Raw genomic sequence first — 72,089 nt, forward strand, 5'->3', positions numbered from 1 at the left:
TGATGATTGGATAAAGAAGATACTGTATATATATGCAATGGAATACTACTCAGCCATAAAAAAGGATAAAATCGTCCCATTCACAACAACATGGATGGACATTGAGGGTATTATGTTAAGCAAAATAAGCCAGGTAGAGAAAGACAAACTCTGTGTGACTCCACTCATATGTGGAAGATAAACAAACATGGACAAAGAGAACAGATTAGTGCTTATCAAGGGAAAGGGGGGTGGGTTTGGGCACAAAGGGTGAAGTGGTGCACCAATAATATCATGGACAAATAATAATGTACAACTGAAATTTCACAAGATTGTAAACTATCATAACCTCAATTTAAAAAATGCCAATAATAAATTAATTGTTTAATCAGTAAGGCCATTGCTCTAACGACCCACTTCAGTTATTATAACTAAAAAATTATAAACCATATCCCTTCTTAAAAGATTCTATAGGTCTGAGTTATCACTAACTCCCTAACTTATTAATTATTCATTTGATTTATCACTAACTCAGACTGGCCTTCTCCTCATTTTTGTCCAAATCTTTAATATTTTCTCTGCTTAGTATATTTCATCCGTTCTAACATACATGGTTGTTTCAGATTTTATCATCGGTATGTCTTATACGTGATAATGAAATTGGGAGTATTTTTCCCTAGTGGTACATAAAGTAGCGATGTGTCTTAAAATCAATGACATCTTAGATAAGATGAACCACATTATTTACTTTACCTTCGATTAACATGAACACTTCCAAGCCAAGGAAAGTCCAGAAATTTAACCTAAATGCTACTCAAGATTTCTGTTGCTTTTCATCCTACCTAACACATTTCTGCATGTGTTATTTTATACTCACGCCAATCCTATGAGATAGGTGTTTATTACCACTTCCTTTCACAGGCAAGGAATCAGGGGTTTGGAGAAGTTAATTCCGCTCCATAAGTTCCTCACTTATGGAACCAGGAGTGAAGTGCATATCTTCAGACATCGGCTCCTCTGCTCCTTTGACTACGCCACTAGGATTACTCTTAGACTTTTGCTCTGGATAAAAGTCTTACTACTCTACAATTCATCTAAGGTCTAACAACTACCTGTATGACTTTGGCTGTAATTGACTACCTCTCTTCATCAATATAGAGAAAAGGCACATATAAGAATCTGACCCAACATCACTTTGTACTCATGAACAGTAAGAGGCACAGAAGCCAGCTGTGAAACCACTTCCTATCCTTTTTTGAGTTCTTTTAATTTCATAGGCCATGGTCATCAAAATTCCAGGGTCTTCATGCTGGTAGACAAAAGCTTTCTTGTGTGCAAGAAAAGAAATGTTTTTAAAAAAAAGAGAGAGAGAGCAAAAACATGTTAAAAAACTGCTCTGCAGAATCAGGGCAGTACTTGGAGCTGATGAAATGAATAAAGATAGCCAAGGTCATTAAACAGCCAGTGGAAAAACAACCCTTAGCTACAGATTTATTTCAACGCTACCAGAAAGACAGAATGAAACATAACACAAAACTGATACAAAAGTCTGTTACAGAGAACTCAATGAAATATGTCAATTGGCCAATAAAATTATAATTGTCAGCCCTTCTTTTTGGGAATCACAAGATACTGTTTACCTTACATTACCCACAAAATGGGCTGCTTACAGATGATGGTGAGCTACCCTCAGATTACCAGGCAGCCAAGCCAATTTGGATACTCAAGCAAACAAAACAGTCAAACTTTCAAATTACCAGTCTGACGGAAGAACCAGATTTATTTTGAGTGTTTGGTGACTAAAATAAATAGACTTGAAGCATAAGAGTGGGCAGGGTCTACTTGGAATGAGAGCCAAATTGTGGCCAAAGAGAGAGAACGGGCCAGCAGGGTATTCTAGAGAGAAGATAGTGAATGAATTTCTCAATCAACTTGGTCACACGGAGATTTCGCCAAGTGCTGTTATCATCTCATGTTATCTGACACTAAAATGTATTGCTAAGGGTAGTAAATAAAACAACATGGCACTGAGGCAAGAGTAGATTCCACAATGGACAGAATATGGTAATTTAACCAAATTAGCGGTAAAAAGATGGATTATTGAATAATTCATTTTGGAACAATGGGCCAGCAGTTTGGAAAACTAGGTAAAACTGGATCATTACTTCTTTATTTAAAACGAAACAAATTCCAAAGGAATCAGAAATCAAAATGTAAAAAATGAAACCATAAGAATACTAGGAAAATATTTTTATAATCTTGGAAGAGAAGACTTTCTAATAATCTCAAAAAATCATAAGCGAAATAAACAGCCATAAAGGAAAAGAGTGGTACATTTAACTCTAAGAAAGTGTAAAGTTTCTACATAGCAAAACATCTCCACAAACCACACTGAACACATTTTCATGGCGACCTGAAAAAACAACATTTTCAAGTGTATGTCCAAAAAATTAAAATACCTATTTTTTGTAAAATTCCTACAAATCAAAATTTAAAAAAATAGAAAGCAATAGACATTAAAAGCCACTTCACAAAAGAAAAATAAAAACAAACGACTCTACAGAAGGGATCTTATCTGGGTGATGAAATGTTCCAAAACTGATTTATGATGATGGTTACACAACTTGGCAAATTTACTACAAAAGGAAAAAAGAAAGTCATTGAATTGTTCACTTGAAATCGGTGAATTATATGATATGTTAAATATACCTCAATAAAGTTGTTAACAAATGATCAATACAAATTTAAATAGTTGTTCTTCCTTATTAATATTCAAAGAAATTCTAACAACACAAGGCCTCCTGCAAAGATCTCCTCCTGAAAATTCCGCAACATCATATGTCCCGGGTTTCTTCCTTCCTCCCTCGTCGTTCTTCATTTCCTTTGTTCATTCCTCCACTTCTAGAGGTGGTCATTCCGTAGGGTTCTCTGCTGAACCTCCCCCTATTTTACCACATTCCCTCCGCAGGAATTGGCACTTGCAACTGGCTCTGTACCAACAACAGCAACAATGTAAAGCAACATTGCAGACCTCTTTTCTTAGCTCCAGAATCATGTATCCAGCTCTCTGCTTGATATTTCTGCTTGGTTGACTCACCAACCTGTCAAACTTAACAAGCCAGAAGGAAAGCACTTTAATCCCACTGCTGCCCCACCCCGCAATTTTCCTCCTCCAGAACTCCCCTCCTCTGTGCATGGTCTCTCTATCTTGCCTCTTGCTCATGTCAAAACTCTTGAGATTCATCCCTGGCACCTTTCTCTCCCTTCCTTCCTTCATCCTTTCCACCTCCTATTCCTATAGGAGCTAGGTCAAAAATATCTTTGACTCCACTCACTTCTTTGTAGCTCTATAGTCCCCTAAAGTTCTAACTATCATCATCTCCCATTAAACAACTCCAAGAGCCCCTACTCTGGTCCCTCTATAATCCATCTCCCAAAACTGTCAGCATGATTTTTTAAATACAAATGAAGTTATTGTGGTGGACACTGAGATGCACCGCTCAGATTCTGCTTCAATCAAGGACTTGGTGTCCAGAAGTTGGGGGTGATGTCGACCACTTCAGGATTGCCCTGGCTGCAAAGAACTGTCCTGCTCCAGGTCACACCTATCCTGAATAAGGACGCCCATATCCAATGATAGTTCAATGTGGAGATATAAATGGCCAACTATCTCAGCATCACTGGGACCACTCTGGAGGACCACTGCCCCCCAGGAGGTTGGCCAAGGCTGTCATTGGGTCCAAATTCCAGATCATCTTCTCTCTCTGCCCAATCCTTCTTCCTTCCCCTCTTTGCACAGGTGCTAATCCCAACAGCACTCCTCAATAAACATCCTTCTGGCTCAACTCTGTCTCAGATTGCTTCCTTGGGAACACAATCTGTAAAAGCCATTTGCTTCCCTGCTTAAAAACCTGCAGTGGCATTTTTGGGGTCCTCTCTTGCTCCAGTCATGCTGAGTCTCTGTGTTCAAATGTACCAAACTCCTGCAGGTCTCAGAATTTTTGCATTTGGTAGATCCAAAATAAGGTTTCATCATGTTAATAGTATCTAGACTACTATACACTATGGTACACACTTATACATAACACAGGACATTCCTACATAATACATTTCATCACTTTGTAAACTTCTTACAGGAGTAACTCTGTCTTAGAAAACTTGGCATTCTCTATAGCACCTGTCACAGTGCTTTGTTCACAGAGGGTGCTCAATAAATAAAATGTGTATGGAATTGAATTATGTGATTTGGCAACAAATTCTGAATTGCAGGACCAAGTCACTATCAACAAGGGCACACTCAAACAGCTCTTCTACTAAAAGCAAAGCCAAACTCCAGTGGAGAAAGGAGATGGAGAGACAGGAAACAATTGATATTTAAATGTGTAACTCTCTTATAAAGTTGGGGCCAGAAATTCTTTCAAGGCAAACTGAAGTGCAACCTCAGCAATGACTCATACCCAGGGTATTTCAGGAAGTAGCAAGAAGTATACTGGGCTGTCTTTTTTCAGCTCCTGTTTATCACATCTCAGAAACTCCCTTTCAGGAACAGTTTCTTCTTGATTAATTTCATGCTAAATCCTTCCTCTTCTCCTACTGAATCTTTGTGCAAGCAAATCCAAAGCAAAGAATTACTTTGTTTTCCCTATTCATTGTACATCCCTTCTCTCTAATTCCAGGGCCCTTTACTTAATGACATTTTTCTTTCCATTCAGGATCCCTATCAACAGACTTCTGACATTTTGGCTTATAAGGGCACATAGTCCGTTAAAATGAACTATACATTCTTGACGCTAACAACTGTGGCCCCTTTAAAAAGAGCCTCCTTCTTAGAAGGCATTATAAAAGTTGGTATAGTGATTTAAATAACTAAAAAGTTCCAGGAAAATACATAATCCATTTGCTTTCAGAAGTTCTCCAGTAGAAGACGAGCATGACTACACTGACAGGAATAATTTGTCCTTAAACATGAATAATGTATTTGTCTTTGGATTTTAGGATTGATAGATAAACAGTTAGCTTAGATTTTAAAAATCATTATAAAACAGCCCTTCAAAGCCATGAAAAACCTGGACAAAAATGGTCATAGAAGTTGGTGGAAGGAATGGAATAACAGATCGCTCCTAAACAAGCCAGAAACTTAATTATCACCTTTACTGAAATGCAAACACCCAGGTTCTTGTTTCAAGGAGACCTACTCACAGAATATTTTCATGACTAACCTTATGTTTGCAACTGAAGATTAAAAACTAAATATTATTTGACAAGTTTTCATATGACGACATAAAGAGTGGCTACAGCCTGGCTGTTGACTCAGACATTTCTGCCAACCTCCCTTTGCCTGCCAAAATATAGCTTCAATAAGCACACATAAACTTTATTTTTAATAAATAACCACAAAACGGCTTCATAAACAGACTAAACTGTGGATAATTGTAGCTTACAATGAATATGTGTTACAGTTTCAGTAAATAGAAGTTACACAGTCTAAAACTGGCACACCCTATCTCCATCTTATGGATTGATGGCAAACCAGCTCATTTGGAACAGCCCTGTGATTTTCTTGGGAAGAGGCCTACATCCTAACTACTTGGGCTTCTGCCTTCTTGCAGTAGCCCTCCTGTTTCTCTTGCAGACATTAGGTTTTAGAGTCCTGAGAATTTAAGAGGATAGCTGAGGTCTCCACTTGGTGTCCCCAAAGGGTCTTTGTGGTAAGAAAAGTTCTTTATGTCCTGACCAACATGTAGACACCTATGATGGTTTAAAATGAATAAAGAAAGGGCATTTAGGGGGAATAAATACTGATGTGATGAGAAGGAACCAGTGAGAAGAAACTGTTCTTTCTAACTTTTCTTGGAATTTACATGTTTCTTCTACTCAAAGGATCCTTTTGGAAGAGTGCATTGCCTTTTCCTCTGCTGGCAGCCTTTTTTTTTGGAAAGCAGATCAAGTGATTCCCTAAGAAAAAAGCAGCTTATTGAGAGCTTAATGAATGTTTTTTTTTCTCCTTTAGAAATCAGCTTTATTTTTAAGCTTCCTTGACCACACGTGTGGCTTGATGAACTTCCCTCCCACTCGTGGAAAAAAATATCCACGTTCCTAACACTTTCAGCTCTGAGTCTCCAAATTTGCCTTTACTTCGTATTGACCCCAGGAAACACAGAGGGAGAAAAGTCAAAGGGGAGAATTTTTTTAAAACGTTTTGAGCTTCCTTTTGAAGATGAGGAAAGACGAGTTTTATCTCTAGCAAAAACAGACCCTTTTGTGTAAAAAAGAAGCGATGATTGATCAAACAGCCTTCAGAATTCCAAGCATGCCAAGATATCACTGGGTTAAATGGTGGAGATGACCCAAAGACCCTGAGGTGTTTGCAAATAAATAAAATAACACTGGCAACGTGTTCTGCATTCCTATTTGTACTCAACAGTCTTACATGTTTTACATTCCACCTGTGGTGACCTTTCACTCACTTCTTGACTCACAGTTGAATTTATTCAAGCACAATTTACTGAGAGCCTCCTTACTGGATGTATGAAACCAGGACCTAGGATGGACAGGGCAGAGCATGTGCTGAGGAGGGGAGATAGAGCAAGATGGCGGCCCTGACACCAAGAGGTGCCCAGCCTAAGGACACAATAGAACAGAGCTATGGATTAAGTGCCATATGAGCTCAGGGAGAGTGACTCATGCTGCCTGAGGTTGAGCTCCATCAGGAGGAATGCCTTGCGGTGTTTTGTGACCTATGAAACATTGGCAGCCTGCAATGCCGCCTCACGATTCTGTTATGCTCTTCAGCACTGCCAATGTTAGATGTCTCGTTTTAACCTCAGTCCTCCTGTCTGCATCCCTTACAACCTTGCACAACCCCCAGTGACGTTTCTCTAAGCAAACCCTCACTGGACTCCAGTTAGCCAGTTTTTCTATTCCTTACTCCAAATTAAATTTAACTCTCTCTATATATACTTCTTATTAAGCAGTTATGTGTAGAAAGTTATGGAGGATACAGAGGCAGGGTCTCTTTTCCTTCAGAAAGTTTATAGCCCAACAGGAGAATGAGACATGTTAAAAATTTAATTGGAAAATAGAATGCTGCAATAGAAATGTAAGTAAAATGCCGTGAGCACTTAAAAAAGTAGTGGTAAGTTTTGGTTTGATGGAATCACAGAAGTGTTCACAAAGGTTCTGGCATGTAAACTGAGCCAAGAGGCATAGACACCTTTCACAGATTTCCAAGGAACAGAGTGAGCAAAGAACTAAACATACATGGGTAGGTGGCTAAGAGTGTTGCCAGAGTACAGACTACACAGAGGAAGAGAATAAGAGCCGCTGGTTTTGGCCTGGTGGAATCCAAATTGAAAAAAATAAAAGTTACTTCATGGATAATAGAGAGCATTTGACATTTTCTTAGGGAAAAAAATATGATTTATACTGACCCATCATTTAGAACGGTGACTCTGGAAGCAATGAGAAAGATTGATTTGAGAGACTCAAGTCAGAAGCTAGAATGGACTCATGTCAATGACCCGGTTATAGTAGGAATAGAAGACTAAGATAGCAGGCCCTGTAGAGGCCGAAATAAATGCATTCCCAGTGTAGACAAGGCTCCCCTGTCATCTCAACCTCCCTACCACTCTTCCTTTTCAACATTTAGACAAGTGACTGAAGATATCAGATGTTAATGGCATAAAATGTTCTCTATCAAGTACAGTAGTGCCCAAGAGAAACTTCTGCAATAATAGATATTGAGCCCTTGAAATGTGGCCACCGTAACTCAATAATTGAATTTTTAAATTTATTTTGAATTAATTTTAATTTCTGTATCCTCATGTGGCTAATGCCATTCTATTGGACAGTGTAGCTCTAGAGAATAAAATTTTACTGACTGAGTCAAGAGATTCAAAGCATTTCTAAAAAATTTACATTACTTTTCTACCAAACATCAGATTTCAGTGGCTTTGCTAGATATTAAAGATGGTATCTACTTACCCATTAAAAACCCCACATTAACAAATAATACCATTCAGTGCTTGTGGTTAGTTCAGGCATGACAAAACTTCAAAAGCATTCTTACTTCCAAAAGGAATCCCACTGATTTTATTCAGAAGGACCATCTAATCTCCAGGTCTGCTTGGATAACCCATCAACGGTGGATAAGATCGTGGAAGTCAGGAAGAGGTTGTTTACTTCTCTCCAACTTCACAGAGAGAAGAATCTGCCTCCTGACTATACATTTCCCAATGAAAGTCGCCTGGTGAGTCATTGCCCAACTGTAACTGAAGCACAGTAGGATGACCATGGTGTGTAGTTAAATGTTTTTGTAAGTTGATTTGTGGTATTAACTTTCCGGGTCATAGAAATGATTTTGTTCAATATTTTTTCCTCTGTGGGTTTGGAGTCAAGAATTACGATCAGTTCCTAAGACTCTGAATTTTCCATGTAGTTATTTCAAGAACATCCTTTTGCAATTTTCTTGGAAACGTTCCTTGTTATATGAATTCAGACGCACTATATGTCATGGCTACCAGTCAGCTATGGGGACACATAATCTTTTTAGCACTTTACTCCTTAGAACCTCTTATGGGACACTGTAACAGACTAAGTAAAACCAGAATTATGTAACTTTTCACTTGCTAATCTCTCTAACAAAATATACATGAGAAGCGTTGGAAGAAATTTAGTAATAGGGAGATTTTGAAACATTTTATTTCCACATTGCTTATTGTCAGTGGAATAAGCGCTTAGAAGATGGCTATAATAATATGACTCTATGATAATGATAACCTTTAAAAACAGGACAGATTGCCTTGAAACCATAATGAAAGAAATAGATGTACCTAAAGCCACAAAGATGAAATAGTATTTTTCAATCTGTGCATCATGACCAAGTAGATCAGGAAATCAACTTAGTGGATTAGAACCAAATTTAAAAATTAATAGAATAGGATAGAATAGAAAATATCAGTGTACATAATGCATATATAGAAAGAGAAAACGCTATATGTTAAAACACTCTGTCAGTTGTGTTGGTGTGAGTGTGTTCTGAGTTGTGATGGAAATAAGCATTTTCTGACAAAGCATTACTGTGCAGCGAGCTTGAAAGCCACTGACTGCCAGATGACAAGACTTGAAGTTTCTTGCTGAATATGTTGTTCCATGTGATAAATACTTATCAAGCCTCTATTCTATGTCCCATATTGGATTCAATTATGAGAAGACAAAGCTGGATATGTGGTTACTTTCCTCAAATAATTTACCATATAACAATATATACACAAAAATAATTATAATACCAATGAATAGTACAATAGACGTATGAAGAGGCATGTCTGGAACATGGCAAAGAGAACCTCTACTTCTGCATGTGACAGAAAAGCAGACAGGAGGCATGGAAGGTGGCGTTCACGGAGTGGTGTTTGATTTGTTCTTGAAAAGTAAGTGATTTGGAAGGACAGAGAGAAGGGCGTCCCAAGAAGATAGACTATCTCATATAAAGGTTGAGATGTGAAATCTATAGAGGCTACAGTCTGGGGTGGTACTCGAATTTCATTGCACAGCTTGATCATTTAATACGGTCTTTGACCCTGGTGGTATAGTGAAATTTGAAATATTTTATTTTCTTAACTTTTGAATTGTTGATAATATGATAGTGTTTGAGGCTATGATAGCCAAAAGCCAACAGGCTTCTGGAGCCAATTTAGGCAGCAAGCGTGGGCTTTATAAGCGTGAAATTATAGAGAGTTGAAAGCACTATTTCAAAATAAAACTTTTCTTTAATGTTTTTTTCCTGGTATCATTTATACTTGAGTGTGAATATATTTGGTATTTATTTCAAATTTATTTCCTCTTCTTTTCCTTTTCCATGATATTTAACAGAGAGTTTTTCAAAACGCACTTCAACTCACAGGCACCGAAGAATGCAGGAGAATGTAACAGAACTTTGCATATTAATCAGGACAATTGCTACAAAGAGAGAACTGATAAATTGTATCAGACTAAGTCAGTCCTGTTAATCATTCTAAATATAGTGTGTGTTTGTGTGTATTCTTTCTTTAAGATGAAAAGAAACCTTTCAATTACTTTTCAAATAATCTCAAAGAATGAAAATGACCCTTGTATTTTAGATTTTGGAGATTCCATGGGAATTGCCATTGTAAAGATTTTGACATGGCCTTGAGGTATAACCTTACTCTCCAAAAAATAATTTTTTGTAATAATGACTCTGATTTGAGATGAGAAAAAAAAAAATAATAACATTTCCAGGCTTTACCATAGCACAGTTTTAAAACAAAAATCAAACCTTTCTGCTCAGGTTCCCATTAAATTTTTCAGGTCTTGGAAGGGAAAGGCACAGTAATTACAACTGCAGTCTCTACCTGAGACTTAAAAGTCAAACAACCCAAAAGGATCGTAACTTTTTAAAGCAGTTCCTAAGGGTTTTCCAGAATAGGAAAAGTGATTATGAGTTAGCTTGTGTTTGGGTTTGGTTTTCCTCCTGCGGGAGTGAACATTAGCCTGAAAATATATATATCTTGGAATGAAAGCTACAGCTCCTTTTCTCAATTGCCTGAATGCTGTAATGTCAGATTTTTCAGATTCTTCTCTACCTTTGGGAGAATCAGCTATTTCCAGGAGTACCAAGATGAGTGCCTTTCTTTTCAGCAGGACTTCAATTGCCTACCTGTTTACATAGCAGAAGCTCTGTAATTTAATCCCCACCACAAAAGACAATCATTATGATTAAATCAGACGCTGGTTTAACAAGGTACACCTAATAAGCACTTCTGTTCATCAGATCTTGCACAAACAACATTCTTTCGTTGTGCAACATATGAAATAACTCAACTTTTGCCTCCTGTTGCAGACTCCGACACCAAGCCCAACATGTTATCTCTTGACTGCCTTTTCACTGGAAAGCAGAAGAGGCACCACTCCATCCCAGTGACTGTGACCTCAGCCCCTGTAGCCTATATGAAAGCAGGAAAGAGAGACATTCTTTCCCCTGTTTGTACTCACTGTGGGTTTTTGGTACACCACACGACTGAGGACATGTCTTTCAAAGCATATGGCAAAAAGAATGTGCCTCAAGAACACAACTTTTTCCAAACTCAATTGGCTTCCCCAAGTTTTAAATTTCCTCTTATACTCTTATTCAAACAGACGCATGCACGCATACACACACACACACAAACACACAGTTGAAAGACAGCAAGGGAAAACCAGCAAGGTCTTGCAGAATGCAAATGAAAGGAAGACAAAGCTTTAAAAGGAGAATGAGAAATTTATGTTAAAAGACAACATAACCCAGGACAAGAAAGAGGCGTAGAGAAGAGGGGAAAAAAATATTTTTCAGTTCTATAAAAAGCAAAATATTTCAAAGGAGCAAAAAATACCCAGCAGAATTGCAGTTCATGCATCGGTTTATGAACTATCACTTCCTTTCAAGCCCCAAGGTGGAACACGTGGATCAGCTTCTCCTATCTCTATCCAGTGTCTTGGCTGTTTCTGTGTTTTTGTCACCATATCTCACATTTTCCTTTCTTCCTTTTTTTTTAAATCTCCTTCCTTCTCAGAAGGTGAATAGAAGGTGGCCCCTCAATAAACGACTATTCTACCTTCTGAGTTGAGGAATGTGGAAGAACGATGTCAAGAATTCTAAGCAGTCAAGCTGCCTTAGGCGGGGGCAGAGCTGTTGTTTGTAGGAGGGAGAGTGCTTCAACCTGGACACAGGAATAATGGAGCTAATGTCCTCAGAAATCACTGTAGTTCATATTTCCCATTTAGGGACAACCCATAGCTAAAAAACAAACCAATAGAGTCACAAAGATGCAATAATGGCTTCCAGTTTGTTGCTTATTTAGAGAACATATTTTGATGTATTTCTTCCATCCATTTCAGACTTTGGGAAAAGAGAAGCAGCTCTCTCCTAGAGTTTTTTCTAATCCTGCCTTCAGCAATAAATCTAACAGCACACTCAGCCATATGATAGTACACACTCACATAGCAGCTCACATAGGAATACATAGCTCCCCAAGAGTTGTTTTGTCACCATTTCTAGAACAGAAAGGAATTATGCATAAAGCTATGACAGAGATCCTCAAAATTTATATTAGAAAAGAGAAACCAGAAACCAGGAAAAGTTTCATATATATATATGTACAGAGAGAGATGTTATATAGAGAGAGATCATATATATGGGGTGTTTGATACATATAACATACATATAAATATCATTAATCTTCTTGTTTCCCCATCTTGCCTTTTTAAAGCTCTGTGACTGTTTTTGTGTGCACGGCTTTTCACATAAAGATAATATCTAAGACTCACCATAAAAAAGTTAAACATAATGAGAAACCTAAGAACTATTATGGATTTTCAGTGATAAAATCATGATCCAAATTTCGGCCTGGTCCTCTAGGACCACATCTAGGTAGCTGCCCATCAAGAAGCAAATACATCCGCAGAGGCTTCGATCCTCATCCTAACCTCATTTGGGTGTGGTTCTCAACTTTTAGAGGTCATCTGCACTGACACTGATTCCTCAAATGCCAAAAATTCACTACTATGGCCTAGTTATCGGAATAGCTGTCCTTCCTAAGATGATGCCAATGCTGATAATAATGGAGATGAGGATGATGAGGATGGAAATGGCAAGGATGATAGCCAACCACTACTGAGAGTTGCTATTTGGCAACCATTAAGCTAAGCATTTTTCATGGATTATCTTAGTCCATCTTAGGACAACCCTATGGAATAAGACCTAGCTATTCCTTTCACCAGGTGAGGAAACTGAAGGACAGAATTATTAGGCAAACATCCTACTTAAGATCACATACTGGTAAGCAACAGAGCCTGAGTTTGAACCCAGACAATCTGACTCTAGAACTTGTTCCGTTAATTTTACTCTCTCCTGCCTCCCATGATGTCCATGCAGGACCTGAGCCACTGAGAATCTGGGCTAGTTCACAAGATACTCAGGCCAGGCACAGTGGGGGTGGGGGTACAAGTGCCTTAATGTGCTTATGTATTCAGCTGACTACATTTGGGCAGATTTAGAGCCAACTGCTACACAATTGATTGGGCTACGGAATGATCCAAAAATATAAGAGGCCAAAACAAGCAAACTGTTTCACAGTCTGGCTATTCCTTTCACACCGACAAAGCCAGAATCCCTATGAACAAGGGCAGCTCCATGGAAATTCAACGAACGCAGGCACCTTCTGGGTGTGTTCTTCACCACCCTCCCAATCAATGCACCCGAAATACACACTCTCAAAGACACCCATTTGTGTTCTGATACTCCCACTGATCTGAAATAAATTGCAAATATGATATACAAATCTGTGGTCACACAAGAAACTGAGGAAAGATGCAGAAATGTTTTGATATTGAAGAGTTCTAGAAAGATCCTCCTCACAGTCCCCTCAACCTCCCCCCACACTGCTGCCGTACACACACACACCCTACAATGAGCTACCAAAATGGCAGGCAAAAGCAGTCAGAGAACAGTAGGCAAAATTAGTAGGGAGTGCTTCGAATGACCAATGAAAATGAGGGAAAAAGCTTTCATTCATTCTATACTGTAATCATTAATTCAACAAGTATTAATTATCAAGCCTTTTGGATATACGTTAAGGAGCTGCCAGTCTAGTGCAAGAGATAGACTTGCAAACAAATAACAAAATGGAGAAAATTCACTGTCTTTTTAATCAGCCTTTTTTGTGAATGACTATATCTGTATGCACATAAGTTTTTGAATGAATTTAAAACAAAGCCTATCTTATACAGGGATTATCTGTTGTTTGGGGGTTCTACATATGTCTCCTCACCTTCATTAGTGGGTGGTCAACTATTAAATATGGCTAATTTCAAGTATCAATAAATCTTGGTTCCACATTTCATTTCTTTAACTAATTTTTTGGCTCACTTCCTGAATTTCAGACATTTCATAGCCTGACTTCACACATGTTTTCAAGTAACTTCACTTAACTGGTATGGTTTGAGAGGACTGTGTTACAACATATGCAAGATGTGCGTCCTTTCTCAAAAGGAGCTTAAAATTGTATATGTTAATGAGACAAGTGTACAAATAACTTTACCACAAATGTGATGCAAATTGCTGTGAGAGTTAGAAAGGTACAACAGGTCACAACTAGTTGAAGGAATTCAGAAAGATAGTCTTCCTTTTAATTTAACTTAAAATCTTTAAGACAAGTGGTTTTTAAAATAAAAAAAAAGAAAAATCAAATTCACTATAGTTCAAAGATATTTAAAAAGATGATATTCAATATCCCTTATATCTGAAGACCTCAACATTTGCTTGTGTTAAGAAGTTGAAGCAGATGATGGACTTAACCAGAACCTTTTTGGTGGTTATGAATTTGTCACTGGTAAGGCCTACAGTTGCAACACTCATAGGGAAGAGTTCTAGATTCACGTATGGTTTGACTCAGAGACTCAAATAAAGGCATTGGAAACAAAACTTTTCCATCGTACTCTGCCACCTACTATGTTGACTTCACTTTCAGGCTCCATGTGGTAACTCTTGACAACTCTAGGCTCATATTCTTCCATGTTCAATCCAGCAGGGAAGAGAAAATGTTTCTTCCCAGGAGCTCCTGCACATTCTCTGGATTCACTCCTTCCCATCTCTGAAACAATCACTGTGGTTAAGGGACTTTGGTGCACTGAATGGCCAAGCTTGGGTCACAGACTCCACTCCTGGTGTCAGATATGACAGCCTACGTGAACCAAATGGACAGAGTGAAAGAATGGTCCATAAAGAGATGGAAAGCGCACCTGATGCTGTGTATTTCAGAAAAATCCTCTACACACCCTTCATTCTTCTGAGGAACAGCATACACATGAATCTTACATCCTATCACACATGAAGCAGCATCAATGAGGAATATAAGAAAACAATATATAACTGTGGGTTTTGAACTAAAACATCTATATAAATAATTGATTCTTAAAATCTAGTTGGATTTTCAATGAGTGGTTCTACAGTCCCTTGAATCCGTGTTCTTCTCTGATGCAGATTCTGGATCTTCAATCCCTCCTGCTGATCTCAGTTGTGCATTCTGCTCTTGTTCACAGGGCTCCCAGGGAGGTGGGAGAGCTTCTGAAGAGAAAATAAGTTCTGACTCTTTAATCAAACATGTGTTGAAAACTGGAGAGAAATTACATCCCTTGAACTTATCAACATGTTGAAGCTAAGCAGGAGGATTACGTGCAAAATCAGAAAAGAATCAGACTACACACTGGGTGCTTGTCCCTCAGCCCTGCTCTGTTCTCAAGCCTTCTACTGAATCGTGGAAAACGTATAATGGCTCTGAGAGCACAATTTTTAGTGCCAGGAGTAGGGAGAAGAAGGAAAGACCATAAATGCATATGAATGAATTTACCCCAGGCAGATCATGCTTTTCGCTAATGTAATAGTAAACCACGACCAACACTCTGCAACCTCAACTCTCAAACATGTTCAAACACCCCGCTGAAACATACACGCTTCTCCTCATCTGCCTTTTCAGATAGTTAGTATCATCATACTTTTAAAACAAGTTTGGTCGTCTAGGCTTTTTATTTCAGGTTGCTTCAAATTCTCTTTGGAAGTGGGGTTATGCATGAACCATAGCTCATTGTCAGGAAAAATATCGAGTCCTTAATAATGTTTTATTGGTTGAATTAATAATAATGGCTAATGGGGTACGTGTTGCCTCACTTGCGTAGGGCACGTCATAGTTTTAACAAGGCCCTGTAGAAGCCCTTCTGGAGACAACACCATGACTCAAAGGAGTGAGTAATATCAGGAATTCCAGACATCACTGTAGATGCCAAGGGGAGAATTGTCTTAGCTTGTGTTTTATCTGGGGACTTTCTAATTTCATTATTTACCTTGCCAACAAGTAGAATGAGTTCCATCTACATTAAATCTACTTATGCTAAAGTAACAACCTCTGAAAGAAGTCTCATGAAGTCCACCAGTCTCATCCAAATTAGATTGATTTTCTAAATACCATTTGTTTTCCAGCAAAACCATGTCACTCATAAAAAATGATATTTAAGAACTCATATGTGATCAAGAAGTTTTGAAAGAATTTTAAAACTTGCCTGTTGAAATTATACATTTATATGATGACAGCTCTGAAATATTCAAATATAAATGTCCATCACTGCACATTGTGCAACTCCAAGGGGGTTCCCATTCACTTCGCACATTGTGTGAATGGTGACCCCTGGAGACATACAACAAAATGCAGTGTGTGTATGTGTGAATATGTGTGTACATACACACATATCTATAGCTATAGCTATGTCTGTATATAACTCAAACTAGATTTAGTCTTTCAGAAATTTTTCCTTTACTCAACAAACAGATAGTAAATTGGCTTGGAATTTCCCAATGCATTTGTAATGTGGAAGCTATCCCAAGCCATTCATATCCCCTTCCAGCATTCTACTTTTGATGAGTTTTAAATCATGACTGAATTTTCCAGACATATATGCCTTTTCCATAATTTTATTGAAGTAATCCATTTGGTTTCTTTCTTCCTGTAATACGCATAATAATAAGACTCGATGTGTGTGTGTGTGTGTCTGTCTGTGTGAGAGAGACAGAGACAGAGACAGAGAGAGACGGAAGTACCCATTTATCTCAAAATCATGGCAACTCTGAAAAAAGTTCTTCTCCATAAATCAGGAGAGCAGATGTCCTGCCCGTATCAGGAACTACATGAGCTTATGCAAGTCATTTCCACCTCTGAGTCTTACTATCATTTTTAAATTGCACATTTAATTCAAAGAGGGTGAGAATGCATTAGTTGGTGATGGTCTACACAGAAGGTTCAGAAATACACAGAATCTATCTTCAGTAGATTCAACAGCAAACATAACGTGTATACTACTGTCAAGACTTACAAAAGGTCATAAGCCTAAAAGAAAATTGGGAAATCTGACAGATGCTATAATATTTTCTCTCAGCTGAAGTTAATGTGAATTAATTCTATGAAACTGCCCAATTCCAAAAAAGAAAACCAAGCTGGACTATAACTGGAATAACACTTAGCTAATCTATTCAAACTGGATTTCAACCAAGTTTCCAGGGTAGAAAAGACTTATGACTGGTCACTAGTTCCCAGCACAAGTCTCAGTTTTCAAAATATTTCCTTTAAAAGAAAAAAAAGAAAAGGGCAGAATACCAATTTTGAACTGTAAAGAAAAAAACCTTTGTCACATATATTCCTGGAATCCTGCTTAGTGCTGCCTCGCTTTTTCCCCTTACCTTAACATTTCTGTAAAAAGGGACATTGTCCAACTAACATGATCCTTTCTTTGTTGCAGGGTCACCCTCATTTACCATCCTGGAGAAATGAAGAATGAGCATCTATAACAATATAGCCTTTCACACACTTAATCCTTACCACTAAAGAAATCCATTCATTCTTCCCTTATTTCCTCCTATATAGATTTTCCTACAAAATGTATATTCACACTCTCTGCTGATTTATATCTATGGGAAATCAATGTCTTTCTTAATGCTCCAGAGACTTAAAGAAATAACCCATTCTCAGCAGCAACAAGATTATATTCAAAGAGATAATTTGCCCATGAAATATTACCCCACAGTCTTTTGAACCTGTTACCATCACTTTGCTTTGTGGTGTATTTCATCTTTTCTGATTAGACGGTGTTTATAAATAAAATATTTCCACTAGTAAACCAGATAAAGAAGGAGTCTGGCCACTTGCTAAGATGGTGACAACTAGAGATATCCCGCACATTTGTGTCAAATTCAACTCCTTCCTACTGCTCTAAAAGATTATTTTGGAGATGAGCAAGTTGATATTTAACACCAAGTCAAACAGAATCCTTCTTATTGTTCTTAAGATCTAAGAGGTCATTACGTGGGAGAGGCTGAGCCTGGAAGCAGCCACTTCATACAACCTTGTTACATGCAAAACAACGCTGACATCCAAAGCAGTTAAGAGACATCTCCAGACATATCCAACATGCCACAGGTGGTTAGTGCCCATATCGGAATAAGAGTCCATCTCCTGCGTCTCAGGCCAGCATTCCTGGTTTTCAAGTAATCCAGTAACTTATTGACATGTAAATAATTTCATAATGAGTGTGTTCCTCATTTTGCTATGTGCACAGGATAAAATTCCATTTCAGAGAACGGTCTGGCAAAATCATCAATAACTTACCAAGAAAGAGAGAGGAGCTCTTCCCTCTTCCCTGGGAACATCACCTCCTGCAAATACCCCCAACAGAGAGGGAGTTGCCATCGCAGAGATGGGGCAAAGAGGTTGCTCTATCTCTATAAACTGCGTTTTACTCCCAAAGTGTCTCTCTTTTGGAGTAAAGTACACTTACTCCAAAGAGACAGTACCCTCTGAGTGGCTCTTCTATGGGGATGGAAGGGAAGCTCTCAGAGGTGCTCTGAGGAAGGGCTCCACTGAAGATCACCTCAAGGCCCTTTCCCTTCCTATGAACCAAATCTTCCTGCCACACATGTTCCTGCCCTGACCCATAAAACTGGCTCCTCTGCCACCCCCCCCCCGCCCTCCCTGAGAAGGACTCAGAAAGAAGCTCCTTCTTCTCTCCCCATTGCCCATTCTCTCATCCCAAGTGAGGAAGAAGATGGTGAGAGCCTGTGTTGGCCATGAGGTGTGGGGTTGATGGGGCAATGCATCCCTGCTCACAGATCTCTCTCTAGAAACAACCTGCCTTTGAGGTAAGCACTTTCTCCCTTTTCTCTGTCCACCTGCCTTGCAGAAAGCTTTCCTCTCACTCTATGCAGCCTGTGATGGGATAGGTAGATAGTCAGAACTACATTGGGTCACAGGCACATCCTCTTATATCCATAAGTAAAACTCATTTCTCTCTCCCCACCCCCAGAGGCAATTTCAGAATTGGTCGAGAGTCTGGTGGAGGAAACATGGAGATGGGATCAATTGGCTCCTTTAGAGGCCTATGTGAGGAGGGGCAGGGAGGCGTGATAGATCCCATGGAAACTCAGCATTCAATTAGAATGTTAATAAAAGGAATTAAGCCGGAGCCAAAGTCTTGGTCTTACCTGCTTTGGGCCAAGACTACATGGACATTTCATCAAATTTCAGCATGGAAGAAACTGGGTGTTATTGGTCTATCTGATTAAGCCATAAATAGATTCATAGAAGAGGTAAAAATGGTTACAGTTACATGTAGAGAAGCCAGAGGAGGTCGTCATGGAGTTGATGAGGGGAAGCCAGGCTGGAGGCAATGAAGCACAGTGGACAGAGCCCGGAAGCAGCCATCTACATCTGGCTTCAAATCCAGGCTTTGCCTCCTACCAGCGCTGTGACCTTGAGAAGTTCTCTCTCAGGTGTTTTTCTGTGAGGTGGGGATAAATCATTTCTGTATAACATTATTTTTAAGACAATGTATGGGAAAGCCTTTAGGAAATAGTGAAGAACAATAAAAAATTAAAAGGATTATTATGTGAAAGAAAACCTGAGAAACAATTAAAAGAGCTAGATAAGTGAATACCACAGTATTTTCAGGCTGGTGAGTCTGAGATGAAGAGAAGACCCTGAATCGGATAGGAGAAGAGAAGAAAGAGAGCTATCTCAGGGCAGGACCAAAACAGAGAGGGTGTATGTCAAGGGACCCGAATTCAGCTCAAGGTCACCCCTGGCCTTTAAATCTTTTCCTTACAAACTAGGAAATAATGCTCCTGCCTTCAGGCAGATGAGCTCTGTGCCAAGCTGCACAATGTGGTGAAGCACACAGAGTGTGCATTTCAGCCACCACTTGTCCTCTTAGCCAGCAATCTTGTGCATTGCACAACCTGCCCAACTGCACATGGCAGTCCTGGGGCAGCTCGTGGCTCTATGTGAACTTGGGTACGTAAGTTTCTCCACTTTCCAGTTTCAGTCTCTGGAAAGCTGGAATTGTAATCATGCTTGCCACTCTCACCTCTTTTTAAGGATTACATGATATACATGAAAGCATTTTGGGAAGCATACAACGAAAGAAATTATTACAAAGCAACCTAACCCAGATCTCTTCAGCTGGGCAGGAGGGAGGGGAGACCAAAGGCTCAGTGGGTCGCGATGAAGCTTGAGGACACACTGCACTTGGTACAAAGAGGAGCAGTGGGGTATCGGGAGACTCATGTTCACCAGCACCGTGAGAAATTCAATGGCTTTCCTCTTGTTATTCTTCTAGCTGTGGGAGTTCACCGTTTGTATTCATGTTTTGTACAATTACCCAGAGGCTATGGTGACATTTTTGCATATTTAATCAATCTAATAACTGAAACCTGAGACGGTGAGCACATCACCTGTGTTAAATCTCTTCTCTCACGTCTACTCACTTATCCTCCCCCTCACAAGTCTCTCATGCCTTCATTTCTTTCCTCACACATTCTTGTAATTTATTCATCTCAAGATGCACTTCTGTCTCGTTTAATCATTTAAACGGACCTTTGGTGCCTATTTAATTGATTCTTTCTGGGTTTTAATTTGCATCTTTGACTTTGCCATCTTGATTTTTTTGACTGTCCCTCTCTCTGCATGGCATATGTTTATGTTTTAACAGGTTTCCAATATTCTGGATGACTTCAGAGGCCAAGGTTGAAAAAAAATGCTATTTTAAACAGAATGCTATTTGATTGGCCAGGCAACTGAGCAAAATCAAGACTAAACACTCTGTGCTTTGGGAAACAGACAACCAGAGTCATCCTTTAATGCCCAGCTGCCCAGAGGCAACCTGGCTAATTCCTAGGCTGGCCAGGGACCACTGGAATGGGGAGTGTGCCTCACGGATCAGAAAAACCTAGGGTTTCCTAACCTTTTGATTTGCCTCTCTATGATTTGGGACTTACTGTTTGTTTCCTCCTGTATTTGGATTTGCTTTATTGGGAGTGTAGGAATGGGGGAAAAAACACTAATGAGTTAATAAACTGGTATGTTTGAGCGAACAGGGAAGAGACAAGTCATTCAGCAACGGCGTACTCTACATTCCCCATTGGGAACAAGATTTGTGTTTTTAATTCTGTGTAGATTAAGTGTAAATGGAATTGCATAAAGGCTCCAATAAATTAATACCATCCACGGAAGGTCCATATGATAAGAAAGGAAGGGAAGCGAGGCACAATGATTCTGACTTCATAAACCCATATGGCAGATAATCCAATAAGGTCTCCCCAATTCTCCACAGGGGGCCCTAACCCTGGGCTTGGGTTACATGAGTGATTGAATTTTTGTTGGGATCCTGCCACTGACCTGACACACTCCTTCTATTTTTATTTTCTCATTGATATAATGGGAGCCATAAAATAGACATTATACCCGAGTGGGATTATGCAAAGGAGTTAATATTTTTAAGTACCCAGAAATTCTACCATATGACAGAGAAGTACAGACTATTATGGATGCCACATGCATTTATTATGCTTTTCAAAGGAAAAAAATTATTACTCAAGTTTTAATCACAAGCATAGAATCATTAAACTTGCAATGTGGATGTGTAATTTCTGCCAAAAAAAAGAAAAAAAAAACAAGAAAACATTCCAAGTCTTTCGTTTGTTTTAATGAGCTTCAGAACCAGCTATTGGCACTCAATTTTTTTTAATATGCATCCATTTTCTTATCGCTATATTTAAACACTCTTTCATGAAAAGTGGTCAATTTATTTTAAACGTTCAATGGTTTTATAATAAACCAAGACCTTGCTATAATAGATATGCTGCCTTAATATTTTTTCTTGGATCAACTAGAAGGTCTAGATTCTGAGTATACATATGTAATTTTATGAGTACTATCAACACCTCCTTTATGATTTTATGAAATCTCAATCATTTGTGGATATGGAAATAGTAAACGTGAACTGGGCCCAATCTTTCAATAGATCCATATATTTTTGCACTTTCAGTCTTCGGTATAAAATTTCCCATCCGTGATTCTAGGACTCTGATTGGCCCCCTAATATGACTAAATGGCTATTTCAGCAGCTCTATGATTGTTCTTGAATCCATCATTGTGGTTAGTTGGTGGTGTACTGGGCCATAGCTAAGTAGCCTGGATCTGAACATTCAGGAGATAAAATTTTTTGGAGATTTTTTTTAAGGCAATTAGAGGCAATAAGAAGAGGAAAGAGACATAGGCACAAGGCTGTCCTATTCTACAGTTTGTTCATTACACAAAGATGCTAGGGAGAGCAAATGAGTGGGGGGACCTCTCTCCACTCACCATAGACTATGTCCAGGAACATGGCTACATCCACCTACAAGAGGTGTCTTTCTCAATCACACAAAGGCGATTAAATCCACATTAGAACGAGGTAGCCAGCTTCCAGTCTTGAACCCTGAGGCTCATGCAGAGGGCTTCAGTCTAGGAGTGTTGACTCCAGGTGAAGAAATAGTTCAAAGGCACAGCAAGCGTGCTCCAAAAGGTGCTTATCACTGCAACGCCAAGAGCTTGAGTGATGAAATCAGAGGGAAAAGAGAAAATGGAGAATGGTGAGAATAGGTCTTCTTGATTGGACAGAACTAGAGGCAATGATAAAATATGTAGGTGTATTCTGAGAACTAGGCCAAGGTAGTTGAATGAAGCTCACGTACAAAGGAGATGTCAAAAGACATCTGAGAGAAGACTATATGTGCAAGAAAGTCTTGGTCATCTAGCCCCAACGGGCAAACATCTGTTCTTCCTAAGTCCTTCCATCCTGCCTCTCTCAGAGGGCTCTAGATAAGGTGAAAGCAAATGAGACTGAGAGATAGAAATGCAAGTCTGAAAGGTCTAAGTACTGTAACTGAAGTAAAAGGGATGTATGTGCTCGCAGAGGAACATAAAAACCATGGGACAGGACTACAATGGAGCTAGCCACCGTGAGCTGCTGGCCTAAGCCCTTTTCAAATTCCCCTTCCCATGGGCAACATTAATTCCATAATTAAGTAGCTAGACAGAAACTATAGGAGTGTAGAGGGGGTAGGAGCTGTTGGCATTGAGAATGTTCTCAGTTCCCATGGTTCAAGCATATATGGTCAGGAAGCCAACTGCTCATTGTTGAGAAGAAGCAGCTAGTGATGAGGAAGGGAAGATGAAAGGAGCTAGTAACCAGCTGCAGAAGAGAAAACCTTCCATTAAAAATAATAATGAGGGGCCAATCCTGTGGCCGAGTGGTTGTTTGCTTGCTCCACTTCAGTGACCCAGGGTTTCACCAGTTCAGATCCTGGGCATGCACCTAGCACTGCTCATCAAGCCATGCTGAGGTGGCATCCCATATAGCAAAGCCAGAAGAACCTACAACTAGATTATACAACTATGTACTGGGGGATTTGAGGAGAAGAAAAAATAAAAGATTGGTAATAGATGTTAGCTCAGGTGCCAATCTTTATAAAATAGTAACAATAATAATAATAAAATTCAAGTCATCTTTCAACAGAATCTAGCATATAAATACTTGCAGGCAATTCTGGAAGAGATAGGAAAAAGAATTAAGATAGAAATTGTTACTCAGTAGAAAATGAATAAACCTTCACCAGATGTTCTTATACTCTGATGTTCAATTTTTGCACGCATGTTGACTTACACATGACAAAGAAACATGACACTATATAATATCATAAAATGTGATAATAAAATATCATATACATATAATAATAAAGTATGGAAGGCCAAGCATAGGCAGAGGCAGCAGCCAACGAGAGGCAAGCTAATTCATGACTGATGGCCCTGGGACATCTCAGAAAGTGGAGGACCAGATATGAGAGGAGGTGGAAAGTGAATCTTGGCTGGAAACAGGGCTGGTTGAACATCCATGTGATAGGATTCTTACACACTGGGTTCCCCTACCTCACTCAGATACCCAGGGCAGGAGATGAAGAATAAAATAAAATAAATAAATAATAATATATCTGACTCCCCCATATTCCCACTTGAAATACCATACCTTTCTGAATAAAAATGTGCTCTGATATAACCCCACACTCCGTCTTATGAGTTGACTTGTGTCTCCCAAAAAGATGATAAGTAGGAGAGAGACGTGGAATATATTTTTCTCACAGCCCCCAGAAGGAACAATCCTGCCAGCTCCTTGACTGATATCTTACACAGGACACAAAAAATAAGTAACCACTCAAGATAAGACTGAGAAATTATACTATATTAAAATTAAGAATGAATTTTTTAACTATTAAAACTAAATAAATCTACGTTTTTCAATTAATTAAGAGATTACAAAGGCAACCCACATTGAGGGAAAAGGTTTTTACGATATAAAAAGTAACATTTTGTGTCCAAAATGTTTTTTAATGTCTACAAATTAATAAGAAAAATTTAACAGCCTAATAGAAAAGCGGGCAAAAGTCTTGAACAGGTATTTCACACAAGAAATATCCAAATGCCCAAGAAACAAAGGTGAAAGAATGCTAAAGACCATTAGTCATGCTGAAAATGCAAATTAAAATTACAGTGAGATACCATCACACACCCACCACGGAGGAAAAAATTAAGAAAGGTGACCACGACATGTTACTAAAATGTGTAGCACCTAGAACATTGAAATACTAATAGTGGGACTATAAATTGGTACAACTGATTTGGAAAATAGTATCTGCTAAACCTGAAAATATTATATCCTAAAACCTGCCAATTCAACTCCTAGGAATACACTTAGAAGAAATGCATGCTTAGGTGCGCCAAAAGACGAGTACGAGAATGTTCACAGCATCTCTGTCCGTAATAGCCCAAATAAGAAACAACACTAATGCCCACCCACAGTAGAAGAGATAGACAAACGTTAATTTATTCATACTATTAAATTTTGAATGGCGATGGGAGTAAACAAACCAGTGCTACTCACAACAGCGTGGATGAATCTCACGAAAAAGTTGAGCAAAAGAAACCAGATATAAAGAAACACACACTGTGTGATTCCACTTAGACAAAACTCAGAAACAGGCAAAACTAATCTATGGTAGTAGAAGTCAGCATATTTTTTTACCTTTTGGCAAAGGTGGTTACTGAATGGACAGGGCCTCAGGGGATGCTTCTCAGCTGCCAGAAATGTTCTATTTCTTGATCCAGGTAGTAGTTACATGGATGTGTTCACTTTGAAAATCCACTGAGTCATCTACTTAGGATATGTGAACTTTCCTGAATGTATGATATAGTTCAATTAAATGAACTTTAAATAAAAATCATGTAACCACTTGAACTTTCGGTGGTTACACTTTGCATAAAAGTTCTCATTTAGCACTTGGAAACATTACCATATATGGTTTATACTTAATGTACTCGTTAATTTGTTTATTTAGTATTTTACAATTTCCCTTGAGGGCAAATGCTATATTATTCACCTTTGTATCTGTAGCACTGTGCACCCAAAGAAGTACTCATAAATATTCATTGATAATGATGCACTCAGAAATAGACAAGGATAGATAGACATGAGAGAGCCATTAACATATCCATGCATAGAAGAACATACTTGTAGATATTTGTGACACACCCTAAACCATACACTGATCCTTTCTCCAAAGATTAAGAGAAAGAAAAGAATATTCATTGAGTGTTAGTATGCTCCATTCACCAGCCTAAGACTTTTTTTTTTAAGATTTTATCTTTTTCCTTTTCCCCCAAAGCCCCCCAGTACATAGTTGCATATTCTTCGTTGTGGGTCCTTCTAGTTGTGCCATGTGGGACACTGCCTCAGCCTGGTTTGATGAGCAGTGCCATGTCCGCGCCCAGGATTCGAACCAACGAAACACTGGGCCACCTGCAGCGGAGCGCGCGAACTTAACCACTCGGCCACGGGGCCAGCCCCTCACCAGCCTAGGATTTGACACACCTTCCATCAATGCATACTCTCAACAATGCTTTGAATTAGGTACTATCATTGCAGATAAGGAAACTGAGATACAAATATTTTAATTAACTTACCTAAGATAATGTAACTACTAACACTCAAAGCCAGAATGGTGCTGTGTATTAACTGGAAGGTGGCAAAAAATAGTATGCATCTTCTCTTTTTCACCTTCTCCACTAGATATAGTTTAGAGGATCTGTCAAGCAAAGAGGCCTGCCCATCCCCAATCTCCTCCTTGTGACCCAAACTAGGCAAATCGATTCTGTCTGCCTGAAAGTTGATGCCAGAGCAAAGGGCACAAATGCTGGATTCATCCCAGGGGTGACATTCTTCTTTTTTTATCTCCTAGACTCCCTAAGTTAACCTGGTTCCTTCAGTGTTCTCCTCAATTCTGTAAACAACCCCACACCTTTCCAGTAGATTGCTTTTCTGCTTAAGTAGGCAAAACTGGTTCCTACAGTTGCAGACCAAGTACCCTAGCTGAATCAACAAACATCTTAGAGTGATAAGAACAAGACCTAGAGCAGACAACAACTTGCTCAAGCTTCTCCATGCAGAGCAGGCACGTACACCAGATCCCCCACTACTGCTCATTTCTCCACTCCGTGTGCCTTGCCACGTGACAGCTTTTGTCATTGAGCTGCTGAGACTTAACTGTGGTTGCATAAAGGGTCCCATTTACAACACCTCAAGTTTTTATCGGACTTTTTTCCAGCTACAGCTGACTTTGCCAAGTACCAAGTTCAGTTGGCCAATACTCCAAATGCAACTTCCACAGTCTTTGGCAGTTAATCGCCAGTGGCTTTGAGTTGTTCTTTCTTTGATGTGCTATCTCTCTCATTTGTTTGTTTGTTCCGTACTCTTTGTTCTCCTCACACTGCTCAGCATAAGGCTTTCCCTCTGAGGTTGATCTGAAACCACAAATATAAGATAATTGCCTCCTGTTATCCAATATTTTAATTTCAGTAGTCACTGGGCTAAGGAGAAGGGATCCCTTGTGGATGATTAACATGGAGGTAAAGACTTCTCCAATCTTTTCTGCATCCCATTCATGAATACACCCATTGCATAAGGACACAGAGCGAGAGCATTCTACCTGGCTTTCATAAACACCAGCTACTATACATCTTGATTACCTCCATTAAGGATTCCAAAGCCACCCTAAAATGTCTGGGTTCGAAGCTATTTTAAACATGTTCAACTGTCTATCTGATCTTTGTCCCCATTGTTAAGCTCTTAGGTTTAATATTCTGGGGGTTGAAATAAGGCTAAAGTCTAATTGCTATCAGGAAGAAAATCCATTTGTATTTTCAGTTTTGGACTTTATGCCAAAACTTATATCACTGACTTGAACCCAAGTAGCATGCTAATATCCTGCCTTGTGTGCTGGGAATCTCTCAAACTCTATCAGACACTCAAAAACGAGCATGCAGCCACCCAAGGGTTTGAATAACAAAGTTGGAAAAGGACAGCCAAAAACAATAAATTGGCCTCCGTGGTCTGAGCCAGACTCAGCCATGTCTAACTACTGAGCTAGAATAAATAAGGCCTCTGTTGAAAATGGTAATAAGAATATCTAAAAAACCAAAAAGAATAAAGTCAAGAAAAATCACAAAAGTTAGTTCTGAAACTTCTAAAATATAATATTCCTGAAACATCAAAGCATCAATTTAATAAATGGTATCACGACCCATGTGGAACAAAATTAAATGCCGGTGTAAATAAGGAAAAGATCGTTTTGATTCAGTCTGAGAGAACCTGACATTAAGACAGAATATCTTCATAGAAAAATACTTTCCAAAAACTTCCCCAGAAGCGCTGTAAAAGCAGAGGAATTGGGAACATGAGCCCAATGGTAGGCTGGGGGACACAACAAAAAGTAGCCTAACTCAAGAATTAAATGTCTTTTAAGTTTTGTGTTTGTCCTCAGTTAACATGGTAGTTTTGCATTAAGCTTTAATATATAGTTGTAGGAATTTTAGATTATTTGATTTAATTATCTTTGGGAAATTTTTAAAATTTACTTTTTTATTGAACTTTGAGTAAAGTCAATACCTGGAAAAGATACATCATATTGATTCTAAGGGTTCTTGAACTCTGGCTGGCCGCCACTTACCCATGAGGGCACAAATAGTTCAGGTTAATAAGGATACTTTTAGAAGAATTAATATATTTTCCAACTTATTGGCAAGCAACTACTAACTGATTATATGAATATAACATTAAGAAGCATCCTAAGATATGCATATTCCTAGAGGATTAGTTATAGAATTGGTTTGGCTCCTGTAATAGAAAGACTCAAAATAAAAATGGCTTAAATAAGATACATTTTCTTTCTTTCTCATGTAGAAGTCTTGGCTGATATGGTGTCCTATGTTAGAAGCCAGGCTCCATCTATCTTGTTCTGCCATCCTTAGGATGGTCCAAGGTGACTCCTCCAGCTCCTGCCCTTGTGTTCACATCCATCAGCAAGCGGTGGTCCTTCCCTAGAAGTTGCATACGACATTTCCATTCACATTACAAATGCCCAGAGTTTAGTCGCATGGCCACACCTAGCTGCAAGGGAGGATGGAAAATGTAGCATTTGACAAGGTAACCCCATATTCTTCCCTGAAAATAAGAAACTATAACTAGATAATCAAGGGGAAATGGATATTGCAGAACAAGCAGCAATTTCTGCCACACGCAGCTAAAGATATCAGCTTCAGAATTATTTGTTTGATATTCAGTAAAGGAATAACAGAAATCTTCTAGATATTGTGGCTAAACAGGCACATGTATTAACTAATATTCTGTCTATATATCAGGCAAGTAGAAATTTAATTTAATAAAAAGAAGCTCAAATAGAGGATAAAATAAAAGTGTTTAATAATTGAAATCAATGAAGCGAAACGTTGCACACAAGCATTCTAAATTAGGTGGCATTATGGTGGACCTTTAAAGACTGTAAACTGTAAGAACAGAAGGAAGCTGTCTTCATGAAAAGAAATAAAATGTATTAACTTATTTACTTTCAGGGGAGTCAAATACAACAGTGAAACTTTATTGGAGTACCTAACAAGGTAAAAATTAGTATTAAAAAATAAAACCTGGGTTAGCAAGATGTTACAGGTTAGGTTTCCCAGGAAGCAGACTTCTAGATGGAGTGTAGCATGCAGGTCAATTAAGTAGTGACCTTGGACTCAGACCTGTGGAAGAGAAAGGAAGGAAGGAGAATTGGGCAGAGGGAGAAGTCGAGCAGCAATGCAGCCTCTGCCAACAGCATAGGAAGCTTTGGATGTGTATTGGCCTGTCAGAATTGTCCCCAGTTGGAGTGAGGGTGACAGCCTCTTATGTCACCACATTGATCAGTCATTGAATGTGGACTGTTCCTAGAAGAAGACATGACTTGGTAGAGAAAATTTTCCTCAACTGAGGCAAATCATAAAGGAGACAAATTGTGATGGCTGTCTTCTAGCAGCATTTATAGCAACAGAAGGAATAAGTCTTTCAACTGTTGCAGGTTTGTTTCACTGAGAAACAGACTTTGAAACATATTAGCATAAAGGATGTTTAGGGAGTGTTCTTGAGCACCTGTTAAAAGGAGAGGAAGAAAGCAGGAGCTGTGATACATCCCAGGGGAGAACTCAGTAAACCTTATGGGAAGTTCCAGAGCTTGGATGGACCTATGCATTGGTTCTCTCCTGGGGAGAGGGGATCAGGTCTTTATCTCCAGTATTGATCTTTCACAGGATGTGGGCAATCCGGAAGAGGACATGACCTTGGATGAGGCATATTTCTTCAGCCAAAGCAATTTCCAAAGTGGAATGACAGCTAAAGAGTGTTGTCTGGCGGTATTCCCAGCAGCTGGGGAAATAGATCCTTCTATCCAGAAGGAGGATCTGGGTGCATATCACAGTATCCACCATAAAAGATACACTTAATATTTTCATTTCATGGCCAAAGAAAAACTTAAAAATAAATCATTCTTAATATGAAGAACAGATTCAATAATTTTATCCATATGAAACTGAAGGCACTTGTTACCTTGTCTTTTTTTCCAGAGCATATTTGGTAACATTCACATAAATTAAATGTGGGACTGATATATGAGACTCTACTATGTAAATATTTCTATTCGTCTCACTCCTCCATTCTATTTTTGCCAGCAAATTCCTGCCCTTATTTTCCTGCAAAAAAAAAAAAAACAAACAAACAAGGCCATCAGCCCTGAGTTCTGTCACCCTCCTTCAGATCCTATTCCTAATGTCTTAAAAAAAGAAAAGTCATCCCTGTCTACGGTGAATTACTCTTCATCTGTCTCCTTAATTCTTATCTTTGCACAACTCGCACACTCACTATTACTCTCCAGCCACCTTCAAAAGCTCCTCTTTGCCTGATGAAACCTCCACATTTTGTATACTTCACGTTTACCCGTTTTGAAGAAGTCTTTGTTGACTCTTCTGTTCTCCCTAATTACAGCCATGCTTCCATCCTTTTTCCCGCCAAAGTTCTTAAACTAGCAACATACCATCATAGGCTCATTTCTGCAACCCCAGTACACTCCCCAGTGCCCTGAAATTTAATCTTACTTCTGCTTATACTCTTTCACCTATATATGGCCCCCCCCAGAAAGGCTAAATCATTCTCTCCTCGGCAAATTAAAGATTTTTTCCTAATCCTCAGACTTGACCTTTAAGCACAATGGGGCAGTGAACATCCATTTTTTCTGACACTGTACTTGACTGACACTCTTTTTTTCCTATCTCCCACCATTTATTTCTACTTTTCCCTCATCCCCCAAGTCACTAACTAGGGAAATTCTCCAAAGCTGTCTTTGCCCCTCTACCAAAAGCATCAGAATGTTATCATTATAGTTTCTCATTATTTTTTTTTAAGATTTTTTATTTTTTTTCCTTTTTCTCCCCAAAGCCCCCTGGTACATAGTTGTATATTCTTCATTGTGGGTCCTTCTAGTTGTGGCATGTGGGATGCTGCCTCAGCGTGGTTTGATGAGCAGTGCCATGTCCGCGCCCAGGATTCGAACCGAAGACACACCGGGCCGCCTACAGCGAGGCACATGAACTTAACCACTCGGCCACGGGGCCAGCCCCCATAGTTTCTCATTATTTTAGTCATTGTTCCTATGCTGATGATTCATGTCTGTGTCTCCATTCTATCCCTTTGTGTAATTCTACCCTGGATCTCCAGCTACTTCAGGGACCTTCCTGTTTGCACAACAAAGCTTCATCTCCAAATCAACATGACCAGAACCAAATTCATCCATAAAAAGGAAGTCTTCCAGAGGCCAACCTAGTGGCTGAGAGGTTAAGTTCACACATTCCGCTTCAGTGGCCTCAGGTCCACCAGTTTGGATCCCAGTTGCGGACCCAGGCAGTGTTTGTCAAGCCATGCTGTGGCAGGCATCCCACATATAAAGTAGAGGAAGATAGGCACAGATGTTAGCTCAGGGCCAGTCTTCCTGAGCAAAAAGAGGAGGATTTGTGGCAAATGCTAGCTCAGGGCTAGTCTTCCTCAAAGAAAGTTAAAAAAGAAGTCTCCCTTAATCTCCCTAGCAGTTTCATTCTCCAAGTTGCTCCATGCAAAAAAATTGAAGACATCTAAGGACACAGGTATAAAGGAAAAGAAAGTGAGAATGGCCACCTCCATCCACTGCCACAATCATGATCCTAGTATTGTCATTTCTTGAACACTATATGTAGTGTCTCCCTGCACTCCCTCCATATTCCTATTGATCCTATGTGTTGTTTCCAAATTTAAATAAATGTCAACATTTCTTTCCCCTTTTCGAAACTTTCATCCTAATCGTCTAAAAAAGAGAATCCAAACTCATGAGCCTGGCCCTCAAGAGCCTCCTGAAATTAGTCCCACCCTTCATGGCCCACCTTATCACACTCAAGTTTTCAGCCCTATGCTCACTCTTAACTCAAAATCTTTATTAATTCTGTTTTACTGAGAGGAAATGACCTTCCCTATTCATTTATTTTATTTAAACCTACTCCTCTCTGGATTCATATGAGGTTTAACCATAAGGCATACTCAATCTCTTCTAGTCCACTGGGGTATTCCTCTTCTCTTCATTTCTGTAGCAAATCTCAACAGTCCACTATAATAGCTTGTTATCTGCTGCTTTGTGGAACATGTAACTACTATAAGTGACTATATCTTGTCTTGTCATTTATGTTTTAAGATCCTTAGAATGCTTCAGCAACATACTGTGTGTACAGGAAAAATGCAATTCACATTTTCTGAATTGAGATTAGCTTTCATCCCATGTACTTATGTACTACTATTGTAAGAATAATGTTATAGCAATGCAGAATCCCCTGTCCAAATTTTCAAAAATGATGAAAGAAGGAACAAATCCATGTCTATGTATTATTATATGGTGAGAGCAAAAGTGATAGGGCATTAAAAATTAAATTATTCACAAAAATTAAAATTATTTCCTTTTTACTGTGTGATTTTCATTTTTTCTAAAGAAGTAAGGCAAAGCTGTAATTAAATAGCCAGATCACTGTATGATAGAAAGAAATATTCTCTTGCTTTTTCTCACTTAGAACTCATCTACCTTTCATGAATTATTCTTAATGCCAAGTAAATTGCTTAGGTAGATTTATATTTTTCCTCTGAACAAAGCCTTAGTTTTCTTAATATAATTTTTATTAAACAAGACCACACAAATGGGTAGGAAAGAAAACATTTTGTCAGCCTTATGCTCGGACACTTACGCTAAAATATTTTTGCCAAGAAGAAATAGACTAAACATACATCAAGCCAAATGGAGACGCTTACTTTAGTGACTAGAGGTACTTCTTATGATTTAAGACATTAGACCATAATTTGAGAATGTTTGGAAAGAGCATGTAATCACTTTATGTTTCTGACAATCACTGTCCAAAAATCTGTATATCCAAAAGATGTCCAAACATATATGGGTAGTTCACACTATTGTTTTAAGTTGTGTTTTAGTTTTTTAAACCAACTTTACAAACATTTTTGAGGGTAGACATTTTTTCTGTTGCTGTTTAGTTTGTTTTATTGTTTTAGTTAAACAGAAAATTAATTGTGGTCTTTCTCCTTGGTCATCTCTGTCTTAGCATTTCTCATCCCAGGGTTCAAGCATAAAAATGCTTTTCTTTGCAGGATTATTGCATTGTCAGCCATGATCTGTTCATCTGGACAGAATTCGTCAAAAGGACTAGTTTCTACTAAACACTACTGTTTCTTCTGAGGCAGGAATGCCTTTTGGATGTGGCATAGGAGTAGACTGGGACAATGGTAACCTTTATTTATTAATTTGATATATATTTTTGGGCACTTACTATGTGCAAGGCCCTGTGCTAGATGCTGGAGACACAGCAGTGAAAGAAACATAGTCCTTATCCTCATCAAATTTGCATTGAAAGGAGTAGGAAGACATTAAATAGCTAATTACACAATAATTTAATCACAGTTGTGATAAATATTATAAAGGAGAAAAATAGCTTGGTAACTGAGAGACCCTTTTGAATTAGCCCCTCTTTCTTTAACCATGTTGGCTTTTCCTTCACACGTATCTTTTATTTGTATGAGAGATTTTATTTAAACTATTTGTAATTAACCAACTCCAAAATGTCTCTTGTGAATGACTCAGCATGACTATGCAAACTTTCCAAAGAGATCAGAGTACAAGATTTTGAAACACAACCAACATGTTTTGACCAAACCTAACCTATGAAATTCGACCAGGGTAAGTTAAATATAAACAGGTATCTTCAAGAGTAAACACACATTAGATAAGTTCAAAAGGATGAATGGCAAGCAGTTCCAGCATAGCCTCCCCCAACTTCTCATTAAATACAAATGTATGCTCACATGAAAGTCACACAAAAAAACTGTGATTGATAGTCAACCTAAAACCAGAATTTAGGAGAAATTGGCGTTAATTATAAAAGAGTTGGATCTGGATTGTAAAACATTTATTAAAGCTTCAACACATGGCACAGTGAATGAATAAAGACTACTCGACTAAGAGGCTTTGCACCTCTCACAACATTGCTGCCCAGATTCAGATATGCAGCACCCCTACTTAGCAGAAAACAGACAGATGGCACTCAGACCCCTGGGAATTGCTCTAAGAAGCCAACGTCTACTTCCAGGCACAATCATTGCTGGCAGCAGGAAGAGCAAACACCGTGGATGAAGGGGTGATGAGCAGGACTTTGGATCAGTACTGAGAAGAGTATTTTTTGTTTGATGTTTGATATTATTATCAAAAATAGTAGGGTAGAGAAAATGCCACCATGGTAGAGGTACACTAAAACTCTAAATGGAAGCTTTCTAGCTTAAAATAGAAAAACTCTTGCTTAAAATAGCCTTTACCCCATTTGGAAATCTGAGGAAGATACTAGACCAATACACAGCAAGGTAGAGGGCAGGAGCAAGAACACATAACACACCCTTTCTACTGAAAATGGTCCTGTGTTATAAAAGTGTGAGATAAAAGACAAAGTGTGGGGGAAACTTGAAACTATTAGAATAGCATCTGAAACTTGAGGGGAGAGTATGTATGACTTGATCTTAAGAGTTGAGTATAAAAGATATATCTAATACCAAAACATTAGATGCATTTCCACCATTATAAGAAAACTTATGGAAGGGCTAGCTAATATAATTAGCCATGTAATGAAATAAGGTGAATAGTGTTTGAAAGGAAGAGACAAAATTATCATTCTTTGCAATAGAATCAACAAAAAACTAGTAAAACAAAATTAACACTACGTAATACATTGGTAATTACCATTTTAAAAATACAATAGACAAGAGATCTTCTAAATGCACACACTTTAAATATTTTTAAATAAAGGTAAACATGTGTTAAAGGCCCATATTAAAAAAAAGAAAACTTTAGAGGTTTAGTCATGCACTCAAAATACTTTTACACATGAAGACATATCATGCTTTAATCTTCATCGTAAGAAGTTTCAATATTCTAAGGGCATCAATTCTCTTACAATTAAACTATGAACATAAGATACTCTAAATAAAAGTCAGGAATTTTTGATTGTGGGGATAGAGGTGGAGAGCAGGAATTTAACAAAATGACCCAAAATTCACCTGGAAGAATAAGCACAGGTTTATCCACAAAAAAAGAAAACCAAGAGTAATGAACAGGTGCTTTCCAGATAATAAATATATTATAAAAGTACGTTAACCAAATTCTTTCAAGTGAAAAGGAAGGAAAGCACACAGGTGATCTTTTTGGTGGATATGCATATAAGTATACCAAAAAACTGAAGTAGAATAAACCCTAGGCCTACATTCCCTCCAGGTCCCAGGACTGCCAAGAGGAGCAAGAACACAGGACCCATGGAACAGAGTAGAGCCTAGGCTCACATTTTCTACTTTCTCCAACAGCATCCAACATTCTCACTTCCGAAAAGGAATGAGTGATAGGGTCAGTCTGTCCCCATCCTTATTGAATTGTCCTTATGGACAGAGTTTCATGCTCACCCATTCCAGGGATCTTTTGGCCTCTTTCATGCCCATCTTGTGGTTACCTTTAACTTGAGCATATAAGTCAAAGTCCAAGAAGCAATGGCTATGTCAACAGAGTTAGTTTCCCTTGATGTATATATCCAGGTTATGAAGAAAGAAGTACTTTCTTTGTACAACAAATGCTACAAAATACAACAAAATGCGGAAAGTTGTATTCTCCTCTCCAGGACAACTTGTGCCAAAATAAATTCTAGATAATCAAAGATTTAAATGTCACAGGTGAAACTATTAATTAATTAAAGGTATAATTGTAACCATTCTTAAAATATCTCAAAAAGTGGAAATACTAACAAAACAGATTAAGAGACTTGAGTAACTTAAAGTTTCTTAACTAGAAGAAAGGGATGAACAGGCAGAGCACAGAGGATTTGTATGGCAGGGGAACTACTCTGTATGATACTACTACAATTGTGGATACACGTCACATATTTGTCAAAACCCATAGAAGGCACAACACCAAGAGTGAACCCTAATATAGACTGCGGACTTTGGATGACAATGACATGTCAAGGTAGGTTCCTCCATATGTACCACGGTGATGCAGGAAGTCGATAGTGGGGGAGGTTGTGTGTGGGGTGGGACTTGGTGTTATATGAGCACTCTCTGTGCTTTTCACTCAATTTTTCTGTGAAACCAAAATGACTCTAAAAAATAAAGTTTATCAACTAAAAACAAACAAACAAAAAGTAATCACAGGGAAAAAAATAAGTTTCTATAGAGAAATATGATCATAAAATTTTTCAAATAAAAAATTAAATGGAAAATATTTGTCATATACGCAATAGGAAAATGGTTAATACCCTTAATATACAAATTGTGCTCAGTTAAAAAAAATCTGTAAATACACTAGTTTCCTAGAACTGCCATAGCGAATTACCATCAATCAGTGACTTAAACCAACAGAAATTTATTCTCTCAGTGTCCTGGAGGCCAGAAGTCCAAACTCAAGGTGTCACAGTGCTAAGCTTTCTCTAAAGGCTGCAGGGAAGAATCCTTCCTTTCCTCTCCCAGCTTCTGGTGGCTCCAGGAGTCCCTTGATTTGTGAATGCGATGCTCCAATCTTCAGATGGCCTTCTCCTCTGTGTCTGTGTCATCTACTTGTGTTTCTCTTACAGGGACACTTGTCATTGGATTTAGAGCCCACCTGGATAACCCAGGATGATCTCATCATGAGATCCTTAATTATTGCTGCCAAGACCATGAAATTATAAGCTTTTGATTGCTGAGGGACCCATGTCAAAAGACATCCATTTTAAATAAACATATTGCCAGCTGTATAACACAGCTACTAGCAAAACAACCAGATAGGGAACTAGGTCACCCATAGCCATGCAGTTCCCCTTTCAGAAAACCCTTGGTGACCTAGATAACTGGCTGCTTAAGAGACCCTGCCACCACTCTTCCATGCCCTATTTCCTGTTCTTATGCTTCAAATTAGTCAGTAATGAGTGATCCTCAAAGCCCCAGTCACCCCATCTTTGGAACCTAGCAAAGACAGAGCCCCAGGTCCTCTCTCTCTGTCTGCCCCCCCAACACTGCTTCCTCAGGTCATGTACCCTCCAGGACCTATGAGTGAAAAATATTGTTCCTCAACATTCCCTGAAGGCTTTTTGCTAAAGTGCAATAATACCCTGTGATCATAATAAGAACCAGCCCAGCCACAACATTGGCCCAAGTGGGGGAAGTGTCTATGCGGCTTGCTACTAGTAATACTGCCCAGGTGAGAACCTCATGCATTCCCAGCCTAGAGCATCCCCATAATAGGCTGAGACCCACCCAGCAACCCTTTCTCCAAATAACTTCAATCATAGGTCCCAGAAGTTAACACATGGTCATACATTCTAGGGGTCACCATTCAATCCGCTACAAGCACCAATAAAAAATGGGCAAAACATATGAACAGGCAATTCACAAATAAAGAAATATAAACGCTTTGAAAAGTTATCACCCTCAGTAAAAATCAAATATATGCAAATATAAATGACACTGGGACATCACTTTTCACTCTCAGATATATGATGAAGTCAAGGAACAAGTTCTCTGATTATGCAGCTACTTTCTGAAGCTTATCTTGGAATACATGGAAAATTGGCCCTCTAAGAAATTATTTCCTCCCTCAGGTAGATCATTTAGTGTGCCAGAATAATGATATGCATAGCTTGGATTTCCAATTTTGACCTAGTAACCACTAAATAATATGATTTTATACTCTATGTTTTTATTATCAAGATTTCTACCTAAAGAACCAACAAAAAGAAAATTGCCCTATATATTGCTTATCCCACTAAATTTGTATCTCAGAAATTAGGTGGGAACTTGAATAGATCTTTAAATACATAAAGTGCTCTTACAACATCTTATAAAGTGAAGAATCTCTTTGTGAAACATATAACAATTCCCTAACTTAATGGTTTTATTAAATCATGAATTTAGCCTGAACACACTTCAAGTTGAGAATTGGGATGTATGCTGGTACAACCACCTCAGAAAATAATATCTACTAACTCTGGACATACACATACTCTATTACTCTATTCTATATTTGGTTTATATTCAACAAAAGTGTATTCACATCAGCGCTATTCATAATAGCCAAACACTGGAAACAATATCCATCAAATAGTAGTATGAGTGAATAGATTGTGACTTATTCACACATGGAATACTCAACAGCAATGAAAATTAACGAACTACTACTTCACAGAACAACATGGATGAATCTCAGAAAATAAAATCTAGTGAAAAAAGCCAGAAACAAAGAGTATATATTATATGAATCCATTTGTATAAAGTTCACAAGCAAGTAAGACTAACACATGAAAGCCAGAAGAGTGGCTACTGCTGTGGTGGGTCATTTCCAAGCAGAAGCACATGGATAGCTCCTAGGATGCTGGAAATGGTGTTTCTTGATTGGAATAGTAGTTACAAAGAGGTATTCACTTAGTGAAACTTTATTGAACTATAGGCTTATGATTTATGTTCGTTTTTGTATGTAATGTATATATTAAAACCCTGAACTACTATTTATTCTTAGCCTCTTTTCCTTGCACAGCCAACAAGTTGACAAATGTCCGAAGGAGAAAAACAGCAAAGAATGTGTTTCCTCTCTCTCTGAGATCTTAGCCCACCAAATCTCAGTGTGGAGATGAGTCAGATAAAAGCTTTCTATTAAAGACAGTGGCAGAGGGGCCGGCCCTGTGGCCGAGTGGTTAAGTTCACACGTTCTGCTTCTACAGCCCAGGGTTTCACCAGTTCGGATCCTGGGCACGGACATGGCACGGCTCATCAGGCCATGCTGAGGCAGGGTCCAACATAGCACAGCCAGAGGGATTCACAACTAGACTACACAACTATGTACTGGGGCGCTTTGGGGAGAAGAAGAAGAAGAAAAAAAAGAAAAGATTGGCAACATTTGTTAGCTCAGGTGCCAATCTTTTTAAAAAAAAGACAGTGGAAGAAATCATATAGGTTTGTTTGCTTATTTGCTTGCCTAGGATTAAATGAGATAATACATATCAAATAGCACAGAGCCAGAGACATAGATAATGCTAAATTAGGTTGACCTTATCATTTATCAAGCAAAACAGGACATTTTTGAGAGTCAAAGAGACTGCTATTAATAAACATACATTACACTGGGCCACAAACTTACATTAATATTTTTGCAAGCAAACTGAAAAGTATAGTCAACATAGAGCTAGATAAATGATGATATGTATAATTATTATGCCTGAGTTAGCCTTACCATTAGCAAGTACATTAATTTGCTATTTTTTTACTGCAAAAATGGAGGAGTAATATGCTCGAGTGAAGCAATTATGTCAGTTGCAAAATATTTTTCTCTGTAAATAATGCACAACTGCTCTTGCACTCAAAAAAAGAATGCTCTGATGAAGAGAGCGCCGCCAGGCTTCAGCACAAGTTAGGAAATAACTTCTGGATGCTAATGGTTTTCCTATCTCTGTAGACTAAGTTGGGAACTGAATTCTGATGATCAGAAATCAAAGCTCCCTCATTTATGGAGAACATAATCTGTATCACTTACCATATTTCTTCATATTAAGTATCTTCGTATTTGATTTTATTTTTAATTTATAAATTGGAAGCCCAGTAGTTCCAGTAGCATGGTTTTATACAAGCATATTGTTATAAATTCCATTGCATATTACAGAAAAATGCCTGGAATCCCATTAGCTGTGATTTAACATATTTAACACAAATTTTCATGTTTACGCCTAACTGCAATTGCATCTTTTCTTGCTGACACCAAGATTCCCTGGGTGGGCCTCAAAAGTCAATGAAGCTGGGTGGCCTAGTGTGGCAAAATAGCAAATGACTGGAAAATAAGACAAAGGCAAGTTTGGGTTCCACATGTTGTGCTCATTTCCTGCATAAATATTGGATATACTGGGACTGCATTTTCCCAATGTGTATACATGGTTTTTCCTCAGTGGTCAAAGATGACATCACAAACAAACAACAGAAAAATTCTTTTTTTCCCAATTAAGAAAGAGGTTTTTGTTTTTCCACGCCACTCTCTCCTCAGGTTACTGTTATTATGTAAAGTTGCTCTTTATATAAGAAAGTTTTGTATGAAGTCAGATGTAGAGATAATTGGACGAGGTCATGGCTGTTTGCTGTTCTTTCTCTGATCTTTCATGGCATCTGGCTGCTAATGACATTCAGAAAGTCCTAATCTCCTATAAAGTCTACTCAAATACATCATTTAATTTTCCAAATTTTACCAACTCTCTTCTGTGTTCGACTTCTAAAACAAGTTTGGTGTGAAAAATGCCAGTTTAACTCACCATCCTTCTCCTGCCTTTCTTGCTGCTTGTTTACTTCTTGGACTGTAAGCTTTTTGAGAGAAAAATATATAACAATTTTTCTTTCCCGGTTGTAATACCACTGCTTACCCCCATCAGTACCTATTTATTGCATGAAGGAATAAATGGGAAAAGAATCAGCAGCCCCAGCCTGATGGCCGGCATAGGTCAGGAGTTAGGTCTGTGAGCACACAGCACATCATTGCAGTGACTCTCAGCCCACGGGCTCCAGTAACAGGCAAACTTTCCAAAGCTGGACGCAGGATGGACTTGGTAGACATGGTAGCCTAGAAGAAGGTCCTCCTCATCCTCTCCATCTATTTCTGGAGTAGCCCGATAAGCAAAGGGCATTCTGGAAGAGTCCAGGAGTGAAGGGTGGGCATGTGGAGGTTGTGGTATTTAGATACAGTCTAGGAACCAGCGGGCAAGGAGAAGGCTCACCTCTTCTTGGAGACTGCTAAAAATAGCACATGCACATGAACTCGTGTTTGCATCATAAAACCTCTGTATACTAGAGGAGCCAATTTACTTACACTGTACTCAAACATGCAACAACAACAGAAGGTATTTCATTTCACTATAATTGAGAAATACAATCAAATCTATAATCCAATCATTCATGACACTCTATCTGATGGGTCGCAGGGAAAAACGATATTTCAGTCCAATCGATTAATTTGGCTTGGAGCAATAGTCAAAACAGTACCTTGAGGTAAATACTTGATGTCCTGAGTCCTCTTCTCTAAGATGGCTTCTGGCTACATGAGGTAGGGGCATGGCCAACCACACCTTAGGACAGAACGGAAGAGAGGGAGTCTGTGAATCCACCTGGTGCCTGCTATGTCCCTCGGGCCCTGCAGCCGGATGGCTAGCCCAGACAGCTCCCACCTTGAGCCTGCTACTTTATTCTTGGCCTCATCCTTGGACATCTGCCTGTTTCTGGAGCCTGTGATGGTAGATCTCGGGGCCTGATCTCCCCCAGCTCAGTCATCGGCTGGTTATGCACTCCAGCTGATTTGACTTGGCTTCACCTCTCAATCACGCTCAAGGCTCCTTTAAGTCTCTCTCATGTCCTCTGCCAGCTCTTGGCCCTCTAACCTCATCCTTAAGAGTCCCCTGGTCCCACCTTTATAAACAATTAGGTCTGCACTTATCTCCTTTTCACCCATCAACCAAGTTTTAATGTTTCTAATAACAAAATCCCTCACCTGCCCTCCTGAAATCAGTATGTCTTATTTATTTTCTCTCTCCTACTGCTCATGTTTTGACATTAAGTTGAAAGAATATTACATACTCCAATCACATTCCTCCCAGCTTTTCTGGGTAATCTTTTCTAAAAAGCGGTGTTCCAAGACCAAGCCTTTTTAATTTCCTTCCAACCTTTGAATTTCTAATAATAATCACTGAGTGTTTTTCTTGACTCAAGAAGATTACTTTTCTGGTGTTTGATAAGGACTTCCATTCTCCTTGATACTTTCATGAATTCATGTGGTTAACCCTTCCACAGTTCCTTCCTCATTCCTTGAAGTAGTTCAAAATAAGACAAGAAGGAATGGACTTAGAGCAGCACACCTTGTACCACCTACTCATGATAATACTAGATAAAAGGTTCAGACCTCACGCCCAAGTTCTCTAAGGCCCATTGGAAACTTACTTGCCTCTGCAGTTTAAAGTCTTGGCTGAAAAAAATATGTAGATAAAGGGAAACAAATCATTTCCTCTACCAATACTTTAAAAGCCTATACAATGTGTTATCTGTTTTAAGGCAAGACTTAACTGGAATTAAAAATCTCCCTTTCCAACAATCAAATATCTATGAAGCCAGATGTGACCACAACATGCTTTGTGGATCAATATTAGCCACAGAGGGCCCTGAAGCCATGCTTACTGAAACCTGAGCTAGATCTTCTGGATGTCTAGTTGGACACCAGCCACCACAGCCAAAGCAAGGAGTTAGGCATCTCTAGGTGTTATTTTGGTCACCAAAATGCCAGTCTCTCCATATCTTTCTCAAGACTGCCAGGCTCATGCATCACCTGTGGAGATTTCTGAAGGAAGGGGCATAGGACATCAAAATATCATCTTTAATATTGGTATGGCTAGGTTGGAGATGGAGGCCTGGACCCAAGACCCAAAGAGCTTCCTCCTCCCTCTTTCTTGAAATCAACAGCCCGCCAGTCACAGGCAGATCAGCCATCAGGGAAAGGGGAGCTTGATATGATGAGAGCTCCACTTGAAAGAGAAAAGAGTGGGCAGAATCTCTGGACTGTCCAGCTCCCAAAGAGCTGATGGCCATTCATGCCTATATTAATTCTCTAGGACTGTCCTAACAAAGCACCACAAACTGGATGGCTTAAAACAACAAAAACGTATTCTCTCACAGGTCTGGAAGCTAGAAGTGCAAAATCAAGGTGTTGGCAGGGCCATGCTCCCTCCTAAGCATCCTTCCTTGTCTCTTCCAGCTTCTGGTAGGCCCAGGTGTTCCTTGGCTTGTGGCTGCATAACTCCAATCTCTCCTTCCATCTTCACATGGCCATTTCCCCTCTGTCTCTCTATCTGCTCCTCTTCTGAGGACTTCAGTCATAGTGGATTAGGGTCCACACTAATGAACTCATCTTAACTTAATTACATCTGCAAAGACCCTGTTTTCAAATAAAGTCACACGCACAGGTAGGGGAGTTAGGACTTCAATATATCTTTTTTGGAGGACACAATTCAACCCATTACAATGTCCATGAACTTAGGTACATTTATTCCACTATGTAGAGAAGCCAAGACAAAGATATGTCAGAATTTTGCCTTCCAGTAAGTTATATAAAGTGTGCCTTCCATTGAGAGAGTCCAGTGAGGAGGAAAACAAGAGCGGAAATTTCCAAGAAAGACACGTTCTTATTTCACCGGCAAGAGTCGAAGGAAGCAAGGTTTAAAAAGAAATAGTTTATCTTACCATTGCAGTGGATGAATAGGGCCTTGTCCGGATTGTTTCAATAGCACCTATGTGTTAGTCTAACATTTTATGTGTTAATCCAACAATGGATATAAGTCATTTAATGTGCTAAAACTAAATTTGTGTGTTTCCATCATTTATAAAATTAGGTTGACCTGAAGGAAATAGTTGATTTATGACTAAACATTAAATGTGTGAAAAGGGGAAAATATAATCAATCTCAATAGCAATCAATCAAAAAAAGAGATTCAAAACAGTAGCTATTGTTAGACATCAAACTGGCAAAGATTTTAAAAACTCTAGGATGTTTGGTTAGCAACAGCATGGATTAAAAAGCCCTCTTTATAAGATTAGTGAGAATAAAATTACAACTGTGGACAGTAATTTGGCAATATATGTTAAGCACTTTAATAAAAGACTTTCCATTTGACTCAGAAACTCTTTTTCTAGGAAATTATCTTCTGGAAAATCTAGTGCCTGTGTACCAAGTTTTAGTTATAAGAATTTTCATCTCAATATTATTACTAAATAGACACGAACTAAATAAACACTTAAAAGTACATAATAATATAGCCATGTGATAAACTATGATTGGTGGCATTTTAAAAAATGATTCTGTAGAACAAAGATCAAAAAACAATAGCCCATGGGTTTAACTGACCCATTACTTGTTTTTGTAAATAAAGTTTTATTGGAACACAATCACATACATTCATTTATGCATGGTGTATGGCTGATTTCTCAAAGTTAAGTAGTTGGGATAAAGATAGTATTGCCTGTTAACCACAAAATATTTACTACCTGGACTTTTACAGAAAGAGTTTGTTGATCCCTGCTATAGAAAAATGCAAATAATATGGAAGAAGTTGCCAATTATGTTTATAAAAAGGAAAATTACAAAATAATGTACTCAGTATGAGTCTCTGCTTTCAAATGTGGATGTACTTATTTAAATAATTATGAGTATTTGTACATACATACACCAAAAAATTAACAGTCATCACACCAGAAAGTTTATACACCAAAAAGTTAATAGTCACTATCTCAAGAAAATGGCATTTTGAGTAAATTTTTTTCTTTTTTTAATTATCTATCTTTTCCAAAATGTCTGCAATGAATATGTGTGTGTGTATATATAAACATAAACATTTTTTTAAAATAAATACTGTTAATCCAAAAATTGAATTGTTCAACTTTGAGCCATTGCTTAACCTCTCTGAGCTTGGCCTCTGTTCAATAAAATTAATAATAATACCTGCCTCATAGGTTTGTTGTGAGCATTAGCCAAGAGGTAATATGCGTAAAGTGCACATGAGTGGCGGCACCTTCTATTCACCAATAGAGCATCATGGTGAGTCCTGATAGAGCTGTTTAATGCACTAGAAACATCTGCAAAATCAACTCCAGAAAAAGTACAAAGAAATATCCACATCTGGCAGAGTAGCATCAAAGTGGAATTTGGTTTTTATTTTAGCAGCTGACCTGACTTAAGGTACATTGGGGGGCTTTCTGCAGAAATGGAACTGTGCCTAATTTCGGTGAAAACTTTTAGGTATCGTGTTTAGACATGTGTCATATAATTCTCACAATATAAATACAAAATAGTTATCCAATTTGGTTCAATGATCATGATAAAAATATTAAAATTGTAGTTTATCTGTTGTTCAAAATGAACTACAATTGCATCAGAGTAGTACTTTATTCTTATTGGGCTTTTATTTCTTTAAAATCAAAGAACAGAATCACCTTAGTGAGAAAGCAGCATCCATTTTTGACTTGTGTGCTAGGCAGGCCCCATGAAAACACCATAAAAGGGTGAGGTATGAGATGTTATTCCAAAATTCTTCAGTTGTTTTCTGTCGTATATTTAGAGTGATAAACTTTGTTTTGTCTATTTTGAGGTTTGATTTCTCTCCTAGAAAATATAATATTTCATTAAACCAGTATGTGTTCATGGTTTCTTTCCATCTCTTTTTAAGTCCGCTCCCATCATCAAGTTGCCCAGAAGCCTTTCCAGATAAGAATGCAAAGGGTATCTGAAAATAATATAAAACCAGACCAAATTCCTCTGAACTAAAAAACATAGGAATGCATAAATTATATAAATTGTGTGTTCTTGTTACCCACAGTTAAAATGACTGTCAGTGCCAGCTGTCTTTACATCAAAGAGGATATTTTGATCTCTGTCAACAGCTAGCTATATAATTATTTAACATTGTTCTTTAACTCTCTCAACTTCTCTTCATTGTAGATAACATCTAGGGTTCCTTTTAGAAAAAAGTAAAACAGTCAAGTCAGTTTTGTTTCTCTGATTTATTTATTAATACTTATATTAATGCTCAAATGTATTATACAATATTCAAAACTATTTTAAATCAATCGTTAACTTAATAGAAATCAAAACAAAAACAAAAGTACCCCAGCTGAGTAAAAGTACAAATAGGATGATTATGTGTATTATTTAGACTAAAACTGATTGTGCAGGAAGCCAAAACATTCAGCTGATTTAATTAAAGAAAAGAGAAACTCAGTCAATCCAGATGTCTGGCATCTTAAAAACCAAACACAGGGATGATTGATTGAATCTTTGACGTGATTCACCAGATGTTTTAGCCTCTTGGAGACAGACTGAAAGGAAAGGCTTCGGATAGGTTTCAAATTCCTTCATTTCTCCCTGGGTACTCAGTGTGAATCTTCTCTGTTTCCGCTTTAGTTACCCTCTCCAACTAATCCCGGAGCCCTTTGGTAACATTATCTCGTATTTCCTTTCAGACTGAATCTTATGCTATCTCGATCAAGTAACAAAGTGAGAACCAAGTGGTAATGTATAAACAATTTCATTTCCTTTCCCCCTAAATATATGGCTTCATGCAGGCTTTTCTTCTTTTGGAAAGAACACAGTGCATGCAGGATCCTGGGAACAGAGTGGTCAGAAGCGCTGAAGATGCCCATACACATAAAACCTAACGATACTGGCTGAAATGATAGATCCAGAAGAAATATTCCCAAAAGATATTATTAGCTTGATTGCTCCGCGGTGCGAACATTCACTGTGCGGATTGCCTATAATCAGCTTACCCTGTATTGAGCCACTAATGAGTTGATGGTGAGATAACCTCTTTCTCAAAGGAAATAAATTAGAGACTGACAATTACCAAAACAAACAGAAGAGAATATAAATGGGTTCCTTCATCATGCCACGCGTGAGGACCTGCAGGTTTGCCTGCCTTCTGAATTATGAAAACCCAACTCTTGTTTCAGAGCAAACTGAATGGCAGAGATCACCTTGGGTGTAGGCAAAAGAGGTTGCATCCTATGTGATATGATTTAAAAGAAAAATCAATGATTCCATTGTATCTTCACCTTTGACCTGAATTTCCTATCCCTGAGAATGATGTGATAACAGTATTCATCTCTTACATGTGGGTACAGCTTCACATGTATCATCTCAGTTGCTTGGCTTAATAATTTTTAAAGAAATGTATTATTATACTCATTTTTCCTCAAGCAGCTAAAGGGTTTTCCGAACGACACAGTAAGCAGTGATCCAGAACCCAGATATTCTAACTCCTAGCCTTACTCACTATGATGGTTGCCTCTGAGAATTAATTAAACAAGAAATATTGACACCATTGGGTCCAGGATGATGCTAGGTAAAACGCACAGCAAAGAATTTTATTCATCAGATTAATCTGTTGATACCTTGAACTTCAAAGGGGGTGAGAAACAGCACAAGCCCACTTGGGTCCCAAAAACTGCTATGCAATCTCATGTATTTGAAGATAGACTTCATAGAGCCAAACTTACATTACTAACTCAAATATTCTAAGAAATAATTTTTAAACACTTGTACCTCAAAAAGCAATATAACTAAGGGAAAAGTCAGTCATATCTCTTCTCTCTCTGAATTTCTAAAAGTCTGTTATCTAGTTATGCTTCTATGTCCCAATATAACTTCTATTCCTAGAGGCCATGTTGTCTAAAGATATCTTTTAGTGTCCAAAATCGTATTTCAAAGAGTAACAACAATGTAGGAGGTCTCAATATGCAGCCCGCAGGTTCTAGTCTGCCTGAGAGGGCTCCAAATCCAACACCACACTGCTAATTTCATCTGCTTTCTCTGTCAACACTTTTCTTAACTTCTGTATCCTCAGCTGATGCTCAAGTTCTCAACTTCTTCACCCACAATCGACTCATCTCAATAGTCAATACGACCCCTGAAGCTTTGAGAAGAAAAATGTTCTCCTTCTGGTGAACACTTTTATGTATCCAGCATCATTTCTTTTTAGCAATTGTTGCTCTTTCACAGCTGGGCTGTGAATGATCGGGCTTGACTCACCTCTGCCGGCATGAGGCTAAGCGCATGACTAAGGCTGACCAATCAGAGAATAATGCCCCTCAAGTCAAGCAATTGGTTGTGACAAGGGATTTGATCCAAACTGGGCCAGTGAGTGTAAGTCCAAGGGCTTTTGATGCCGCTCTCAGAGAGGAAGGCCTCTCTTTTCTCTGGCATTAGTACCCATAGGACAATAGACTACCATATGGAAACCTACCTGAGGAAATGCCACCTCAGAGGGAAGCAGAGCCTAAGATGTAACAAGACATATCACCTGATCTCCCAGCCCAGCCATCCTTGAAAAATACTACTACCTCCTTTGACTCTTCAGTTGCAGTCATAAACTCCCATTTTTTTCCCTTAAGTTACTATGAGTTGGGTTTTAGATGCTTATAACTAAGAGTGCTGCCCAATACATGTTTGAACTTAACCTTGAAACACTACCTGTACTAGACATTCTGAATTCTTTAAATTATAGCGTGGCCAACTTTGTTTTTAAAATAAAGGAGTTTTGGAGTCACAGTCACATTAATTGATGTGGTAGCCATGAAAATATGTCTCTCAGATCTCCTACTATAAGGAAGGCACTTAATTGATGTCCCTAATTGCTGTGTTCTGAATCCATCAGCACCTTTGGTTGAAGACCATACTTCCCATGGGTTACTCCTGGCCAATGACTAAGTGTGGCAGAAATATCACGCGAGTCGTTTGTGTGAGATGTAGGACAGCTCTGAAGAGTGGCACTGCCTAGAGGACTCCCCATCAGTCTTACCAACACTTTCTTATAACTGCACACTGTACAAGATTCTTCCACCCAACTTACTTTCCTTCCCTCTCTCTAATACAAGGGTCAGTCTTCAGCAGTGGTCTAACAGCTATCCCAGGCTATCCTAGTTTCCTCCCCATTTTCCTTCACAGGCATTTTGTTGAGAATTCTAAAAGTTCTGGGATTATTTACACTGCTTGCAAGCTAGCAAGTAAGCCTGCCACCATTTCATGGATGCTTGCAGAAGACAAGAGACTCCTGGGTCAGAGACAAAGGATAGTGTTTTGCTCACAGCAATTGGAGTAGCTAGGGTATCAACATTTGCCATAGTTACCCAAACCTAAACCCCACAGGATGATACTGAGGGCCGGGTGACATCACTGCACACAATAAGAGTGAGGGAAAGTTGCTTTTGTTTTTGAAAAATTTTTATGGAAGAACTTCCCCAAACTTAGAAAACTTGAATCTTTTATAATTAGCAGTAAGCTTGCCTGAACTTCACTTTGAAGGGAGATATTATCTTTATTATACTGGGCAGTAAGCAACCTGTCCTATGCTCTGGAAGGAGACGCTATCTCTTGAAGGCTTTTCACTATACAAACATCCTTGAAAAGACAATCTGGAATAAAGCAGTCAGTGCCTCTCCGCACAAGCTGTGCAGAAATGCAAGAGATCCATGTGTCTCCCAAGACGTTTCTCTAATAAATTTCTTGCATATGTAATTTCATATTGGCCTCTACTTATAGGAAACCCAGACTAACACAAATGATGTTACTACTAGTTAGATTGCGTAAAAAGAGTGAAAATCATGCTTTGCTTCTGTTTTCAGCCTCTGTAGCACTTAGCAGGCTGCTTGGCAAATACATGTTGCTAGACTGAGCCATGGAATTGAGATTAATAGTCTGCCCAATAAACAGAAAACTTGGACTTTGGAAAAGGGTAAGGCATTCTTAAAAGAGGTCTCGTCATGTAAATTCTCTCTGTTTCTTTGTCCATATTGGCTGAACTGAGACTATTGCTGGACACTGCTATTGTTTAGCCATTTATTTGTCTCCGCCTGCTCCAAAAGCCCTAACTTCCCAAGGTGATGACTGTTACATATCAACTTGGCCCATTCAGTGCTGAGCCAAGAAAGAGCCTTTGGAATATCCTAACCACTGGAAAGTAGAGTCTAAAAAAAGAGCTTTTGTCCCCTGCCCACTCAATACATAAATAAGGCTGTGTGTCTTAAAATGTTCTCAAAAGATTCTAATTTATGGGAGTGACTGAGTGATGACAGAGACACCAATGCCATTGAAAGAATAATTTTATTATTTACATTTCCTGAGAAGAGGGTGCATGCCACATCATGCAGGGCCACATGGGGTAGCACCAGTTTTGGTCAGGAGGCGGAAAGAGAAAGAAGAAAGCCTAGGTCAGAGACTTTATTGTGGCTTTCATGAGAAGGACAAGGCAGGACAAGGTAAACAGCTTAGGACTGGCTAGTTGGAATAATTCCAGCAAGTTTTGGCGCCTAGGAGCTCCCCCTAGGTGTCTGGCACCTGGTTCTGGGGTGATATAGGGCAATATAGGGAAAGGGAATGTTGGCTTGGTGAGTAAGAGTTTCATAAAGGAGATGGTTGGGCCCCCCCCACCTCTGGATTGCTTAGTTTACATATGATAATCAGGCTCCCAGGTGAGCCCTATGCTCTCTCTAAAAACGGGGCAGCCTTGGGAAGGGCAGTCTCTCCCTCAGTCAGCAAAGCCACAAATGCCAGAGCATAAAACTACACAGAAAAAGAAAATATCATTAAGACAATTGGCCCTGTGATGAATGGATACCAAACAAACAAATACAGAATCTAAGAAAACAGAACACAGTACCTCCCTATCTGCCTAAGCCACAGATAGCTCTTGCTGCTCACTGCAGCTTCCCACTGGGAAAGAAGCCCACCCTTGAACTTCAGTCAGTTGAATGATGGAAGAGGAGTGATTTTTTTTCAGTTAAGTCATTTCAACTTTTCTTTCCCCAGAGGTGGATTTGGTTTCTGTTCTTCCTCCCTTCTCCTTGACTTTCATCTTCACCTTCCTGCTTATCTGCTCAAACAGGTACCAGTGCCAATTGACAAGGCTCATATGAATTTAGTTGGACTTCTGAGCTCAACTAGGGGGAATGAGTCATATTTGCTGTCACAGCCAGTCTTTTCCAACCTTGCTCCACACCTAGCTGACCTTGATTTGATTCCCTACTCATCACCAGGCAAAACCAACATGTTATATCAACCTAATTTAAGTCAGCCAGACCTGGCCAACTTGATATTTCCATTTATGACCAAAATACAGGTTGTCATTTGAAATGATAAAGAACAGCCCAACTAGGCTGGTCTGTCCATTTTTTACAAATGAGTATGTTCACTAAACATTCCGTAACCACAATGCACTTATTGTCACGGATAAAACATCTATTATGAATTAGTAGTGAATTTCCATTGAATTAAAAATAAAATTCTACTTTATAGGATTTTTTTTTTGCATGCTGTTGGGGGAAGGATGGGAGACTCCATACAGCATACTTCTTCCTCCATAATCTGCTTGAAAACTGCAAAAGCTGAAAAATAACAATGCCTTAAAAACCCTTGTAAGACCTCGACAATGAACTAAAAAACATAAAAATAAAAACTCATTCAGAATTCAGGCTTTCAAGTGACATCTAATTTGGCATAAATAAAGAAGCATCTGGGAGAATTAAAATTAACACTTGAGTTACGCGGGCTCTAATTGGCTTTAAGACACTGAGCGTGCTGGTCTTTAAATACACCCAAAAAATGCACCTACGTGATGAGATCGTATTAACAAAGTAGTAAAAGTCACTGTATAAAGTAATAGATTTTTACAATGGCAAAGAAAATATGTGACAAATTCTTTTGTGTCTAAATTGTTTGTGAGCACCATTGCCCTGTGGATGAAGCTGCTGTATAATTACTCTTGTTAGACTTTAGTGTCTGGCAATGCCAAATGAGCTCCTCTTTTCGTTTATGGGAGTCAAAGATTCATAGGGGACACTGAGAAATCTTTTGTCAATTAGTTATAAAGGGTCATATTCCTATCTTGATTTGTATCAGCTCTGGGTGGAAACCACTTTTGCCAAGCACTATAGTTCATCAAGACATACTATTTATTTTTTTTACAACCACGCTCAATTCCAACTCCATTTCCTGAGACAAAGCACTGCTGTAAGTGGAATTCAGGAAAACAAGGTGATTCTAACTTGCAGTAGATTCTACCTGGGAAAATAAATCCTGTGATCTATTGCTGTGTGAACATTAAAGAACATCAAGACTAGGGGAAAATATACACTGTGTCTAGTTGGAACTCATAGCTGCCACACATGATAAAATATGACTGAAAGTAAATATCCTTTATTTGGTTTGTAGTATGGAATTTTGGCTTTACTACATGGAGACTTTTAACTTTTAGCCAATTGTGAATAGAAATACACAGATAAAAGTACAGTAAAACTGGCATCATGTACAATTTCACAAAAATGGAAATATTGCCCAACATGCCAGAGTATGACATTCATGCAATATTTCAGGGTTGCTTTTTATGCAACCCTATAAACTGAGCTTGACTTTGAAAATGACAAACAGCTTCCAAAACTAGCAATTCTTCCTTTTAAACTAATTGGTGTCTACAATAATACCCTCTCCTTCATTTATGGAGATGACAATACAGGTTCACCATTTTTCAGGCCCAAGTAGATAGATGCTGAATTAGTCTGTCACTAGCAGGGAGAGATTTTCACTTAACTCTGCCTAATTTCCCCTCCCCCTTAAACCTGTGAACATCAGTGCACATCTTTAGACAGTTAGCTGGGAATGGGGTGCAGGTGGAGGCCCTAGCTCCGGTCTCAAGGTCAACCTACAATCTTGACCTTGTACAAGCCAATGGAAACCACATCCGTAGGTCGTCAGATACTGCAGGACTAGAGCAAACAGCCATTTTCTGGGACATTGCAATTCAAAACACAACATTACTATATACTTCCTGCTTTCCGCCAGGTTCATTAAAAAAAAAAGTCAACCCTGACACCTTCTCAGATTTAGAAGAAACAATTACCATTCAGACACCTTATACCATGTTCAAGAATACTGAGACAGCTATGACAAGATAGCAGGGAAATGAAAACACCAAGTCACTCTGCAATCATCAATTTGTATGTGATTGACAAACGTGTACTATCACGATGTATATAAATCTATATCTGTTTCCCCAGATATTGGACTTTAGGAAATAAATATTAAAATAACTCCTTTTGAATCCTTGCTGAAATGTAAATGGACTAGTGCAAAGAGTTTCTAAAACTACCATTACTGCAGGAAAATAAATCTACTGCTAATGAAACATGCATCAAAAATCAGTATCCCTTCAATGAGAAGTTCCCAAAATATTCTTTTGTATTCAAGATTTTGTATGCATTGTTTTTCAGAAATTCTTTTAAATGTGGAAAGTATATTACAAGAGGAATAAATACTCTAGTGATATATTAGCAACTAGTTTTCCTTTTGTGTATACCCCTGAAATCGTACACACCACTGTCTAGATATCATTTTATGATTCTACTATGAACATGGACACCTCAGTGTTCTTTTATGCGATAGGAACTACTAGTTTGAAAAAATAAAATATCTAATACACTAAATATAAAAGGAGAAATCTATTATTGATAAAGATATAAGTTCTGTAAAATACATAAGATTTTTTGGCAATGAAAATTTATTTGTAAGAAAAATACTTTGAACCCTTGGACAGGGCAAAATAAGGCTTCTCCAGGAAAGTACCAAATACTGAAGCATTTCTTAAAATGTTCCGGAAAAGGTTATTCCCAATGAACATTATGAAATTTACCCCAGGGCAGATCTAGATGTTGTGGCATCTTTAAAAAAAGAACGTAAAATACAAAATTAAGTATAAAAGTGAATATTTACTTATAACAAGAAAACAAATAGCAGGAAATCACAAAGTTTTTAAAGATGACAAATAACACAAAATCTGGAAAAGCAACATTAAGTTTTTATTAATTAAACAGTTTATATTAAACATCTTTGTAAGACATTTTTCCTACATTTTCAACTGCATACTCTTTGATGGCCTTTCATATGAATGCTGTTGTAAAAACACTGTTGTAATGTCATTTTCCATAGAGGGGAGAGAAAAAATGCATTTTCCTCTAGCATGGCTGGATGAAATCTATTTGTTATTATTGAAGCTTATAAAACTTCTTTTGAGCTTCATGGCTTTTTTTTTTTGTAATATCATGTAAATTTCTGAGTTGTCACATTTGGGAAAACCTCTCAAGCTTCTTCATTAATGAACTCTTACGGACGTACTCGCTGCTTGTCACACTAATAACTGTATATACCTTGTTGTCAATTATATTGCTGACGGGAGAGAGGGACCCATAAAATACAACAATGATTCTCTCCACTCCACTTTGCCCTCCAACAAAACATTGCTATTTATCTTAATAAGCACCATGAAATTATTAAGAGAAAAATCACATTTAGTTCATGTTAATATTCTTTCAAGTACTCTGAAACACTTTGCAGGTGATCAAACTAATTGCAAATGAATATATTTCTAAAAAGAATAAGGGTGGTATCTGCTTTCCTTTCTATCCTTCATATTTCTCTTGAACGACCTATTGAATACATCATGTCACGTCTATTTTAAAATCAATAAAATGATCTACTTCTGTAATAAAATCATCAGGAAGTTAACTACTGTAGAAGCTGAAAATTTTTAACCTTGTAAAAGAAAAATCATAATGCGTTTTCATGAGGACACATGATAAAACTTTAAATAAAATGGCACACAGTATGACAAGTTTGGACCAGGAACAGTTGAAAAGTAAAGAGGAAGTTAACGAATTTCTATCATTAAAATTAACCCAGTTAACATCTCATATGTTTTAAGCATATGTCCCATTTCATTTTCTTCTGAGGCAATCAATTCCAATCTGAAAGCAATCATAATTTATTAAATATGATTATAATGATAAAAGTTATTACAGTACTTACACTGTTTTGTAAATGACTGGACCAATCCTATTATCTTGTAATGTTCTGCAAAAGATGTCATTATTTTGTTGCACTAAGTAGTTTTAAATCTGAAGATTTCTTTTTGCCTGCTAATTCAGGTCAAATCAGACAACTATGCATTCTCATCCAAAACTCAGAGATCTTTAACCTCCTGTGGGTAAAAGTCATGGCTGATAAATATTTATGGAACTCTGCAGCAAAGCTTCTGTTTGTTAGAAAATCTCCAAGCACGACATGACCTTGGAATTTCCTGGAATCATTTTTCTGTTGTGATCTATAGAGTTCAGAGGGCTTTGCCTCGTTTAAATAGAAAGCCCTAGGGAGGATCTTTAAAAATCAAATCCGTTTTTTGTTTGACATTCACTTCACATGGGAGTCACAATTTTTTGTTTTTTTCTTTTTTTTTAATATGACGAGCTAAAGTTTTAAGTGTGAGGTAATATATCATGGGACATAAATATTAAAGTGATCAAGAGTGACAATCTTAATGACATAAAAAAGTTGCCTATCTTGAATTTCTATCTTAGTAATCTCTTTCCCCAGTTTCTTCCCAGCCTCCCCTTCCTTGCCTGCATATATACACACACACTCTTACCTCTTTCCACTTAATTTTGAAAGAACAATCCCCTTCTACTTGTTTAAAGCTAACTTGAGATCTATCAATGGACCCAGTGCCCTCATGGCTTTGTCATGACCTTGCTCCACGAATCTTATCCTTAATTTTCAACTTTCCCTTCCCTACTAGTTTCTCTTCCTTCATCATTAAATGTGTTTATGCCTCTCATTTTCAAGCATCTGCCCTTTCTCTTGCCCTTATTTATTTCCCTCTCGCTCATTCCCTCTAGGACCAAGCGTCTATAAAATGTCATCTTTGGTTGTCTTCTCTTATAACTTCTCCTTCATCCTCAACACACTCTGATGACGCCTCAGCCCCTACCATCCATTTCCACAGCTCTCTCAAACATCAAGAAAGCCTCCCATGTCTCAAGACCCAAAGACATCTCTGAAACTTTATCTTATTTCAGCTTTCCATAGCATGTCCTAACCCCTTCATTCTTCTCGAAATTCCTCCCTTGATTCCAAACACCACTCTCTCCTGGTTCTCCATCCCTGACTCTCTAACCGTTTCTTTGTAGGCTCCTTTGTTGTCCCTCTACTAGCAGAATGCCCTTGTTTCTTTCTCCAAGCCTCTTCTCTTCGTATTTGTCATCTTCTCTCTTGACCACCTCATTAGTCTTTGTGATGTCAACTCTATAGTGTATACTGATGGCTTTCAAAACTGTCTCCATCCTCACTTCTGTATGTCTAGCTATACGTCCCCTTTCATAACAAACATTGTATCTCTAGTTATTGTTTGAAGCTTTCCTTTCCCACTAACGGTAAGCTCCGCAAGGACAAGGACTATACTGTCATGTTCACTACTGAATCTCCAGTACCTAACCCAGGCTGGGCATCTGAAAGGGGCGCAGTTGAAGGACTGATGTCCCAGGACCCTCAAACTCAGTATGTCAAACATAAAATCCCTAATCTTAAGACAATAGCCATCCCTAAAACTGGTCTTATTTCTACATTTCCTATTTTGATTAAGTTTAACACCATCCCCTCATTTTATTAAGTCCATAACTTGAGAGCAAATTTCTGACTCTTCTCTTTCTCTTACTTCCCATGATGAAGCTGTCATGAAGTTTAGCTGATCCAACTTCTTAAATATCTCTTAATCTAATCTGCTCTTTCTTTTATTGCCATAGGATCTTAACTTCATTCAGTTAACTTAACTGGTTATTTCCATCCAGTCTCTGTTCCCTTCCACCTCCCCATGACTACCACAGAGCTCTTTCTAAATGCAAATTAGGCCATCTCACTTTCCCGCTAAAAGCTTTTCAATGGTTCCTCAACAAATTTAAATGCCTTAGTCTTTTATAATATGTATGTATGTATTTATCTATATGCATGTGTGTATGCATATATGCGTTGTCTGTATATATACATAGATGTGCGTGTGCATGTCAGCCTTCCTGACCTGGTCCCTACCTACTTGTCCAGCCTCATTCCTACTGCTCTCCACGCTGCTTTCAGTTTTGTTCCTGCAATATCAGATGATTTACAATTCCCCCAACAATGTCAGTATACTGGAATGGCAATGTGCTGGAATGTATCTATCTGAGAGTTTTATCTTGATCCTCACAATTTAGTTCAGCCATCCTGCTTCTCAAAGATCTTCTCTGATTCTTCCCTCTCCATAGCTAATAGTTCCCTTTTAGTATTTACTTCCTCTGTTGCCTTGATGACTCTGGACTCTACTGGGTGTTTCAGCGTCAGGCCCAAACATCAGACTCTTAGTGTCCTAGGGGGAGTGTCAGTCACTTTTTTTTAATAGACTATTTGTTAGCGCATTTTTAGGTTCTCAGCAGAATTGAGCAGAAAATGCAGAGAGTTCCCATTTGCTCACTACCCACCCCAGGCCTACCCACCCACACAGCCCCTTCCACTATCAACATCCCACACCACAATGGTACATTTGTTATAATCAGTGAACCTACACTGACACATCATTATCACCATGGTTTATATTTGGGTTCACTCTTGATGGTGTATGTTCTATGGGTTTTGACAAATGTATAATGACATGCATCCACCATTATAGTGTCATACAGAGTAGTTTTACTGTCTTAAAAATCCTCTGTGCTTCACCTAATCATCCCTCTTTACTAACGCCTGGTAAGCACTGATCTTTTTACTATTTTTACGGTTCTTCCATGGAGTCAGTGGCTTTTTATCTTTGATTTCCTGGGACTTAGGACAGTTCTGGTAGTAGAACAGATACATAATAACTTTTATTTATATTAAACCTATAATTTGCTTTCAGTTTATAATTATTTGTTTTTACCCTTCCTTGAAAATATATTATTCTATAATTCTTTGACTTCTATCTCTTATTTTGAAAGAAAAAAGAGTATCAAGCAAAAAGGACTTAAAAGTCCACTTTAATTTAGGCTTTTATGCATAGTTTGAAAAGATAATGAGTAGTATTTTCCGCATACAATCCTGAGATTTTACACATTTGTACTTCCCTTTGAATTAGAAACAGTATGTGTCCATTAATGACTGAATTTTTTTGTTTCCTTAAAACGTACCTTCAATTGCATTTATTTCCCTCTGTTCTGACCATCTTTCCCTGGTCATCTTTTCCATTTAGAACCAAAGAGATCCTTAGGGCTGAGCTGACATTCTCAATTTAAATTGAACTTTTATCTACAACAGTGATCTTGCCATTCTTGATAGAATTTTCTGAATTCATTTCAATGGTAACAAACCAAATGACCATTCCACTCTATTTATGTCAAAAATAAGAGTCTTTTGACCTTCTATGCTCAAGAACTCTTGGCTAATACTACTTATTTACACTGATGATTTGTACCACTATAGTTCATTGTCGTGTGAATCTATCTCAATTGCCTGAAAGCATATTCATTAATTTCTTATTTCTCAAATGTTGGTGTACGTAAGAATCACTGAGGATGTTCACTAAGGTTAACAGTCCCTGGCCACACTCAGTAGACTTCCATAAGAACCAGTGATGTGCATCTTTCAGGAGCATCCCAGGTGATTCTGATGCAGATGGTGTAGGGATCTGCTTTGGGAAATGAAAGTGTGGCACTTCGTATAAACATGCTTGCAAGCAGGTGGCTACCAGCTACAGGAAACCTCTCAGTGAAAGTAATGAGATTGATCATCTGTTAAATTTAATGTTCTATTCTAAATGAAAATTACAGGAGCAAACCTAATTGATTCCTATGTGTTAATTAACAGGGGGAAAATAACCAAAATGTCTCTAGTACCACAGTCTGCAGGGTGGTTTGTACTTAAAGAGAAAATGGCTGTTTTATTAGTATGGTTACATTCTTTGGGTTAGGAAAATGTCCAAAAGTTTGAAACTTGAGAAAATTGCTTCCTACAAAAGTAGATTGGACATCTTAAGAATTTGTTCAAATCTGCAAAATTCTGAGATGTCATTTTTCCCATCAGACAAGAAATATACTTACTTTGCCAGAAAATCAGCGATTGCACTTGAATCTCTCCACAGGTACCTGAAAAGTTCATCTGGCTGGGATCCATTAACTGAAAGACAAAGAGCAAAGCTATTTTTGTTATTCTTTTGCCAACCCCATTCCCTCCCTCATCACAAACTAGGCACATACAAGTGATCTCATTCTTACTATCTTGTGCTCTTTTACCAAGTATTTCAGCTAGTAGATAATCTTGATATGTAATCTCTATTCTTACTTAAAGTGATTGACAGATAATAACAAAATCCTGTTCTGGATTAAGGGAAAATAATTGGTAATTTACTAGCTCACAATGGGAATAGTTATAGCATACTGTGATTTTTCAGTGGCAGCACAGCATTATCAAGATTCTTAGTAATAAGGACCAGAGACAAGCAAACAATTCCAGAGCTTTCCAAATGTGTGATTATGGTTACCTTTTTTTTTTTTTTTGAATATAAAAAGGCTATAGAATCTTTGAAAATGTGTAATCAAGGAGAAGTCAAGAAATTTTTAAAAGTCCCATGATACAGTAATGAAACAGAGACTAACTTGGACCAACTTTACAGTTGGACAAACATACAAGAAAGTGAACGCATTGAACATTGATCTGCCAAGCAGAGAAATTTCATTTCAATGAAAGTCAAAAGTTTTAAAATAGGCTTCTGACTAATAGGAAAGTCAGGAATATTTTTAGCAGATGTACTTTAGACACTTGTGTAGTGACTGGAAACACTGTTATCTTTAAGCACGTGCCAATCAACAACATCACAGGGCCAATATCAAAACTTTCCTGCAGGAAGGACATTTCTCTTACCACCAGGCCTTCTCTCTAAACTTCTGAATCTGAACTTCCCAAAGAAAGAAAAAAATACGAAAAGAGAGAGGAAAATACAATGCATTATTTGTTTTCCAAATGCTTAGTTATTAAGCAAAGTATTTTGGAGGGAGACACAAGAGAAGAAAAATTGGGAGTCTGGAAGTATACAAAATGTGCAAAGTCCCACCATAAAAAAAAGAAAGTTCTGGGTTGGTTACCAGGAGACAGACCTCACATTTGTTTAGGAGAAAATAAGGGAAGTTCTCTCTGAGAGAGAATCCTCTTGCACTGTTGGTGGAGTGTAAATTGGTGCAGGCGCTGTAGAAAACAGCATGGAAGTTCCTTAAAAAATTAAAAATACAGCTATCATGTGATCTAGAAATGCCACTACTGGTATTTATTTGAAGAAAGTGAAAACATTAATTTGAAGAACTATATGTACCCCTGTGTTTATTGCAGCATTATTTACAATAACCAAGATATGAAAGCAACCTAAGTGTCCACTGATAGACGAATGGATATAGATTTGGTGTATGTATACATAGAATGGAACATTACTCAGCCATAAAAAAGAATGAAATCTTGCCATTTGTGACAACACGGATGAAACTAGAGGGTATTATGCTAAGTGAAATATCTCAGACAGAGAAAGATAAATGCCATATGATCTCCATTATATGTGGAATCAAAAAACAAAACAAACGAACTAACAAAGCAAAACAGAAACAGACTCATAGATACAGGAAACAAAGTGATGGTTGCCACAGCACGGGGAGGTTGAGGGGTAGGTGAAACAGGTGAAAGAGATTAAGACGTATAAACTTCCAGTTATAAAATTAATAAATCATAGTGATGTAATGTACACCATTGGGCATTGAGTCAAGAATGTCGCGATAACTTTGAATGATGACAGATGGTAACTAGACTTGTCGTGGTGATCATTTTATAATGTATATAATATCAAATCACTATGGTATACACCTGAAACTAACAGAACACTGCATGTCAGTTATACTTTAATAAAGAAAAAAAAGTTTCCTCTGAGGAGGTGGCACTAAAGTTAGGTGCATGAAACAGAAAAGATTCAGATTGACATAGATGAGGAGGAAGCGATCTGGAAAGAGCCACTTCCTTGAGGAAAGCAGAGTAAAAGGAGAATGTGCTAAGAGTAGTGAGCAGATTTTCTAGAGGGTAGGGCACGCAAAAGGAAAGAGAGAAGGAAAAACAGGTATGTTAGAGAGGAGTTAAATAGGTTGGACATCCATCTTCAAAACCAGGCTAAGGAGTTTGGGCATCTGGGATGATGTGGAAATAGGAAAGGATAGAACAACTTCTGAGTGCTTGTGACGTGCCAGGGAGTGAGCTAGAGACTGTGCGAAAAATTACATCGTTCAACATCAATGCAGAATGAGAATTATCCTCGAAAATGCTGGCATAGCGTGTCATGGTGGGGAAGTTTGAGAGCTAAGAAATGGATTGCAGAGACACTGACTGAAAGGTCATTTCAGAAATAAAAGAAGGTCCTACTCCAAGTGGGGTCAGTGAGCCGAGGAAAACAGAGGAATATTTTTTCCCACTGTTTTGACCATGCCATATTGATACGGTAGGTATTTTCACATCAACATGTTCACCTTGAGGACGTTCTGAATATAAGTATTATCAGAATGTATAACAGTTGGAGGATTTTCGAAAGGAAAGAGTTCTCCAGAGCATGACTCCTTAAAGCTGCCTTAGTTCCTTGACCAATTTTATAACAGAGAAGATCAACTGTTCCTAATTTTTCTGCTCTTATTCTTATTTCATTAAAATTATCTTAATTAAGATAAATTCTTTTTCCCTAGAGAGAGTTACAAACCAATAATTGCTTTATCAATCACTTGGTTTTGTACATTTGCCTGGGTTTTTTCGTTTTGTTTTCAATAACCAATTTTACCCTTTCAGATTCCATTAATGTGACTTTTCTTTTGTGGCCAGTAATTCTACCAAGTCCAATTCACCCAGGGCATATTTTTAAGGATCGAAAAATTACGTCAAGAAGATTTGATTTTTCCATCAATTCGTTAGAAATATCAGTTTCCCCTTTGCCCTTTTAGCAATGGCTGATTTAATTTTCCACGACTTACCCTATTGAGAATGTTCATTATGATTTATAAGAATAGGTTGTTGCTTTGTATCATTTTTCAGTAATAAATTAGAAATTTGTGACAAAAAAATCCTCAGATGCTCCAGCATTGCCAAATTGTCGAAACCCTTTAAGAGCTCAGAAATCTTCTTTCAAAGATGTCCATGAGTACTCTCCCCCTCAAATGTAATATTCTTGACCCCAGTGCTCTTGATCTCTTACAAATTAAGCAAAACCAGTGGGATCTAAACGGTGGGTTTAAAACGGAAGGATCAAAATGTTCCATTCCAATGTGAAAAAAAAAAAAAAAGTGAAATGGCAGAGCTGAGCAGACTTAGAGCTGACTGGATGAGGTTGGGAAGGAGAAAAATGAATACAAAATGAATTCATGATTTTGAGACAGGGTGACATGTAGACTACTAACGGCCTTAAAGAAATCAGGAATTCTTTATGATAAAATCTTGAATGGCTTTAATGATAAAATTGTGGGCTTTGTTTCTGACATCTTATATTCTTTTTTTTTTGACACGTTATATTCTTAGTGTCAAAAGAAGACCTTAGAGGTACCGAACTGGAGCTCAGCTTAACAGTCAAGGTTGGAAATAACATGCACATTACAGACCCAGAGTTGACACACAGAGAATTGCTAGTGAAGGAAACACTCCAGGAAGAGAGAACAAGGATGAGCACAGAACTTTAGAGTCAGAGAAGAGGAATGAAAGCCAGTGAGGACAACGAAGGAAGCATGGTCCAAAACGATGACAGGAGAGTCAGGAAAGTGTGTCATGGTGGAAACCAAGGAGGAAGAAAATTTCAAAAAGGGAGGAACATGCAACAGTACGAAATGTGAGATTCGTCTCTTTATTCATCCAACAGCAGGGAATCACAGCTACGACCTGGGAATTTAGATAGGTGCTGGGAAGAGACAGCTTCTGCCCTCAAGGAGTTCAAAGAACAGACAATTTAATAGAGGAAGATAAGCATTTTTATACAGAGACAGAGATGTTAAAGATTATCGAATAATTTATATACAAATCTCTGAACTGTAAAATGCTATACATGTAACATGTTATTATTATTATTAATAAAAGCTGTGGAAAGCCTTCTGGATTTCAAGTCAAGAAGTCCATCACTGACATTCAAATAATAATATTTCAGTTGAATGGTATCTTCTTGCATGGCTGTTTAGCTTTCAGTAACCCACATAAAATCTATAATTTTATACATATAAATTGAATTTTGAACTGAAGCCAGTGCTTTCTGAATTGTGTTGCACAAAATAACAAAGAAAGACTGATTCTCTTAGAGCTCATCTGTATTGATAATCTTCATCCTAAAGACTAAGAACCATGGTACTCAATCATGAGACCAACTAAATGCTTGATCCCAGAATCACCGGTTTTCACACAGCTTCCAAACGCAGAAGCTCTGCCCCCAGTGACTTTGTTCTAGACCTTTAATATTCTGTCTCAAGGAAAAGCTATAGAACACTAATGATTACTAATTGGAAGAAACAGTAAAAGATCTATTGAATCATATCTCAAAAGAAAATATCTAACGAGTACATTTATAAAAATAGACTTTGAGTTTTTATGTAAAATAGCTCTTTTGCGTTTTGTAAAATGAACTTTACATTAATATGTTGGCATGTCATTCTAGGAAATTTTTGGTGAGTGTAAATTTTGAGCCTTGACTGATGAAAGCTATGCAGGATTCAGTTTGGGACAGTTGTTCTGGGCTAATTAGGATGGATAGAGGAAAATGTAGGAGAGTAACCAGAGTGATGGATGGAGAGCTAGCAAAATCCAAGGTTTAATGAGCTGGGTCATAGCTGAAGAAAAGAGTATAGTGCAGGTCAGTAGCACACTAGGTCACACAAGCTGGGTTAATGGTTCTGAGAAAGCAGGAGAGACGCAAGCAGAGGTGGTCCTAGGACCAAGGAGAGTTCTGAGCAAGGATTTGTTTTTCTCCTGCTAATTGAAAAGTTTCATCGTGGGCATCTGGGTGCTCTCTCATCTAACATCGTCCTAAATGAGAATTTCTCAGCCAGAAATAATCTACTTACCATTTAAATTTCAAGCTTCTGGACTATTCCAACTCTTCTATAAATAGCTCTTAATTTAGTCCTTCTGCAAATAGGCTAAGCCTCTGTAAAGGCTTGAGGTTCAACCTGGAGGTCCTCAAAGTCTCCATAGTGTTGGCAGGATGGACCTTAAGCTCCCCATGAGCATAAACCACATTCATAGTGATTGAAGCACCTTCAAGATCAAAATGAGATCTCCTGCAATACGATCTCCTCATCTCAAACTTGATCATTTTCTCAATCAGTCGTTGGTCCATAAATCTTCTTAAACATCATGATATCTACTGCATTTTTGCATTTACCTTCTGGCTCTTGTACTATCTTTGCATCTTGGTCTTCTCAATATTATCAAAGGTAATGCCTCAAACATGCCTTACCCTTTCCTTTTGTGTGTGGTCCAGGGCTTTGCACATAGGAGATATTCCACCAATACCTATAGATTTCATTTTAGATCACTAACATACCTAACAAAGAAGTCTCTATTCTCTGATACTCAACCTCGTTCAATTATTATAAGATGACTGGACTTCAGCAAATCTTGTAGTTTCCTTTTACTTATAATCTTAGTAAATATTAGTGAAATAAATACATAGCTTTTAATTACAGTGAAGACACTGTAGAATTTACTCTTTCTGTCAGTAAGTCAGTCAGGAATCACAAACTGATTTTGATTTAATGAAAGGTTGAAGTTCATATAGATCAGAACAATGGAACAGGCTGTCTTGTAAGCAGAAAGCTTCCTATTCATTCATTCCTTTATTCAACAAACAACAACAAAGGACTCAGTAAGTAACTGACACAGTAAATTAAAACTGTTCTCTCTTCCACTTTATTCCTAAGGAGAGTAGTTCAAACACAAAATCTTAAAGAGGGGAAGGAAAGTGAATCAGTTTCCTATTGCTACTGTAAGAAATGACCGCACACGTAGTGGCTTAAAGCCACATAAATGTATTCTCTTACTGCTCTGGAGTTCATCATCTGAAATGGCGCCCACTGAACTAAAATCAAGGCATTGGCAGGGCTGTATTTCTTCTGAAAGCTCGAAGAAGGATTCATTTCATTGCCTTTTTCCAACTTCTAGAAGTTATCTACATCCTTTGACTTCTGGACATCTTCTATCTTTAAAAGCAGCAAAGGCAAATTGAGTCCTTCTCATATCAAATCACTCTGACCTCTGCTTCCATCATCACCTCCTTCGCCTTCTCTTCATCCATCACCTCATCTTCATCTCTGACTTTAACTCATCTTCTGCCTCTCTCGTTCACTTTTTGAAGACATTGGGCCCATCCAGATCATCCAGGATAATCTCTCCCATCTCAAGGACAGCCAATTAACAACCTTAACTTTTCTGCAGTCTTAACTCTCTCTTGCTTTATAATATAACACGTTCAAAGATTCCGAGGATTAGGACATGGACATCCTTGGGGGAGGAGGACATTATTCTGCCTAACACAAGAAAGAAAGAAAAACTTACGTTTGTTCATCCTAGTTGTATCAGGCGTCATTCCAGGTGTTTTCTAATTTATTTCATATCCATAATAATCTAGTAGAAAAGTATTCTCATTTCCATTTTTGCAGATGAGTAAAAACTGGAGTGCATAGAGAATAAGTCACTTGCCATGGATCGCATAACTATCAAATAGTAGAATCTGGATTGAAACCCAGGTCATTTGACTTGAAGATTGATGTTCTTTCTGTCTGCCCTGTTGTCTCCCAAGCACCAGAATCATTTAAAGAACTGGCCATCTGTAGTCGATATTGCCAAAAATCTATATCTTATATTAGAGGTTCTATTAAATGACTTACAACTGAATTCTGAGTCTTTTACTTATTTTATTATTAAGTAGAGATACAGCTTCTACCTTCAAAGAAACTGCAATCTAGGTTAATAAGATATGTAATATTAAAAGAAAAGTAATAGTATGAAAGAGTAATTAACAAGTGTTCAAGAAAAATGCTAAGGGTTTGAGGATTTTAGAGGACAAAGGGCACTTTAGCAGTTTTTCTTATGGATAATTTGGTCCAGATCTGGTGTGGAACTATTGGAAGAATTTGGGTAGCTGGGGTGGGAGGGTGTAGAGGAAGGGAGCTAAGGCAAAGCAAGCGCAATGACACATGCAGGAGCCCTGAGTGGACCAGGCATTATTCAACAAACAGTGATTACATGCCTACTAATATGCCAATCACTGAGAAAGGAAGGAGCCAGAGCTAAAATAGGAAACAGGGCTATAAAGGGTTAGATTTTTAGGCAAAAGAGTAAACAGGGAGGTAACATATTGAAAATAATGTTTCAATAGGTGTTCTGGAGACAGTGTGTAGAAACTGGGAGAGAAGAGAGGAGCTAAGAAGCTTTTGCAACAAGCCAGCAATAACATGATGATGAGTGCTTGAACAAGAGTGAAATAACAGAAAGGCAAGACACTTTGGGCAGCTAAATGAGGTTGACTGAAGAGAGACATTGGAGATGGAGATCAGTGATGAGCCAACTCTTGAGCCTAAGTACAGAGAAGATCTTATCAACGTAAAAAGCCAGGCATTTGAACTGACCTGTGGTAATGTAGTAAGGGTGGGTTTGATTTAAAGTGTCAGAATGGCGTCAAATGGAAAGGTCCTGGTTGCAAAGAGAGATGCAGGATTAGAACCAGGTCAATGATATCTAATCCTTTTGGTTACATGCATTGAGGTCAGTGTATGTCAGGGTTTCAAAACCTCGGTACTGTTGACATTTGGGGTCAGATCATTGTTGTAGGGCTGACCTGTCGATTGTGGGACGTTTAGCCACATCCTGAGCCTCTACCACTAGAGACCTTAGCCACGCCCCACCTCAGCAGTGATGATTAAAAATGGCTTCAGATATTGCAAAAAGTCCCAGGGGGCAAAATCGCCACCAGTGGGGAAACATCCATGTATGTGAGCTCTAAAGGAAAAGAAGAAGGAGCAATGAAATGAAAGGAATTTTAATGGGGGGGGGGGCAGCGGTTTTGGGGGGAGTGGGTATGTCAATAATTTAGGAGTCAAAAATCCACATGCCTTTCAAGGACCAGGCTGGTCAATTATAGGAGAGATGTGAGCTAGAGGGATGGGAGGGTCTGGAGGGTATCAGTGGCCTGTGTGAAGGAGGCGGTCACCAGGGAGTCTTAGCTGAGTGCTGTCATGTGGAAATGAAGCTCAGTGTTGGCAGCTTTTGAAGAAAGGCCAGAAATTGAGATATTTTGTGAAATAACAAGATCTGCTTTTTAATCTTGGCCACTAATTAAACTTTTCAAACATAGTATGAGTCAAACAAAACCTGGTCATGGGCCAGACCTGGCTTGAGAGCAGATTATTGCCAGCCTCCAGGAAGAACAACTGTCAGAGGACACAAAGGAGTAGCCCAAAAGCTGTCAGAGGAGGACCAGTATGCAACGTGGAGGCTGACAGGACTCCAACAATGGCATCCCATCCACCAGCTGAAAGTGAGGCCAGGCTGCATGGTTTTGGAGATTGAGGCATATTATGGGCTGAACTGTGCTCCCCCTAAATTAGTATGTTGAAGCCCTAACCCTGACTACCTCAGAAAGCAACTATATCTGGAGATAGGTCCTTTAAAGAGGTGATTAAATTAAATGAGACCATTAAGATGGGCCCTAATCCAATAGGACTGGTGTCCTTATAAAAGAGGAAATTTGGACACAAACAAGTGTGGAGGAAAGACCATGTGAGGACATAGCAAGAAGGCAGTCATCTGCTAGCCAAGAAGAGAGGTCACAGGAGAAACCAATCCTGCTGGTACCTTGATCTTGGACTTCCAGCCTCCAGGACTGTAAGAAAATAAATTTTTGCTGTTTAAGTTCCTCAGTCTATGGTATCTGATTGTGTTCTTAGTACACTAATATAGAGAGTATCAACCAACCTCCCTTTTGGCTTTTGAGGAATTAAGAAGGATTTCCTCTACATAGGCCAATAAGGAAGCTGGGCATTATGGAGAGGAGGTGAAAGGCATAGTCAATTCACTCGTGAAACCTGATTATCGAAGGAGAAATAGGAATAATATGCTAACCAGTCTCTGTGTTCACTGACCCACTCATATATGCCTAATTTCTGTAGCCCATAAAACAAACCAAAGACGTGTCTGCTTAAGCAGTCTCTCAGGGAAATATCTGGCCCTCCTTCCTTCCTGAATACTGCTTTGTTGGCAATGGGTTTCAGCTGCCTGCTTCTCTTCCGAGTGCTTCTCCTGCCTCCTGAATTTGATGCCCCTACTAACTCTTCTCCTGGCATTTGTGCTTCGGCTCTCCTGCATGGATCGCCCAGTGCTGCCAACTCCCTTTATCTTGGGTAAAGGCTTCTTGGCAAGACTTTGGTCAACCCCCAAGGCCAGGTCTTGTGTAAGCCAATACAGGTCCCCTTCTCCCAAACAAGACTAGAGAGTTCAGAAACCAAGAGGAGCATTCAAAGGAAGAGTGTGTGAGAATGTGTGTGTCTAGGTGTGTACAGTGTCACAGGGAACCCCAGGTACGTCTGAAGACTTGTCTTTGGAGGACAAGATGAATTTGAGTGAGAATTCCTAAAGGGAATGAGGTGGGTGAGATCAAAGCACAGGTAAAGCGTTGATCTCATGAGCCCCTATATTGAAAGAAGATGAAGGGAAGGGACTTGGTGCTACCTCATCAGAGCTCAAGCTTCCCAATAAGGTCCAATGCGATTTACCACGAGCAAGCTGACAGTCAAGGGACAAGGATGTAATTAGAGGCTTCAGGGAGAGCTGGAAAGAGGGACGTGTCCAAGTCTAGATTGGGCAAGGAATTAAACATAGCCAGAGGGAGGCAGGGGAAGGTATTTCCTAAGCAGTGTCAAAGGTCAGGTTGTCCAAAAGTCTATGACAACTGGCCATTAACAGCTGCGCTTTAGCTTCTGTGATGAAAGGCCAAAAACGTCTCCATTCCTGCCCCAGCCCCCTCTCCCTACACCCACTGTGTCACACTTTAATCACAGCCTCAAATACTGGTGCCTTTATCATGTGAGAAAAGAATCACAAGTGCATTTATTAAGCACCTACAATTAAGCACACAACCGAGAGATATTGCAGAAAAGAATCATTAGGATGTTAATACTTCTCTTTTAAACTTAGAAGTTATTCTGAACATACTTTCCTTATTACCTGCATTTCAAATTCCAAACTGTATGTCTTTGATCCACTTAAAAGAAGTTTTCAAGTCTGAATCAGGATGAGTAAACAGCAGCGGGAAGCATCTCAGAGACTCCTGAGAACAACCCTAGGAGAAATTTTAAAGCTTTCCTATTTTAATTCAACACACCTGGAATTTGTGATGTCAGAAGTCAATTTCTGCTTTATTACTCAGCAAGTTATAATTACATAGATAAAACAATGATCACATATTTATTTAGTAAATATCACCATCTCTGTTGTGTTATACTTTGGCCTTATATTGTGCAGGGCACAAAGCATTAATAAACCCAACACACGGACTTACTAATTATCAAATAATTAAATTAGAAGATGCCATTTACCTTTTTAAAAGATTTCTTTTTTAAAGACTTTTCAAAAATGATACATTTGTCAAAAAATATTGGAATTGAAGAAAACCTAATGGTATGCTGCTTTTGAGGAACGACATCCACAGTACTATAGAAAATAAGGTAATGCGTTTAAAAGATTAAAGCAGAAAGATCACCATGACAGCTTACACTTGTCCCTGTTCTCCACTTTCCTTCCTTCAATCCAATCATCTGCCTTTGTAAAACGAACCATAAAATAACATCCATGTCTGAGTATCAGCAAGAAGATTTATCCATTCCTTGGGCATAATCCACTCTCCTCCAATTGAGTTAGCATCTGGCAAACTGGTGGAGGGATTTGGTGCAAGGACACATCCTCAGGCTAGGTTTCTTGATTCTAAATTGCTGTGACCCCCAAATGACTCAGGGTCACCACTCCACTCCCGACAGCGAGGCAGTTGGTCTCAGGCACGCGGTCTCATCTCCAAAGCATGTAATTTTTTTATTCCTGCATTTCATTTATTCCCACCAAATAAATAACAAGTCTTGATTTCCTAAAGACTCTTTATTCTATTCAGAGTTAGAGCAACCTTTTCCAAAATTCATACAAAGATTTTTGTTTTCTGTACACTCTAAGAAATGGGACGCTTCAGAGAAGGATGCTTGTTTGTCTGTTTGCATTTCTGTCTGTCTGTCTGTTTTGATCTCAATTTGTTTAATCAGTACAACATGTTAGAACTTCTGTTAGACGACATTCTAATCTAAACATAGCCATTTAGAAAAACTGCTTCCTTGCAGATGGGTAGCAAAGCAAGAACAGGTTTGTCAAAGTACAGGGTGTGGAAAGGATTCCTGCTCCCCGGTGCGGCTCTGGGTCCAACTCCATCAGCATTTCTCTCCCACTGAACATCCCGGCACCCTTTGTTGAGAGCGAGGATCTGGACAAGTCAGATCTGTTCCCGCAGGTACAGTCACCTGTCTGGAACCTCAAAAGCAAAACCAACTGTGATGTAAACATTTTTCAGACAGGACAGGGCTGCCCTTTTTTTTTTTTTTTTTTTTTTTTAACTCAGAAGACATGCTAAGGCTTCTCACTGTGTCTGATGCTTTATGACATGAGCCATAAAGAGCAAAACAGATTTTTTTTTAAACGGCCAATGATATGCAGAAGAGGCGTGGTTTCTGAACGTGAGCCAGTTGCAGTTGAAATGTTTTTCCTTTTCTTTTCCATTACAACACATGCAACGGCAAACTGAAACAAAGTTAAGACTCCTACAAATCTTTCTTGCAAAAGCTCCCAGTCACATGGAACTCCTAGTTTATTAACACTTCCATATAGTTAAAAACTCATTTAATTCTGTTTCTATCTCCTTGGTAACAGATTACTAACACTGGGCAGAAACTAACTTCCTGGAACCACCTGATATTTGATGATTCTAGGAAATAATTTTTTTTCTGATTTTCATCGCTATTCTTGGAAACTGGAAAGAGAAAATATCTTTATGGAGTTGAAGAGATACTCTCATTGTTCTCAGATACAGCGTTAGTCCGTGGAAACCAAGCAAAAATACCCAGGAGTTGTGAATATAGAGGCAATTTAGTGTGGAAGCTAAGAGGATGGGCTGTGGAAATAATCAGACCTAAAATCCCTCTCATTTCTGTATAAATTTGCAACTATTTAACCTCTCTAAACCACAGTTGCCCTACCTGTAAAATGGTGATGAAAAATAGTGCTTGATTCTTATTGTTATTGGAAAAGTTTGTTAAGACAATCCAAATAAATAAAGCACTAAACTCAGTGCCTGGCACACAGTAAGCTTTCTTGATGATTTTAGCTCATTGTTATTAGCAACCAGAGCTCCATTCATATGGGGTTGTTTTTATAAATTATCCCGTATCTGGGAGGTTGACTTTAATAAAACTGATGTAAAAAGGATGCTCATATCAATGTCACATCAAGTCAGACACTAAATTAAAATCCTTAAGTAAGGAGACTTAAGGAATGCACATAAGGACAAAAAAACCCAAATTTGGAAAAATTTTAAACAGCTGGAGAGATTGATTTCAAAGTCAGCAGTACACTGATGGTGTCATTGAACAAAAAATAATATTCAGAAGAAATGAGATAATGTGCAAAAAAGCTCGGTTAAAAAAAAAACACATCTCAAAATATGCCTTATGAGATACTTACAAACCATGGTTACATGCCTGGTTTTCTCCAAAAGTGAAATGTTCAATTATTGACATGGAATACATGGCCCAGGACTTGGCCACTAAAACCATAGAGGTTTTGTTAGAATGAGATGTGGCATTAGAGGACAGACGTAAGGATGGTTTTGTGAAAGAGCTGTAGGACATTCTATATCATGAAATAAAGTACAAAATAGCAAAGGGCAGGCTGAAGGGTAAAAATTAAAAATTAGAAAATCTAAACCAGTACAATAACATCCCCCATCACTTCAAAACTTTAGCCATCTAGTAAACACCTAAATCTGTCCAATTCTCCCCCAAGGGCAACACAGGAGCTGGCTGTTTGATTCCACAGTCGTGTTCAACGTGAACATATGAGACCACGGAGAATTGCTCCCCTACCAAGAACACCACAAAAAGTCAAAACAAATGTATTCCTTCACTGTCGTAGTTGCAGACAGATTGACGGAGAAAATAAAAATGACAGAAATGGAACAGATCTGAGGAGCTATTTCACCCCAGATCTCCTTTGCTCTTCCCTCTTCCTCCTCCCTTTTTTAGGACAAAATCTTTCGTAGTGGAAAACCAAAGCACTGGAATCATCAGCATAACCGGGATGACAGTAAAAACAATGTCTACTTCCATGAAACCCTAAAAGGAAACGCTGTCATCACCCTCCTGGACACTAAAGAAAATTCAAGTTCAGTTAATAAAAAAATAGTGGAGTTAGAACTAACGTCTTCAGTTGTATAGGCCATTATTGCTATAATAAATGTGGAATTATAATAAATAGCTAGGATTTATTTTTAAATAACCATCTTGCTTTAAACCTATACTTGTTCAGCTGGAAATGCAAGCTCATTTAAAATCTTGTAAACTAGAGAAACATAGAAAGAAGGAAATCGCCACAGTGCAAAGAAAACACAAATATACTGCTATTTCCTGTGTGTGTATATATATAACAGGTTTCACCATGTTACACATGATGTAAATTCATACTTTTT

This window comes from Equus przewalskii, chromosome 5 (assembly GCF_037783145.1).
Source record: "Equus przewalskii isolate Varuska chromosome 5, EquPr2, whole genome shotgun sequence".
Lineage (NCBI taxonomy): Eukaryota > Metazoa > Chordata > Mammalia > Perissodactyla > Equidae > Equus > Equus przewalskii.